We start from the raw sequence: 71388 nt of genomic DNA on the forward strand, positions 1-71388 counted from the left end.
GTCTCCGTAGAAATCCGATCAAGACAAAGTTCTATACATTAATTGCGTGAATACTAGGATAAGCACTGATCCTGAGGGTGTTTATTTGTGAGTATGGACACACACACACACACACACACACACACACACACACACACACACACACACACACACACACACACACACACACACACACACACACACACACACACACACACACACACACACACACACACACACAGCACCTGTTTCTGTGTTTCAACCAGGTGGTGGGGCAGAGATCCTTCCTCTAACGGCGCTATCCTCTCGATGTCAGCAAGGTTCAGGCGCCTGATACACAAACCATTTTTTTCTATCATCAACATCGTTGCAATTACATAACTATATCACAGTATACAGTGACCAATCAGTAAGCGTGTTTACCCAGAGGGAGAGTGCAGGCCTGATAACTGGTACAGGATGTCAATCTCCATGGGAGTGATCTGACCAAACTTGTTGGCAGCATGAACAAACTCCTCTGTGGACAGAGATGGAGAAGAGACAGCATGTAACAATTCAACGACCTTTGACTCTGGAGATCAAACAAACGGGATCATACCAATGTGCCAGCCTGTGTGTCAGTACCTTTGGTCACCAGCGTGTCCTTGCGTGAGCCAGCCAGGGTGCTGTAGATCTTGCGGATCAGCTCCATGTTGTTGAGGAGGGAGTTGAAGGCATTGAAGTAGGAGAAACTGACCATGTGAGAGATGCTGCCACCCGCAGCCTGGGAGAAGCACAGAGTATCATATCATTGCTTTTGTAAACTATTACTTTATGCCTGCCAAGAAATCTCTGAGGTCATTGTGGGAACGTAAATTAACGCCTAACATAAACAAGCTTGTAGTTTGTGTTCCATTTCATAATATTCGCTCGGTGTCTCGCTATGGGAAACAGCGCCCCCTACAGAAGCCTCATCTCCCATTCCTACATGAGATAAGGCTTCTGTAGGGGCACAGGGGGGCCACTTCCCATAGCGAGACACTTCGCTCACGCTCATATTAATGATAATAATCTAAGTGGGATTATGGTCATAGTCTTAAAATAAACTGAGACCAGATTGGTGCAAGTTACCGTATTGGGGCCATTGTGACAAGGGGTAATCTAAACTAACTAGGGATCTCGCACGCTACGCGCGCTCGATTCGCTAGTCACCCGTTCTGCAGCTCGCTGAGTTGCCCCTGCAGCTCGCCAAGCTGGCCCTGCAGCTCGCATTCGCAGCTCGGCCGCTGTGCGGCCTTGCCCACAACTCGGCTGCTGTGTGACCAACGAAACCAGCATCACTGATGATGTCAGATTTATGACATCACTGATAATGTCATCAGTGGGATTTATGACATCACGGATGATGTCACAGTGGGATTTATGACATCACAGTGGGACAGAGAAACAGAGCCCCAGCTCCCATTTATTTATATACTGATGATGATGTGCAACATCAATCAATGCTATCAAACAAAGGATTAATTTTGCTGCCCAACCAAGTGAGCTGAAGCACCAATGTGGCTGCCTGTTATAAAACGTATTGTATCTCTGTATCCTGCAGCTCTATATGCACCGTTTTTGAAATATTTGGGACTGACCAGGCCAACCACACCGACCGACAGTGACTTTGACTCTTCCACACTTGGAGTAGACTCTTGGGAGTATCTTGAAGGATCAGATTATGTCTTAAAATAATACAACTGATGACCCGTAACACCTTAAAGTATTTTTCCCTGTGCTCCATATTCTTCCCTTTCCTCCCTTAAGCTCCCAATGCCACTGCGCCCCCTGCTGTCCACTCGTACTCACAGAGACCAGGTTCTCTTCCACAAAGGGTGTGAGCATGTGGTGTCTGATGGTGGCCATAATGTCGCTGAAGTCCATGGCGGAGATGGCGCCGCTCTTCCCGTTGTCCTTTTGGCCAAACGCCTGGCGTGCATGCTCCAGCTGCAGCTCCTACACAAAGACAGCACAAGAAAATGCTCCAGCTGCAGCTCCTACACAAAGACAGCACAAGAAAATGCTCCAGCTGCAGCTCCTACACAAAGACAGCACAAGAAGACTGAGTGGAAATATGGAGGTCAAAGCTTCTTAACTCATTGAGTGCCAAGGACGAGTATGTTCGTCAATTCAGATACTAACGTAGAGTGCCAAGGACGAGTATGTTCGTCAATTGCGTTTTTTGACGGTGGGACGTGGATCAAAGCCTCAGGCATCTCCTGTACAAATATTGTAGCTATTGAAGGTGTATAACCTATTTTACGGACTCATTAGGTGGCGACAGTGCTCTCCAGATTAGAGGAAGGTCAGGAAAACAGCAGGAAAAATCCCCGTGATGAAAGAGAAACCGCTCATGCTGCAGCCAGAGCCATATAGATTGCTCTGTCTGGAGCTGACGTTGGCTGCGAACAGCAGTCAATCCGCGCCCACAACTGAGCCCCTCTGCCTCTGTCTGTCTGTCTGCATAGTTTCTCCACACGATTAGCCGCCAGAAAAGCAGCACCCGACGCCGAAGGGCCAAACCATTCTCAGCAGTCCGGTTTGGCTTTTCCGTGTCGCGCTGGGAGCCGGCGCACAAAAACGGAGCATTCCGAAAATAGACTGGGTGCGTGTTAGGCTGTGTGTTAGTGTGGGGAGGAGTTTGCAGCTGAGGGGGGAGAGGGGGGTGGGGCACGCAGGCACCACACAACTACACCACGTCACTACATCAGAAAATATTATCTTCAGAGTCAGTGAATGTGCTTGAAATGCTTCATTTCACAAAAGGCGGAATAACTCAGCTTCTAATTTGAAACGCCTGTATTTGCTCAAAACAACCTATCTTCTCCGGCTCATAACTAAAGAACGGAAAATGGTATCAATAAACTTTTTTTTGCTGATGATACAATAGAGTCAGCTCGTTCTTTGTGCGTGTTCGGTGTTTACATAGTAATATCACACAATATTCTGTGGGCCTCGAGAAATCACTGAAAACGCTCTGAAACTCTGGCACTGGGAGCGTCCGTTCTCCAAAAGTGGCTGGCACTCAATGAGTTAATATGGGCAAGAGAGAGGGAAAGTTCAAGTGAAAGATTGAGATTGAAAGAGTGTGACACTGCCGTTACATTGTGTCTTCTAGTGATGCGCGGGTCAGGGTTTTTTAAAGCCCGTCCCAACCCAACCCGTCATTGGAGCCAGCCCACCCCGCCCAGCCCGTTAAAATATCTGAAAATTCCGAACCCAGCTCCACCCAGCAGCCCGCGATGGCCAATTTAATGTAATATGTCTCCGTACTCGGGAGGAGCACAGCAGAGCTTCCAAGGTGTGCAAAGTAGCTAATAACTCTGTCTCTCTCCCCCCCTCTCTCTCTCACACAGACACTCACATGCGTGCGCGACAACCGTTGTACTGCTCTGGATGAGTTGCGTGGCTGCTTTCATGTCGGAGACTCGCTGTCCGATTTATTTTAATTACCTCATGCGCTCTCAATTGCTCACGTAGCCTACTCGCGTCGCAGTAAAGTTGACAAATAGATCACAGTCGAGTCCACAACAGAAAATCTGCGGTGGCATTAGTTTTATGGACACTTCAAATAATAATTACAGCGAATAATCCTTCCAAAATGTTTGTTTTGAGAGCACATAGGCTACCTCATTGAAGCGTTTCTTGAGAGTGCAGCAGGAGTCTGTCTGATTGTGTGTAGGCCTACGTGTGTGAGAGAGTTCACGTCTTAAGGTTAATTACTCTGCGTGTTTCACTGCTCTAAATTATTTAATAATGTTGCTTTGTCACGTTCTGAGCCTGCCCCGCCCGCACCCGCGATATTTTCATAATTTGCCAACCCAGCCCGTCTGCGGGGCGGACCAGCCCGCGGGACCCGGCGGGTTCTGGGTGACCCGCGCATCACTAGTGTCTTCTGTGTGACACTGCCGTTACATTGTGTCTTCTGTGACACAGGAACCCCCCACTAAAAACATGACAAAATACACAGGAGGAGGGCTTTTAAATGTCTACGTGTGTGAAAGCTTGCATGCCTGTAGGAACTGGGTGAACTCGAGGTAGCTGAGGTGCTTCTTGCGGTCGTGGCCAAAGTGAAGGCGGATGAATTCACAGTCCCAGTTGAAGGGAATGTGGTGGTGCACTGTGGTCTGGCCGAAGATGTCCCGCACATTCTCTGAAACACACAATTGAACAAATCAATATATCGATGTCAGTCGGACAAATGGAAATAATAAATATATTGCCACAGTGCAAGTTGAAAGAAAAAAGTGTGAAGTGAGCATGTCATTCTGCAGGTTTCTTGCTTTATGTTGACAATGTTGACTTAATGATCAGAATGATGTCTTTATAGTCTATGGATAAATATTGTGTTAATTTCGACACTATAGTGAACCTCATCCAAAATAGCCAAACTGTTAGAATTAAAATACAGCAGAAAAATCGTACAACTTATTACTACAAAGAAACTACCTCTCTAACCACTCCCCCTAAGGGACGCAATCTCTCACACACAGAGAGAGAGTGAAAGAAAGAAAGAAAGAAAGAAAGAAAGAAAGAAAGAAAGAAAGAAAGAAAGAAAGAAAGAAAGAAAGTACATGAGAGTGTTTACTTTGTGTAAGTACATGCATCCATGTGCAGTGGCTTAGACCTAAGAATAATCTGGTTAACGACGTCAGGTTAGTCAATTCTTGCTCCACACAGCAGCACCACAGGGAAACATGACAGTCATGCTGACAAAACATACAAACACACAAGCAATGGGTTCCATGCACTTTGAAGTTGATCAATTAATTCAGTGGATTTTCTTTTCTAAATATGAAATATTTCAATTTGTATTTCGAATTAATTGAATTTGAAAGTGAACTGAAACCCAACCCTGACAAGTGCACTCACACAGAACACACGGCGGTCCATACCGAAGGAGATATCTCCAGTTCCGGTCTTGTCAAACAGCTGGAACGCTACTATGAAGAGAGCGTCTGGGACGCACAGCACCGACTCAAAGGCCAGGAACTCCTGGAACGAGATCAGCCTGCCATGGTGTGTGTGCAGGAGAAAAGAACGACGTTTTGTTCAACACAAACGCATCAAAGATTAACATGGAGAAGAAGTCCCGACATGGACGTGATCATCACAGTGAGCGTGAGAGAGTGCCTGTGCATGCGGAACACATGCTGTACAAGCAAGGCAACCATTATGAGGAGGAATTCTCCGAGTGTTATCGTATCGCTAAGTGGCTATGAAGGCAACTACTGATCAGACAAGACTCCATAAACACTCATTAGTGATTATCTCATTAGTGATTAGCTGTGTGCAAGTGTGTCTGTAGAGCAGAGGTTCTCAAATGTTTTTCAGCCAAGGACCCCTTACAAGATAGAAAATATACCGGGGACCCCCTCATTCTGATTTGTGATTTTGGGCTAAGCTTAATTGTTTCCACGGTAACGTGCATGACTTTTAATTTGATAGGTTTGTTATTAGAATGTAATCCATGAACCATTTTAGATTTAAAGCATAAACTATTTTCGTTGAACTATGAAGATTTTGCACACATTTTTTTTTTTTTACATTACATTTACATTACGTCATTTAGCAGATACTTTTGTTTTGTCCAAAGCGACTTACAATATCACAATTTGTCAACAGTACAGAAAACCACTATGCAACACAAGCAATGACAGCCAAGATATTTTGATAGACTAGCACCATGTAGGAAGTAGTTTGAGAAGGAATAATTAACATGTAGCATTTTATTTTTTAATTAAAAAAAAAAAAAAAAAAAAAAAATTACTTGAAAACTTTTCGCGGACCCCCTGGCAAAGTGCCACGGACCCCTGGGGGTCCGCGGACCCCCATTTGAGAACCACTGCTGTAGAGCACATACCCGTCCTTAGTGGTGTCCGCTACGCCAGCGATGAGCTGTACAGTTTTGGGGTTGTGGTGGATCTGTGTGTGGAGTCCCAGGTACTTCTGGACAAAGTCTCCTGGGGTCATGAACCTCTCTCCATCCTTGTCCGCTACACTTGCATACTGAGGGGGAGGACGAGAAAGAACAACAACAATGACGGTCCCTACCTTTCAATCACACTCAAGCTTCTTTTCTCATGTCCCTTATCTGGACTGATCTGGGATCAGAGTGTTAATTCATTAATTCAGTGGCTTCAGTCAGCAACAAACAAGCACTACAATCATTTCTCTTCCTCAGAAACTAATAACCAAAAAGCTCACCAAACTATTGAGCAAACGGCACTTGTGCACGTCGTGCACTTGTAGTAACCTCAGTAATTAGTGCACGGCGCCATTTACATAACCACGAGGTAAGCCATGTCAGGAGCATACAGTATGAAGTAGGCTATGTTAATACAAACACTTTTAATGACAACCCTCATAATGCCCCGGGCAGGACCTGTTTGACAGGGCTGTAGGTTTGTTTTTGTATTATTATTTTTTTGCACATACAGTAGCACTGGAGCTACAGAGGTTGATAGCTTTAACATTGTAGCACACGTATAAAATGTATGTTGTTAGTTACCATCTCTAAGAACAAGCACAAGTAGTGCAGCTAGGACATGAATGTTGCATACAGGGCACACAGTCACACACAATACAAACCTTAACAAGAAATGTGTTTCAAAAGCCGTATAGCATGTGTGCTACTGCGCTAAATTCATTCATAGCACAGACAGATTGTTTTCATAGCACATGCTAGGTGCTACATGTAGCACCATTAATTCAGTGGCTTCATATATGCTACATAGGCTTCATATATGCTACATATATGTAGCACCTAGCATGTGCTAGGTGCTACATACAGTATATGTAGCAAGGTACAGCCCTGTTTGGTCACTGTTCAGATGCTTGTTCATTCATGATGCATGACAAGTACCGTAGATGGCTGAACCACAAGTCAGCACTCAGTATCACACTGCACTCATGTTACGCTCTCAAAAGAGCTGCTTAACAAGGGATATTATATAATATATATTATATGATTTACAAATATTATGTGAGTTTGGAGAAAATTGTAGAACTCTAAGTTTCACTTTTTAATTTTCACAACTTGAGATTGAGAAACTGTCGGATTGGGTGCAACAACCACCGTTCTTGTGCAACGTGAAATGACAGCTGCACATCCACCTCTATACGTCGTCATGTGAATTTGACAAACTTGAAATTAAAATGAAAAAAATAAATAATAATAATTGGGAAACGTTGGGGAATCTCGCCGAGCAGGCCGCCCAGATAAAGCAGCCCATGGGGAAGCACTGTGGAGAGAGCACCCCAAGACCCAATCCCCTTGTCCTCGCAGTCTTCTTCATGACATGACAGAAATACAATGTGGGCCCACAATAGTGCATGCTGCATGCATGTACAGACACACCACCAACACTGCGTTTCGCTTGTGCAGGTAAACTATTTGGCCTATTTATAGCCACACACTGGCAACTGCTGGCCCACACAAATGTCACACAGAGGATCACACGCAGGAGGAGGCACTGATTCTATCATGTGAATGGTAACTAAGCCAGCTACAAATGCCAGTCTTATCGTCTCATGCCATCTCATGTCATGGCCTCACAAGCAGTCTGCCCTTTACTCTACCTACCAACAGCCATTACTCTTGACTGAAGGCTGTTTATTTTGAAGAACATACCATCATGCAAGCAAGATGTCTTGGCATTGTAATATGACACCAAGTAACAAGGTGAAACTGTACCATCTGTTCCGCACAGTACAAGGGCATACAGGACCTCACTTGTAGCACAGAGAGACCGCAGAAGAACAAAAACAGAGACTTGAACCCTGCACCCTCACTCAGATTTAAAAGTCTGATGCTCTACTGACTGAGCTATGCACAATCTACAAACACACGCTCTTTAAACACATTACCGTATAGTGTCATGAATATCAAAGCAGAGATCCAAGAAAGGAGGGAAAGCTGAGACAGACAAGGGGAAGCTGAGATGAAGGAATTTACCTTGGAGGCACAAAACCAAAAAAAGCCACCACACTCACAAGATATCAGCTGCTGAACAAGTATTACCAGCAGTGACCTTTAGCTTTTAACCCCTAGCTTTTAACCTCTGTCAACTGACAGAAAAAGATTGCTGCCCTGCAAAGTTTGGCTAACTGATGATGATGCTCACTAGTGGTACATTCAGTCATAATTGTAACTGACAGCAGTCTGTGTAAGACCTAAATCTGTGTCTAACGTTGTAATCAAAACCCCCATGACACAATCTTACTAGCCTAATCACCAAGAAAGTCAAGTGACTATGAAAACCGTGCTCACTTGCATTTCTCATCCATTCAAAACCATTTGACAGATCATTCTGATGGCTATGTTAATGTTGAGCATATCATGCATAGCCGTGGGCAGCCTTGATCAGGGTAACATTGACACCTATTTTAGCAGAGTTATGAAATCTTTGTCCACCCTTACCTTCTGAAAGATAGCCTTCAGCTCGCTTGGGTCCCCGCGTTTGGTAGATTGCACCTGCAGCCACACAACAATAACATCGTTTAATGTGATATAGATCGAACAGTGTATTTAGATGTACTAAGGCAACTGCTGATTCTAGCAAGTATTCCATTAAACGCAAAAGAAGAAGAAGAAAGTATTGCAAGCACTGCACTGGACAAAACATGACGCAAAACAAATAGCTTGTAGCGTACGGTGTCTCCTTGAAATGTCCACTGATCTGAAGGATACAGTAACTCATCGCAACAGGCTCGCTACAGCAGCTTCAACCGCTGCACTCTGGCACAGCAAGTACACCAAGTAGGCAGCTAACCGAACAAACAAAGAAACAAACAAAAACAAACAAACAAAAAGCCAAGCTAGCTAGTCAGAATTGGCTAGCTAGCTAGCTAGCAAGTACAACTACTCAAATGAAGGGGACACAAACCGTAGCAATGACATGTTATTATGTTACGTTTTAAATCGGCAAAGAGGCGAGAAGACAAGAACCAGGTATAAAGAGTCGTCTGTTGCGAGACGATGCGAGTCCAGCTGTCATTTGAGCTAGCCGCTCCCAACACTTTGCCAGCTGGGTTACATTTGTAGCTTTGCTTTAGCGAGCTGCTGTATGCTTCATCAAGGCCAGCCACCGCCAGCAGCTAGCCCACTGATGCTACCGCCTCTGAGTTCACCGCATGATCCGCACACATCCTATTCGGATAGGACCACAAACCCTAGCGTCCCCCAACTCCAACACACGAAAACGAACAAAACATGCAGACACGTTAAAGTAGATATTTAGAAGAGATTGCCAAGAGAGCGATGCCGAAGTCACCTTGACCGCCATGCTGGTTTGACGTCACGTACAGTAGCGAGCAAAGCGCACGCCCTCCGAATGTTGTGGAGGAGTGATGAAATGAAGGTAATGAAGCGGATCCGTCCGTACGCTCTCATGGCAAGAGAGGGGGGAGCCCCCCCTCCCTCCCTCCAAAATATACCAAATACCTGGATACACGTTATTATGCCTCTGACACTTTCTCCCTCAGACACTCATGTGAGAGGATTTTGTGAAAATGTGACAGGTCTCATTTTGCTGGAGGAACTCTGAATTGAATGAAACCCCCTCTCTGTGTGTGTGTGTGTGTGTGTGTGTGTGTGTGTGTGTGTGTGTGTGTGTGTGTGTGTGTGTGTGTGTGTGTGTGTGTGTGTGTGTGAGAGAGAGAGAGAGAGAGAGAGAGAGAGAGAGAGAGAGAGAGAGAGAGAGAGAATCATTGAAAGATAGGGAACAAACTGTCCCAAACACTCACTTGTCTGTCTCTGGTTTACACTACAGTAATGGTAGGGTGTGCCAATTATACTGTGTGTGTGCCCTGAGGTATAGCTCTCTGCAATCATGTGACTACTACACTCACTAACTGGGGTAAAGAGGTGCTTTTCCTGCAGTGGGCCGGAATTCCACACAGATTTCCATCTCTCTCTCTCTCTCTCTCTCTCTCTCTCTCTCTCTCTCTCATACTTCAATGAAGATTTGTTTACTCTCTCAGTCATTTGTTTACCAGTGTTATTCTCTCAAGGTGGTATTTGTAATTTAATTTAGGATTTGATTGGGAGAGAGAAAATATATATTATACATGTGCCTTGTATTCACATGAACAATTCTGCAGAAGGCATAGCCTGAGTCTTAGGGCCTGTTGACTATAGCACTATAGAAAATAACTGTATACCTGCATACACCTTATCAAATACTATATGGCCTATTACAGAATGTTTGGATACATGCACCAGCTATCTGCAATGCTCCTATAGCTGAAAAATGTCTGTGTGCAAACAGGCTATGCATATATCATCTATCCACATTATATTATAGATCAAACATTGAACAGAAAAGGTGTCATGCTGCCATCACATGCAGAAAAGTCTCCACAGTCCAGGATGTGCATTCCTTCTTACACTGTGCAAAATACTGCAAACCAGTGAAGTTTGAAACTGCCAGTGGTCTGCAGGAGCAGGGAAGAAGCTGCCAACTGACACAATGATCTTTCTGTTATGGTTTCACTGTCCCCCTCTTCAAGGAAAATGGACTCTGTTGCCATATCATTAGACAGAGAGAATGTTTATTTTTGTGCTGCAAAGTCACTTTTTATTTAGGCTACTTAATAGACTAGTGGATGAGAGTATATCTCGTGACCTTGGTGAGGTGTTCATATGGGATATCAACAGTGTTTGTTGTCACTGATAAGGTGGTGGTGACCTATATCTCCACTACCTGCACTGGGCAGGGCCGCAGAGTTATGTCATTTAACAGTCAAGGAAATGTCCTCTGCTACAGTGAGTGATGTCCTCTGGTGTTTCCCAACTTGTGGGTCGAGACCCAAGCATGGTCCTCACAGGGTCGCAGACAATAAACATTTTATATGGGGACAACTTGTGCTGTTAGACTGTTATGGTGCACAGTGGGAGGATGAAAAAACTATCTTGCTAAACCAAGAAAGAGACTAATTGAATACTGTAGTCTTATTCTTTGCCAGAGTGGCCAGTTATGACAATTTAAAATACCAAGAGTAAAAGAAAAGCTTGTGAAGAATTGTATTTATTTATTTGTTTATTTATTTGTTTGTTTGTTTGTTTGTTTGTTTGGTTGGTTGGTTAGTTTTCTGTAACTAAAACAGTAATAACACCATTATGAAACACCAACTGAACTGAATGACACTTGCTTGCTTGAACAGGCGCTTGTCCTATACCACGTGACCACACTGGACAAACAATATGGCGGCGCCCTGTGCGGCAGGGTTTGCAGCAAGAGCAGGTACTAAACAACCTTTCCTACTTCAAATACACACTTACCAATGGCGAGTATTCAGAGAGGACAAGTCCACGAGTACAATAAAAAACAAGTAGATATTTACAGATTAGCTTAAAAAAAGTGCCAACAGCAGGCAATTTAAAGTTAAAGCCGTCTGTGTAGGCTAGCTAATGCTACAGTAGCCATCGCTGCCTACCACAGCACATTTTGTACTACCACAATTTACCCACCTGTATGTATGTCCGTGTATCGACCTCAGCTTTTCCCCCAACGCAACTGCAATCCAGGGTTGCCAGGTCTGGTGACTAAACCAGTACAATGGTCAATCAAAACCAGCCCAAAGGCTACTCAAACGAGCCCAGAACTCAAAATATGCCTGACAAACCATATTCACTGCTTTTAAAACCAGTTATCCCTAAACAATTGTTTAACTTCAGTTCTAAAATAGCCTTGTGTAGTTAGATAAAGTATATTCATAAATAAAATATAGTCTGTGGTGTGTAGACCAAGGGTTCTCAACATTTTTGTAATCTCAGGGATCCCGTGTGAAACCTATGAACACTATTAGGCTATACATTCTCTCATTGGGCTCTGCTCCACTAACAGTGAAATTAAAATATTCCCAATTTTTCTGGGGGTCCCCGGAGAACCACTGGTGTAGACAAATTCACTGACGCACAAACTAACCTTGTTTGTCTTTTCTCCTTCTTCTTCTGAATATTTATTTATATATATTATTCATGTATTTGCATGCAAAATAGGTCTACTCAACCAGCAGACAAAAAAAATCATCCCACGGCATCCCACTTCAAAAATAATTAAATTCTGCTGGAAACCACACACCTGGCAACACTGCTATACTCCAACCTAAATGAACAAACAGATGTTTGTTAATAGATCTAGTCTATGGGAATGTGTTGTGAGTGTGCTATGGTTGTGACTCTTGTCGCCATAGGTTTCTGCAGGTTATAGGTATAGGTTGTTGAACGCTCCGTGGACAGCCGAGTTACAGGACAGTACAAGCAGAAAGGGGAATCCCACTATCTATCCCAGACTGTCAAAGATAAAGCATTGTCTCTACTCTCTTCTCAGCAGAAAAGCAAGAACCTCTCGTCCATAAACAGAGCTGTCTCTCCTTTTCTTCAGGACTGGGAACTTTCCTCCAGAGACTTTGTTGCCTGGGGAGCTTTGGTCCTCCCACGGCCCTCCTGTGCCAGCAACACAGACGCTTCTTCTGGAGGAAGTGGAAGGCTTCTAAATCCCACAGTGTAGTTCGCCCAGCCACTGTTAGGCCTGCCTACTCAGTGCCCAAGGTACAGGCACACCCTGTACTTCCCAGCAATGCCACAGCTTCAGTATAAGGAAGTAACTTAAAGAAGAACTTTTCTCAGTCTCTGAAATGCATCACTAAATTAGATCCCCATCTCTCAGTATAATAAACCTGTTTGTGCTGCTGCTGGGGCTACAACACGACCCACTTTTTTAACCCATTGATACCTGATGCAGCATTTGCGTGTATATCCCTCATTTGTGTGCGTATCCCTTTAAGACCGGTCTTAAAGGGATACACACACAAATGCTGCATCAGGTATCAATGGGTTAATGCCCTGCCTTTTCACTTCTCCCTGAGTGTAGCACATCGTGCGGCCTGGCTACGTCGGCACGGGAGTGCTCCCAGAATGGCCAGACTACATCGAGATCAAAGAGCAGGAGGAGATCGAGGGCCTTGCCAGAGCATGCAGCCTAGCCAGACAGGTGCTGCTGCTGGCTGGACGCAGCCTGAAGGTATAGGCACTCAATCACTGCATGTATTGTGTATGTTTGTGTTCACGTGTGTGTGTCTGAGTGACTGTGTCTCTTGAAAAGCAACACGGCAAGTGTGATGTGTGACTTCCAGGTTGGCATGACGACAGACGAGATAGACTTCATCGTGCACCAAGAGACGATCAAACACAACGCCTACCCCTCCCCGCTCAGATACGGGGGTTTCCCCAAGTCGGTCTGTACGTCAGTCAACAACGTCATCTGCCACGGTATACCTGACAGGTAAATGGACAGGAAATTCACCCAGGGGATTTGGATACACACAGCAAAAACGTTAATTCTTAATAGGCAGAGAATTTAATATGATCTCATTTTGTTCTTTGTTTATACTGGATTTGTTCATTCATCTTTCTGTTTGTTGCTGCAGTCGGCAACTACAAGATGGGGATATGATCAACATTGATGTGACTGTAAGTTGATGTGCCCTGACTTGTTCTTAACAGACATGTATTGCACTCTGCACACACACACACACACACACACACACACACACACACAGCTACATACACACAACATAGGTGTTAAAGCTCAGTCAGAGCTCTTTCATCACTAACTTCTGCCTGTTCATGATAGGTGTATTTAGAGGGTTACCACGGTGACACCTCAGAAACCTTCTTGATTGGCCAGGTGGATGAGGTCGGCCGGCGATTGGTGGACACGGCCAGGCGTTGTCGTGACGAGGCCATCGCTGCCTGCAAGCCGGGCGCACAGCTCTGCGTTATAGGAAACACTATTAGGTAGCCTACTACACACACGCAGAGTATGTGCATAACGAATGTTCAAATTCCTCTCTTGATGTCAACCGATCATTTCTGTGTTCCACATCCAGTGAGATAGCCCACGCCAATGGCTTCCAAGTGTGTCCTTATTTCATTGGACATGGAATAGGCTCCTACTTCCACGGCCATCCTGAGATCTGGCACCATGGTACGTTTGGGTCTGTGTGGTCACATCATCTGGCATTGATGACTGCTATTCAAACTCATGCAAACTTTCCTGGGTTTTGTGTATGATGGGAAGGGAGGGTGAATGAATGAATTTAATTTAGGATACGGTAAGTGTATGGATTTGGAGTGTATATATATAGGCTATATATGACATATTAACCTTATCACTGTAAAACCTTACTGTTGACTGCTTGACTCTGGGATATAGATTCACAAGACTTGAGGTTAGGATATTGAAAACTCATAAAATGTATTAAATCTATTCTCTATATTGAAAACTCATCATAAAATGTATTAAATCTATTATCTGTATTGAAAACTCATCATACAATTTATTAAATCTGCGATAAATCTGTGATAAATCAGCCATGTTGTAATTGTCCAATAGTCTTTTCACTCCAGAACCCCTTTGCTGTCTTTATTTTCAGCTAATGACAATGACATGACCATGGATGAAGGGATGGCCTTCACAATAGGTGAGAGAACATTTCACATGTGTAATGTGCGCATGTCGGTGTTTATCTGTATAAGTTACTGTCTGATAGTGTCTGATGCTTTGCAGAACCTATACTGATGGAGGGGTCTTCAGAGTTTAGAATCCTGAGGGACAAGTGGACAGCAGTGTCTGGGGATGATAAAAGGTATGTGTAGCGGTCCTGTTAGCAGCGCACCTTTCCCTGACCGTGTGGTTTTAAACACAGCAGACAGTCGTAACAAATGTAACAACAATGTAACAGTGTACAATGTAACAATACGTTTATCGTCAAAATCTTGTGTGTGCCGGTATGTTATGTGCAGGTCGGCTCAGTTTGAACACACAGTGGTCATCACCTCTTCCGGAGTGGATATTCTCACCAAACTACCAGAAGAGGACAGCCTGTAACCTGGAGGAGTCTTAACTCTGCTGTCCAAACTATGAGCCTGTTTACATCAAAAAGGAGTTAAACTACCTGTCGTGATCGTAAACGTACTGTTACTGTTTATGAAGTTTCACTACCTTTTGTGATTGTAAATGTACTGTTAAAATAACCTAAACGGTAACTAGCCTGGACACATCATTCTAAACGAGCATTTTCCTATGCAATGTAAAAAAAAAATCATGTATGAAATTAAATCTCTCATTTCACTTTTAATTATGAACAATGTATTTGTGATTTATTAGGAGAGAAAGAAATCCATGGTTGCCAATGCACATACCTTTGTTTATTTTCCATTTTACACACGGCAACTTAATATTGTTTATCAGTGCAACCATCAGGGTGCATAAAAAAAAAATCCTCGCTGACCACAGCTGACTGATTAGACCATTCAATTCCACAAAGCAAACACCCAGGTCTATGCATTCAGTTCAATGGAACTTACAACAATTGAATTTATGAACTGTCATAAGTTCCATTGAACTGTCATAAGGCAATGCACAGAGCTGAGTGGTTGCTGGAACTTCTAACAGGTCAATGGAACTCATGGCCACAGAAGTGGAAGGATTAGAATGGCCATACCCATTTAAATCAGCGCTCTAGAATGGTCATTTGAGAGGCCTACCTCAAGATGCCGGGCATGGCACATTTGATAATGTTATCATGGATATCACATCCGCATTGGTTTGACGCATGACAGGGAACATCAGGTGTTTAGATAGTAGCCATGGCAACATTTAGCTTGACATTCTGATGGCAGCCATGTTGGACGTTCCTGACCTCTGTCTACAATAATGACTCATTTTCATCAAGAACCTGTGGCAGCCATCTTTAATTGTAGCAAAAGATTACATCAGTTCAGTTCAGTAGGCATGGCAATTCAATCGGAACATCTCGGAAGGCGTTTGTCACCCAAAAATACATCTGAGTTATGACATGCTGCATGTGGGATAAATTAATGGAAATATGGCTAATGGTGACTAGGCCAGGCTTGTTTTTTTGGGCCTGATCTAAGCTCTATATTGTACTAGCAAACACTAACAGGAAGTAAGCTATGCAGGGCAAATGCACACCAGCACAGCAAAAGTGGCTTGCAGTGGCTGTCCACCCTGCCCCGCTGGTCGCTTGGTGCTGCAGCTTGATTGGTCGTCTTGCTGTCTTTCCATTTGACATTTTGAACTTAGCCCCTCCTCATGTTGCTGTAAATGCTGTCATCCATCACCAGGTATCCCAGCATGCTTTGGAAGGAGATGACAGATGCATCCAACACACAATGAATGAATGGACAACTGACTAGTGTCACTGTGGTGTGCATCATGCACCTTAGAGGGGTGAATAGAGAGAGGTGTTACAATGAAACTGGAAAATGTGTAGTTTTCACACACTCACTTTAATGATCAAAGAAAAATGGGATATAAAGAAAAATACTGGATTCTTGTTTAACTTTAACCAAACCCCCTACACCCCCCCCCCCCCCACACACACACACACACACGCACAAAATAATACAACGAAATCACTTTGTCTACGTCACATGAACATGAGCCATAACACCACACACTTTGAAAAGAAGAAGAAAGGTAAAGAGACAAGTTACATCAGTAGTTACTGGTCTTCTCTCAGTGGAGAGCCCTATTGAAAGAACAAATTAATATACAAATGTGCTAGACAAGTCTGCAAAGTGTTTTGGTTGTTGTTCTATAAAATAAAATTAAACATTAGAATGCTTAGTAGTTACCTGAAGGAAAAAAACTATGTGTGTGTAAATTGTCTTAACTGACAATGAATCCTGAGGAACGTGAATGTTTAGTCTAATCTGTGTGATTGACAGGAGAGATGATCAGGGGGGCAGAGTTTTTACCATTACTAGGACCAGGATAGAAGTATGGGTAGAGTTTCTCAGTGAAGGTGCAGCCAGTAAAGGAGTAGATCAGAGCTGCAGCATCTACATCATAAAAGAAAACCAGACCCTCCTCATAATCCACAAACACCCCCACCTTCTGAGGCTTCGTCTTCAGAGAGAGGAGGACAGCAGGGCGAGCAGCAGCTTCGTACTCATTTCCATTCCTCAGCAATACAGTCCAGTAGCCATTCGCAGGTCTCAGTTTGATGTGTCCCTTCCTGTTGATCGATCCTCTGGCCACTCCTACATCCCACTCAGTCTTCCCTTCAACCTGGACCTCGTAGTAAAACTTCCCTGAAGAGAAGCTCTGCTTTGCTAAGACACAGCTACAAGAAGAGAATCTCTCTGGGTTACGTGGGAGTTTCTTCATTACATCACCAGCATGTACTTGTTTCCCATCATGAGACAGGATGAGCCAGGCGTTTGCTGTATCAGGATCCAGAGTCACATCCACTGCAAATTGCTGGACCCTCTTCAGCTCAACATCAGCAAGCAGCTTCCCCATCTCTTTACTGAGTGTCTCCTCCAGCTGAGCCACAGCTCTCCTCACAGCCCCCTCATATGATGAGTGGATATGGACCTCTATCCATTCCTTGATGTGTGGAGGAGTGTTCAGGGATGGGAAGCTTTGGAGAAGGTGAATGTGGTCTTCAGTGTGTGAGAGCTGCTCCACCTCAGCGGTTCTCTTCATCAGCTCAGAGATCTCCTGTTCCAGCTCTTTGATCAAGCCTTCAGCCTGTTTCTCAGTTGTTTTCTGCTTCTCTTCAATCGTCTCAATGAGCTCAGCCTGGCCTCTCTCCACAGACTGCCTCAGAGCAGTGAAGACCCGCACACTGTCTGCTATCTCTCTGTCTGCATCTTCCTTACTGAGCTCCACTGAGTGTTTGATCTCCTGAATCTTCAGTCGTCTCTCCTGGATCTTCTGCTGAATTTCAGCCTCCGTCTTCCCCAGCTCAGCCTTCTTTCCTTCATATCCTTCTTTCAGAGGAACAAAGCGATGTGACTTGTGGTCTGTCTCAGTGCAGAACTGACAGACACACATCTGGTCAGTCTTGCAGAACAGCTCCAGCGGTCTGTCATGCTTCTTACACATCCTGCCTTCCAGGTTCTCCACAGGATCCATCAGCTTGTGTCGTTTCAGGCCGCTCACTCTCTGATGAGGCTCCAGGTGAGTCTCACAGTAGGAGGCCTGACACACCAGGCAGGAATTCATGGCTTTCCGCTTGGTCCCTGTGCAGACGTCACAGGGAACTTCTCCTGGTTTGGCACTTTGCTGGTCTGGGCAGCTGCTGGCTTTCATCTGAGCTGACTTTCGGAACTGAGCAGCCATCTCAGATATGAAAGTATTGACATACAGCTCAGGTCTTCTGTCGAGAATCTTGTTACACATGGGACACTGGCACTGGACACTAACATCCCAGCGCTGTGTGATGCAGTTCTTGCAGAAGTTGTGTCCACATGGTATGGTGACTGGATCAATGAACACATCCAGACAGATGGAGCACAGAAACTGCTCTTCAGACTGGAGACAGCTGGCAGCAGACATATCTAGACACAAGACCTGAAGGGAAAGTGTGAAATAATATTTATTACATAATTCTTGAATGACAATACCTTTAAAAGGGAAATTGAAGTTGGATAAAAAAAAATGGCAAAAAAGGGACTACACTCATGTTTTATGCAGTTTTAAAGCGTCAACGAGGAGGAGAGCAAAGGAGTGTTGAATAATTTAAAAAGCTTTCATTGGCATGTCTATAGACACACTGTTGGGTTAATGACAATGAACTTAACTTCTTACAAGTTCAACACTTGATTATTGCTGCTTTCTACTGACTTTCTAAATATACAAACAGACCTAGGAGACAACCCACCTCGGGTCGCACGATTTTATCTGACAATGGTTCATTCACCAAAAGTGCATCTCAATGTATTGACTTCATTATACCATAATGAAACTCTCCTATATTGAGGACACAACTGATGTCTTGAACAAAATCTCTGGCCTCAGTAATCTCTATTCACACTTGTTTGTAGCATATATGCTAAATATCTCTATCATAAGGTCATGTCTGCTTTGTGACATGTCCTGCTCGGGTTGTTGCTGTACTGTCTTTAACTGACTGGTCAGTCACACTCCTATAATTATCTTTAGGGACAACATTTAATAACAAAAGACTGGTGTTCTTGTGGACTCAAGTTTATCTCCTAACTATAAGTGACTGTTTTTCTGTTTTAAATTGTCTTAATAATCCTTTTTTTAATCACTGTCTTACTAATGATATTTTCTTGATATCATATTCAGTGGGAAATCAACTATTGGACTTTCATAAACAATTTAATTAAAAAAATTAGAACATTAGATTGTCAATTGAGTATCCCCAGGCACAGATTTTACTTTGACTTATAGCCTACTACTCTAAAGATGAGAATGGTTGCTTGCTGACACGTCAACATTTTTATGAAGAAATCATTGAATATGATCCTCCTTATCTCCATTTTGACCAGTTTCAGAGGCTCCATGTGTTACAGAGGCATTCCCTTACTGATTCCTGCTGATCTCTGGGTCAGGCTTAACAGAACACATTCAACTCATCAATATTAGTCTAGGGAATCTGTTAGAAAAAATGACCCAACCTTAAACTAATTGCAACAGAAATTATTTTTGTTGTATTCAGTTCTTGAAACCTTCCAATTTAACATACTAAAAATCCCAGAAAATCCCAGTAGTGGAACATTGTCAAAATTGGCATTGTCTCCACAAAGGAGGTGATGTTTTCGGTGCCGTTTGTCTGACCGTTTGTCTGTTAGCAGGAGGATTACGGCAAAACTACTTGGCCGATTTTCATGAAACTTGCTGGAAGGGTGTAGCGTGGGCCAAGGAAGAACCCATTACATTTTGGAGCGGATCTGATCCGGGTCGGCTCAATGGAGGGGGCGGGGCTAGGGAAAAGGGTCCGTTGCTAGGGATAGGAAGGTCGTAGAGAGTCTGGATTCGAGAGGTGGGTAGGGGGCATGGACAGGTGTATCGGGGGGGCAGTGTATGTGGGAGGTGGGAGGGGGTGTGGTCAGGAAAGGGGCGGGGCTGGGGAAAAGCCCTACCAAACAGACTGTAACATAACAAAACAAAACAGAAATTATAGCTGCTGCGCAGCAATGGGTCGTGGCCGGGCAAGTCTCAAGTCTTTTAGCTATAGTCCAAGTCACGTCTCAAGTCTTTAGTCACAAGTCCAAGTCAAGTCTCAAGTCTCTTATGGATGAGCTTTCTATCATCTGCTGCATGCAATCCAGTCTGCTTAGATCAGAACACTTCTGTTCATGACGGCTGGGGCAGAAGGCAGCAGGTTAAGTACATGGCAGTTGAACATAGAAGCGGAGAGAGTAGGGACAGTGGAGGCAGAGAGAGATAGACTGAAAAATTGCTTATTTATACTTTGGCTTGTATGACATCACCGATGACATGACGGCAACAACTATGACATCACCCACCCAGTCTGCTCAGCCAGGAAGGATGACATCACTGATGACATCATTGATGACATCATCACTGATGACATCATTGCTCAAGTGACATCACATCATTAGGTAATTAGGGAAATTACGATGCTCTTTGGGCTATACATGAGGGCAGAATTCAAAATACTGTCAAGAATTCAGTTTTTGACATACAAATCTTAGATTTTGCACACTTCAACTACTCTGACAGCAAAATCTCGGCAATTTTTTTGTGGAGATTCGAGCAAGGATTTGCATTAGCTGTTTAAAGTTCCATTTACAGTAAAACATTTTGATGCACTGTGGGCTCAATTTTGGACAGTCTACCGATGCAGATGCTGGAGTTTGGTGTCGTTTGAAGAAAAAATGTGGGAGGAGTAGGGTTTAATTCGTTTTACAGTTTTTGCAGTTTTGCTGTCTTTAGACTTCATAATTGGCCATAGGTTGCAGCATACAAAAGTTTCTCCTCATTTGGGTCCACATTTCGGTGAAAGTGGCAAAGCCATAGCCCATATGCCTGATTTGTTATGAATTTTCAAAGTTTGAAACTTTAGACGGTCGCTGTAGCGCCACCATCAGGACTCACCAAATCACCAAAATCACCAAATTCACAGCAACTTAGTTTGGCATGGGACTGGACCTTTGTGCAAAGTTTGGTTTATTTTCATGCATGGGAAGTCTGACTTCCTGGGAGAATAATAATAATAATAATAATACAGGCAAATACAATAAGTGGCCCTGCCGCTTCGCTGGCCCGGCCACTAAAAATGTAAGTGTGGCTAATATGTTCTAATGTTACAGTTAGTGGAAAAGGGGGAGTTTTCATGCACATCTTGTTCCCTCAGACAGCCATCGCAAACCATAACTTCATAGTCATGTCATTCACGAGTCTCGCATTGGAGGCACAAGTTGTAGCTCAAGTTGTAGCTCAAACATGCAGACGAGTGGACAGGTAGGCTAAGTGTTCTCCATATCCGAAGGTTATGGATAAGTTGACCGCCATTTATTGTCTGTTACCAATGGCAGTCATTGTCTGTTACCATTCAAAGTAGGCTAGCTTAATAAGCACTTACTAGTTAGCTAATAGTTTACTAATAGGTTAGCTTAATAATAGCTTATTAAGATACTTGTACTATCTGTTGTTATTCATTTTCTTTGTGCAAATAAACAAAAATAAATAAACAATACACACTTACTCTGGAGATGATGTACCACTTGTGCTCTTCTCCCTACTTATACTCCCACCACTTATAAAGCCTCAGCCAGGCTGTAATGCAACAAGGATGCCAACTGCCATAAAACACCCCAGAAGAAGGATTTATTACATCACTGATGACATCACAATTGCTCGAGTGACATCACTGATGACATCACAATTGCTTAAGTGACATCACTGATGACATCACAATTGCTCAAGTGACATCACTGATGACATCACTGATACATGACAATCGTGACATCACAATCGTGGCACACACGCCGCCCGCCCACTTATGTTTCCTGTTAGGACCACCGCAAGGCATCAGTCTGCCAGAAAGCCATTAGAAGAAAAAGAAGAAGACTTTCAGGAAAGACCAACAGAAGAGGAGAGGGGATCGGGTTTTACAGAATGTAGGGAAACAGTGGATGGATAAATTCAGAAGGAGGCGGTAATGCAACAAAGGATGCCAACTGCCATAAAACACCACAGAGGAAGAAGACCTTCAGATGCCATCTATCTGTACCAAAAAACAAATACCTCAGACCTTTGCTGAAGAACATGGTTGTCCAAAGAAAAAGAGCAGACAGCTATTTAGAACAGAATGATGATGAGCAAATTACACTTGGAGACCTAACTGTGAAAATTGAACAATACCTTGAAGTGGTGACCAAATAATCATTACAGAAATCAATGGCAAACCAGAAGTGGTTATATTGAAGCCGAAGGCCTCAAATATTTTGAGTGCATTTTTGCATGCATCTAGGAAGGACAATAGTGATGTTGATGAAGAAAAAGTGTGTCTTGTGAAAACTGCTGCCAGACTGGTAAAGACTGAGATAAAAGATATCAAGATTCCCAGAGATGCATATCCCTCAAAATATATCATCTGCCAAAGGAAACATGGAAGCCCTTCAGCTTATCCTCAAAGAACTGTTTGCTGGCAAGAACTGTGAATTAAACATAGCTGCAATACTACAGGCCATGCGGGCAGCAAGGGCAAGGGTTCTCATCACGCCATTACAGATAGGACTGACAAATGCATCACCAATTTCAATCTAGATTTTTGGTGAAAACACTTGGTAACCTTCGATTCTGTTCCTCATATCAGGAGGTGAAAAGGTTGAGTCAAGTACAGCTGCTTCTCAAGGAACATACCTCCCTGGCAATGTTGAAGGCCACTTCATTCAGTACATTGCTGATATGACCATAACATCAGAACCATTGATGGCCACAACACATTACATGGTATGGGCATTGGGCATTATAGCTGGAGTTACACCGGAGATCCAAACCAGTACCTCTGATAACTGTGACATCATAGCAGCAGTTGGACACATCAATATCCACATGTGGAAATCAGAGACCCCTGGCCTTTCATCCATGTCCTATGGATTGAGAATGCCACAGGTGGGTGATTCTCATGAACATGGTACAACTCATAGCAAAACTCAAAGATACCAAGAAGATATCAAGTAGGATCTAATTTCACCATTCAAATTGAAATTATAATCCACTAGGCATCTTGCGCACTACGCGAGCTCGCCTGCCTTGCATCTCGCCGAGCTGGCCCTGCAGCTCGCATAAGCAGCTCGGCCGCTACGCGGCCTCGACCCTGGTTGCTCCTTGATGGCATACTTCAGGGATGCTGGATCACCTGTCCTGGAGCTGGTAACATACAGCTGTCCATGGCTGAAGACTGAAGCCAGACTCCCACTTCTTTCAGTGTCTGCCCCTGGGACTTGATTTTGCTCTTATGACATCACTGAAGATGTCACAACTGCTTTTATGACATCACTGATGACATCACAACCTCTTATGACATGACTGATGATATCACAATGCCTCTGACATCACTGATGTCACAATTTATGACATCACTGATGAGATCATCACTGAGACTGTGTGTGTGTGTGTGTGTGTGTGTGTGAGTGAGTGGATTTATGACATCACTGATGATGTCATCAGTGGGACAGACAGATAAACAAACAAACAGAGCCCTAGCTCCCTTACATAATAGATGTGCTCATTTTTGATGTATTTCCAGACACTTTTAGAGACACTGAGGGAATAAATTCATAACCAGAACACATTTTTAATTGGAAATATGAAACAACAAACTTTTTTTTTCAATGGCAAGCACTTCAATATGCTCAAAGGTAGTGGGTATCACCCAAAATGTGTATGATTAACAAATACTAAGTTGTAGCTAACATTGTGAGAAATGCCATGTTGTAGTAGGACTATAGTTACATTAAACATACTTCAGCATGCGCTGGGACGCGTCATCAGTGATGTTGACTGGGGTCGTAAGGTGTTTCGGGTCAGTTCAACATCATACACCCTCGCCCAGTTGACCCAGCCGAGGCCGATTAAGACCCCGACCCGCATCCCAGAAGCAGCCGCACACGGATCAGCCCTCCTACTCTATCTGCAACGTTGCCCGCAGAAGGGTTGATCACGCCCAATCCGCTGCAATAAAGCTAGTGCTACGCCGCAGCATTGAAAGACCCTTCGGTGCATGGAGGCTAAGCCATTGTGGGTTGTCTCCCAGCCGCTCTCCTCCTTCGTCTTACCAGGCCCTCCCAGCAACACAGGCATATACTTTATTACATGAGAAAATAAAAATCTGTTCTACTTAGAGACTCAACAACCATTTCTGTGGATTCCTTGCCCCCAAAATTGTGGAAATAGACAACAAATTTGTAATTCTACGTCTATTGGAGTCAAGATATGGCCAAAATTTGAATAAAGGTAGCCATTTTGAAAAAAAAACATAATTTTAACATACTTGCACTAATGGGATTTTCTGGGATTTTTAGTACAGTGTTTCGGGCATCAATATGAACATAAAAATGTGAAAATAAATTCTGTTGCAATTAGTTTAAGGTCAAACCCAAACCTTATTTTCCCTAGACTATGGCCTGAGGCCTCACCTGTCAGCTGATGGCCTGAAGAAGACCACGCTGCTCATATTGGTTTTAGCCATGCAGATAAAGGCTTTGATATTGTTGGGCACTCCTAGCTCTCCTCTCTTTCACTTTAAGAGTGCCTGAAAGCAAGTGGAGTCTCTTTTTGGAGTTATTTTTTCTGCTAAAAGCGAAAATCGTAGACTACACTTCAGTGAAATCTTGTCGGTTTAACGACATAGACTGAATTCCATTCCATTATCTGGATCGGCCTACACAGTTCCAGTTTGTGTTCTTTCTTGCTCTCTGTTTAAACACAGACAGTAAAGATGATCTGCTGTTACTTACCGCTAGTTTTCTTTTCTTTTGAGAGAAACAGAGACACTTTTCTCGACTGCAGCAAGCATCGTTGTGGCGAGTTTGACTTTCTCTTTCAATTCCGGAATGTGACGTTGAAATGCTCACTCCTCCGTTTCCTGTTGCTCCGCCCTTTGGGGGAGGGGGGGGGGGGGGGTCAAATCAATTTGGTGATTGGTTTTTATTCTTACCACTAGAGACAGAGCTGTAGTAGTACCACAAATAATTGGCACACAACTTTATTGTGCATTTATTTTTTATGAACACACACACACATAGAAACATGACATCATACAGTGTAATTTATGATTTGGACAAACAATGGCCATACACATATTGTGTGTTTGCCTGTCCTCTGAAGCAGTCCTGGCTGGATTGATCCTGTAGGCCTACTTAATATTTTAGTCTTTCCCTGCATTGTAGGCTATTATTTTTTAAGCTTGATTTTTACTCGGGCTCTGGAGCTGGATCAGCGTAACGGAAGGGGTCATAGAGGTCACGTTTGAAATCATAAGGGTCAAAGTTGGGGGCTTTCTGCTCCACTGGTGCTTCAGCAACATGTTCCTCGGCTGGTGCCACCTCCTCTTTCACCACTTTCTCCTCAACGGGCGCAGCCGGTGCAGCAGTTTCTGTGATGGGGCAGGGAGGGTGGTCGATGAGGCAGTCAGGGTCCCAGTACGGGTCACAGTCGTACTCCATGCCCTTGACAGGAGGTGGAGGCGGGGGTGTGGGTGGGACAGACTCTTTGGGAGCAGGAGGTGGGGGCGGAGGGGGAGGGGGAGGTGCAGCAGCTTTCATCTCCTCCTCTGTCATGGGCCTGCAGGCCGGGTTGTGGCGCGGGTCGCACAGGAAGATCACCTGGGCGTCGGCCATTCATTTACAAATTGTATTATTGTACAAAAGTGACTCACTGGACTTCTTATTCATTAAATGTATTATTATTCTAACCATAAAACCATATGAATTCATAAGACTGAACAGACACATGGATATAGTTTAGAATAGATCAGGGGTTTTCAAAGTATGAGACTGTGAACCTCCCCACAGGCAAAGCTTCAATTCCTGGATGCCTATGGGATCATCATGATTGTGTTATTTGATCCCATAGATAGACACTCAACAATTAAAGCCAAGATGGCCTCAGATTGGTGTTTGACATACTTCAGACAACACCAAATACATCAAGGTCTGTCTGAAGGCATTTAATTGTTTCTAACTCTGGGAAAGTGGGGAAAACTGTCCTAAATTCTCCCAAACGACTGTATCTCTCAACTATCTGTTTAACCAAATCAGACACATTGAGGATATTCTATGTGATCTCCTTTTGATAACTAATGTAATATTGTTTCACTTCACTGAGCGTCCCCTGAAACTGCTTGGAGCCCCCCTGGGGAGGCCCGCCTCCCACTTTGAAAACCCCTGGAATAGATCAACAGCAACTTACTAAGAACATTTCGGGTTCGGCCCCATAAATAAATGCAGCCAATGGGACAGGCCGGGCCAGGCTTGTTTTTTTGGGCCTGATCTAAGCTCTATATTGTACTAGCAAACACTGCAACAGGAAGTAAGCTTTCCATTTGACATTTTGAACTTAGCCCCTCCTCATGTTGCTGTAAATGCCATCCAATACTTAATGAATGAATGGGCAACTGACTAGTGTCACTGTGGTGTGCATCATGCACCGTTAGAGGAGTGAATAGAGAGAGGTGTTACAATGAAACTGGAAAATGTGTAGTTTTCACACACTCACTTTAATGATAAAACAAAAACAGGATATAAAGAAAAAGACTGAACTCTTGCTTAACTTTAACTATAATAATAAAACAAACAAACAAACATTTTGTCTATGTCACATGAACATGAGCCATAACACCACACACTTTGCCATGAAGAAGAAAGGTAAAGAGACAAGTTACATCAGTAGTTACTGGTCTTCTCTCAGTGGAGAGCCCTATTGAAAGAACAAATTAAATGTGCTAGACAAGTCTGCAAAGTGTTTTGGTTGTTCTATAAAATAAAATTCAACATTAGAATGCTTAGTAGTTACCTGAAGAAAAAACAATGTGTGTAAATTGTCTTAACTGACAATGAATCCTGAGGAACATGAATGTTTAGTCTAATCTGTGTGATTGACCGGAGAGATGATCAGAGGGGCAGCGTTTTTACCATTACTAATATCACCAGGATAGAAGTATGGGTAGAGTTTCTCAGTGAAGCTGCAGCCAGTGAAGGAGTAGATCAGAGCAGGTACATCTATGTCATAAAAGGAGACCAGACCCTCCTCATAATCCACAAACACCCCGACCTTCTGAGGCTTCGTCTTCAGAGAGAGGAGGACAGGAGAGTCAGCAGCAGCTTGGTACTCATTTCCATTCCTCATGAATATAGTCCAGTAGCCATTCGCAGGTCTCAGTTTGATGTGTCCCTTCCTGTTGATCGATCCTCTGGCCACTCCTACATCCCACTCAGTCTTCCCTTCAACCTGGACCTCGTAGTAAAACTTCCCTGAAGAGAAGCTCTGCTTTGCTAAGACACAGGAACAAAAAGAGAATCTCTCTGGGTTACGTGGGAGTTTCTTCATTACACCACCATCATGTACTTGTTTCCCATCATGAGACAGGATGAGCCAGGCGTTTGCTGTATCAGGATCCAGAGTCACATCCACTGCAAATTGCTGGACCCTCTTCAGCTCAACATCAGCAAGCAGCTTCTCCATCTCTTTACTGAGTGTCTCCTCCAGCTGAGCCACAGCTCTCCTCACAGCCCCCTCATATGATGAGTGGATGTGGACCTCTATCCAGTCCTTGGTGTGTGGAGGAGTGTTCAGGGATGGGAAGCTTTGGATGAGGTGAATGTGGTCTTCAGTGTGTGAGAGCTGCTCCACCTCAGCGGTTCTCTTCATCAGCTCAGAGATCTCCTGTTCCAGCTCTTTGATCAAGCCTTCAGCCTGTTTCTCAGTTGTTTTCTGCTTCTCTTCGATCGTCTCAATGAGCTCAGCCTGGCCTCTCTCCACAGACTGCCTCAGAGCGGTGAAGACCTGCACACTGTCTGCTATCTCTCTGTCTGCATCCTCCTTACTGAGCTCCACTGAGTGTTTGATCTCCTGAATCTTCAGTCGTCTCTCCTGGATCTTCTTCTGAATTTCAGCCTCCGTCTTCCCCAGCTCAGCCTTCCTTCCTTCATATTCTTCTTTCAGAGGAACAAAGCGATGTGACCTGTGGTCTGACTCAGTGCAGAACTGACAGACACACATCTGGTCAGTCTTGCAGAACAGCTCCAGCGGTCTGTCATGCTTCTTACACATCCTGCCTTCCAGGTTCTCCACAGGATCCATCAGCTTGTGTCGTTTCAGGCCGCTCACTCTCTGATGAGGCTCCAGGTGAGTCTCACAGTAGGAGGCCTGACACACCAGGCAGGAATTCATGGCCTTCCGTTTGGTCCCTGTGCAGACGTCACAGGGAACTTCTCCTGGTTTGGCACTTTGTTGGTCTGGGCAGCTGCTGGCTTTCATCTGAGCTGACTTTCTGAACTGAGCAGCCATCTCAGATATGAAACTATTGACATGCAGCTCAGGTCTTCTGTCGAGAATCTTGTTACACATGGGACACTGGCACTGGACACTAACATCCCAGTGCTGTGTGATGCAGTTCTTGCAGAAGTTGTGTCCACATGGTATGGTGACTGGATCAGTGAACACATCCAGACAGATGGAGCACAGAAACTGCTCTTCAGACTGGAGACAGCTAGCAGCAGACATATCTAGACACAAGACCTGAAGGGAAAGTGTGAAATAATATTTATTACATAATTCTTGAATGACAATACCTTCAAAAGGGAAATTGAAGTTGGATTAAAAAAAATGCAAAAAAGGGACTACACTCATGTTTTATGCAGTTTTAAAGCGTCAACGAGGAGGAGAGCTAAGGTGTGTCCAATAATTTAAAAAGCTTTCATTGGCCTGTCTATAGAGACACTGTTGGGTTAATGACAATGAACTTAACTTCTTACAAGTTCAACAGCCGATTATTACGCTGCTTTCTACTGACTTTCTAATACAAACAGACCTTGGAGACAACCCATCTCGGGTCACACGATTTTATCTGACAATGGTTCATTCACCAAAAGTGCATCTCAATATATTGACTTCATTAATGAAACTCTCCTCCTATATTGAGGACACAACTGATGTCTCCATTCACACTCCTTGGTAGCCTATATGCTAATATCTCTATCATAAGTTCATGTCTGCTTTGAGACATGTCCTGCCTTATCGTAAGTTACGGAGGTAACTATGGTTCTGTGAATTCCTGGATGACTGCCAGTGGCAGTTTAACTGTGAATAATGATCTCGCGCTCCGCGACAGACGAGTGTTTTTATACCAACGTAGTCACGTACGTGACGTGGGGCACCTGCGTGTCTATAAAGGTGCGCCGTGACCCACCATACGTCATCTCAGAATCTTCTCGCACCGAAGGTTCCGAGTGACCGGCATGACTGGCAGTCATCCAGGAATTCACAGAACCATAGTTACCTCCGTAACTTACGTTCTGTTTCATTCCTTCCTGACTGCCAGTGGCAGTTTAACTGTGGATGACTTATACCTGCGGCGTCACGAGGAACCAACTCACCTACTGGTCCATCTCCGCCAATGGCAGGACTGCCGCTGCCAGCGTGGACCCTGAGGCCACGTTGATGCGGTAAAATCTGGCGAATGTGCAGGGTGCTGTCCATGACGCCGCCGCACATATCTCCGCCAGGGACACTCCCCTCATCGCTGCCCAGGACGTGGCCACACTCCTGGTCGAATGACACACAATGTTAGCGGGCGCAGGCTTCCCTGCAACGTCATAGGCTTGCTTAATTGCGTCCACAATCCAGTGGGACAGCCTCTGTTTGGACAGAGCCTGTCCCCTGTTTTTCCCGCCGTAGCAGACAAAAAGCTGCTCTGAGCGTCTGATGCTCTGCGTCGCCTCGATATACAGCCGTACCGCCCGGACGGGACATAGCGACGTGTCGCTCTCCCCTGGCTGAGATCCAGCCGGGGAAGGATGGTACGCCTCCAGCTCTATGGCCTGGTTAATGTGTGTCGGGGACAATACCTTGGGCAGGAACGCCACGTTCGGCCATAGAGTCACCCCCGAGCCATCCGCCTTCCACCGAAGGCATGTCGGGCTAATGGACAGAGCGTGGAGCTCCCCCACCCGCTTGGCCGTCGTCACTGCCAGCAGAAAAGCCGTTTTTATTGATACTGCCCTTAAGGCCATCCCCGCCATGGGCTCAAAGGGTGGCCCGCTCAGGGCCCGCAGGACCAGCGGCAGGTCCCATGCTGCCGCCCGGTGTTCTCTGGGGGGCCGCAGCCTCCTGGCACCCCGCAGGAACTGCGTCACCCAATAGTGCCGCCCCACTGGTCCGCCCTCCACATAGGCGTGACTGAGGGAGATGGCTGCCACGTGCACCTTCAAGGTCGAGGCCGCCCGGCCTGCGTCAAACAGCTCCTGCAAATACTGCAGGATCTCCTGTACAGGGCAGGAGACCGGGTCCAATGCCCCGTCCCTGCACCACGAGGAGAATGCAGCCCAACAGTTGGCATATACCGCCCTGGTGGAAGGGGCCCTCGCATTACGCAATGTCTCGCATACCGAGGGTCCGAGGCCCGTCAGGAGCGCCCGGTCCCCTTCAACGGCCACACCCAGAGCTGCAGGTGGGCCGGACACGGATGCCAAACCTCCCCGTCCAGCTGGGACAGGAGGTCCACCCTGGCCGGGAGCTGCCAGGGTTCCCCGTCCAACAGCCCGAGGATTGCCGGGAACCACAGCCTGGCTGGCCACTTGGGGGCCACCAGGAGAACCCTGTGACCCGACGCCCTCACCCTGTGAAGCGTGAGCCCTATCAGGGGGATCGGAGGGAACGCATACAGCAGACCGCTCGGCCAAGCGTTGGCGAGAGCGTCTATCCCCAGTGGGGCGCTGGTCTCCGCTAGGGAGAACCACCGCGGACAGTGAGTTGTGGATTCTGAAGCGAACAGGTCCACCCGGGCCTCTCCGTATCGATCCCACACCCGCTGCACCACCTGAGGGTGCAACCTCCATTCGCCCGGAGGCAGCTTCTGGCGTGACAGGTAGTCCGCCACCGAGTTCGCACTGCCTGGGAGGTGCATCGCTCTCAGGGAGGCCAATCGCGGATGGGCCCATGTCCACAGGCTCTGGGCTTCCCTCAAGGAGGCCAGAGACCTGGTCCCCCCGTACCGGTTGACATGGAACACCGCCGAGGTGTTGTCCGTGCGCACCAACACATGCTTGCCTCTGAGAGAAGGCAAGAAGTGCCTCAGCGCCAAGCCAATCGTCCGCAGTTCTAGGACATTTATGTGCTGCCCCCTCCACCGAGGGCACCACACCCCCTGGACTGACCTCCTCTGCCATACCGCCCCCCACCCCTGGGGCGAGGCATCCGTTGTTACGACCTCCCGCCGCGCTGGGACCGAGCCAAGAGGCACCCCGTGCAGCAGGAACGTGCTGTCCCGCCAGCGGCGGAGATGGACCAGAGGTTTGTTTGTGACCCTGATTTTGACCCACCTGTGCAGTCGAGGATCCATCTGGAGGCTGTTGAACCATCTCTGTAGCGGGCGCAGATGCAGCAGCCCCAGGGGCGTGATTGCTGCGGCCGCAGTCAACATCCCCAGCAGCCTGAGCCACGTCCGGACCGTCATGCTTGCGCCTAGGACGAAATACTGGAGCAGGCCCTGAATCCTCTCCACGCGTTCCCCCGTTGGACGCGCCCGCATTGCCACTGAGTCTAGGGCTAACCCGATGAAGGTGGTCTGTTGGGACGGGCGCAGCGAGCTTTTCTCCCAATTGACGGACATGCCCAGTGCCTCTATATGGGCAAGGACCCTGGATGTTGCGCGCTCCGCCTCCTGGAGGGAGGGGGCGCAGATCAGCCAGTCGTCTAGATATGGTAGGACCTTGAACCCTGTTAGGCAGAGTGCCGTCAAAGCCGCCCTCATGCATCTTGTAAAGATGCGAGGGGCCAGGGACAGGCCGAATGGCAGGACTGCGAACTGGTATGCCCGGCCTTGAAAGGCAAAGCGGAGGAACTTCCGATGCCCCGGGAGGATGGGGACATGGAAGTACGCATCCTTCAGATCTATGGAGGTGAACCACTCTCCGGGAGTAATGGCCTGGAGGACGTCTGCCGTCCGCAGCATCCGGAACGGGAGGACCTTCAGATGTACGTTCAGCCCCCTTAGGTCTAGGATGGGCCTGAGCGTACCGTCCTTTTTTGGTATGAGGAAATAATTCGAGTAGAACCCATCGTTCTGTGTACGTGGGTTCAATGGTGTGATCGCCCCTTTGTCCAGGAGTTTGGCTATCTCCTGTGACAAAGCTTGCCCCTTCGCGGGGTCCGTGACAAAGGTCATCCTGACCCCGGAAGGTGGTGGGGGCCGGCGGTGGAACTGCAGCCTGTAGCCTTTGGACATGGTGTCCAGGACCCATGGGTCCTGTGAATGGGCCGCCCAATAGGCCAGGTGCTGATGTGTGAATCTGCCCACCGCCGGCCCCGACCTCTCAGGCCGTGCCTGGAGGACCTCTCGCGGCTCTGGGGGGGCGCCGGTCGTAGCCGCGCCCCCGCCCACGCCCCCGGGGCGGAGGGCGCACCCCCCTGGGCTGACGCCCACTGCCAGTCGCCTCCTGGGCCTGCCCTCTTGCCTGCCCAGGCGAGTCCCAGTATCGTGAGCGCCGTGGCTCCCGCCTCTCGCTCCGTCTCCCCGAGACGTAGGCCGAGGCCGCCCCTGCGCCTCTGCTGCGCCGACCCCAGCCCTCTGAGGCCTGGTTCGACAGCTTTCTCCGTTCCAGGGCCCTTTCTGCCTCTGGCCCGAACAGCTGACCGGGCACCACCGGGAGCGTCCTCAACGTCCGCCTGCAGTCATCAGACATAGGCGCCTGGGCGAGCCACACCTGCCGACGTGCCACGACCAAGGTGGACATCACACGGCCCAGCTCCCTTGACATGAACCCGAAGGCCTGCAGGGCCGCCTCATGTGTGTGTGCCAACTCTGCCCCCTGATGCGTCGCCTGCATCATCTGGGACTGGGCAAGGAGGAGCACGGAGAGGGAGTTGCCCATCCGAGCCACCCGAGCAGCCGCCTCATATGCCTTCACCAGCAGGTCATCTGTGACCCGGCATTGTGCACTAGGACACTTGGCCTTGTCCCTCAGCGCGGCGTCCGGCGAGAGGACCAGCGAGGCTATACAATGGTCCACCGGGGGCATGCGGGCCAGGCCGTGTACCGCTGCATCCCGCATGGAGGCCAGGGTCCTGCCATCCCTCGCATGGCGCCCCCGCGTCTCCGTGTCTGCCCAGCAGCTCTTTAGTGCCTCCAGAAAGGCAGGAGAGGGCGGGACCTCAAAGGGCGGCTCCGACGGAGCCCGCCTAAAGAGTGGGTTGCTCGGCTGAACCGCCGGCACGTCGTCCAGGCCGACCCTAGCCAGGGCTGCCCGCAGTATTACCTGGAGCGGCTGGGCACCGCGCTCGGTGCCCGCCGAACTCCTGAGGGAAGTCTCTGAGCCGTCCCTGGCCTCCGTGCTTCCCCGTCTGCCCGCCAAGACTGACCGCTCCGGGGAATGATCCTCCCCGGGGTCCTCATATTCGTCCTCGCGGTCCTCTCCGCGGTCCTGGAACATGGTGTTTGACGCCGCCATTGACAGCGCGTCTTCCCTGGCCGCGCCTGCCCAGGAACCTGGGTGCGCAGTCGGCACTATCAGAGCCTTGAGTTGCTCCAACTCAGCTCGCAAGGCCTCCATGTCCTGGCGAGAGGAGGTCTCCTTCCTCGCCTTCTTCCGCGGCTTCACCTGCGTCCTGCTCTTGCGCTTCTTAGCGGCCGCAGCGGACCTAGTGCAGACCCCCGATGGTGGGAGGGTCTCCTCCGCCTTTAAGGCCGGTCGGACCCTCTCCCCACCGCGGTCCTCCCCCTCGCGCTCCTCTTGGCGCCGCTTACGGGGAGACCGCCTCGGGCTGCTGTCCACGGGTGGGCGGTGACCAAACAACCAGCCTTCCACCTCGCGCAACCGCTCCTCCCTTACGCGGAGGGGCAGGATGCCACAATTAATGCAGGGGTCAGACAGGGCCTCCCGGAGGTGACCCACCCCGAGGCAGCTGGGGCACATCTCATGGCCATCCTCCACGTGCAGCTCCACGCCACAGGAGGAACAGGCCAGCATTGTCAACGAGCCCAGAGGGTCAAGCCCGTAACTTGGAGCGGGACCTGGGACACAGTCCAGGACACGTCCGCACTGTTGTGATGAGGGCCAGGCTGGGAGATCGGAGCGGGACCTGGGACACAGTCCAGGACACGTCCGCAATGCAGCGACGAGGGCCGGGCTGGGAGCTCGGAGCGGGCCCTGGGACACAGTCCAGGACACGTCCGCGCCCCACAAGCTAACTTTACGATATAATCTAATACAGTATGATATAATACAATATTATATATAATACTCTACAATTATACAATCTAATTGTACAAAAGGCTATAGGCTATAGCTTAGAATATCTTAATATAATATAGTATAGTATAATACAGTATAGTATAATCCAATATTATCTATTTAATATATACACAATTATGCACTATGATTGCTACCACAAGGCAATATACAAGCCCGACCAGGCAACCTAGACGGGGGTAGCGTCCCACGCACACCCACGGCTAGGCCCAGCCGCCTAGGCCGGAGATAGCCCTGCTAACGGAGCTACCTCCCGGCGAGGGGAGAGGTGGTAGGCAGCCACCCACAGCCTTAGAGGACAACCCCGTTGCACTCTGACTCAAGTCACAGGCTGAGCGGAATGGCTGACTAAACACACCTTCAGGCCGTGTACCTACCTCTCCTTTGTCTGTCTCTGATCCCAAAAATGGAGAATCCGAATAACGGAGCTCCGGAGCCGCACACCTGTCGAAATACGCCAGGTTGCGAGAAGATCAAAGATGACGTATGGTGGGTCACGGCGCACCTTTATAGACACGCAGGTGCCCCACGTCACGTACGTGACTACGTTGGTATAAAAACACTCGTCTGTCGCGGAGCGCGAGATCATTATTCACAGTTAAACTGCCACTGGCAGTCAGGAAGGAATGAAACAGAACGGCTGGATATCAGGTTGTTGCTGTACTGTCTTTAACTGACTGGATCATTCACAATCACATAATTATCTTTAGGGACCAAATTTACTAACAAAAGACTGGTGTTCTTGTGGCCTCAAGTTTATCTCCGATCTATAAGTGAATGTTTTTCTGTTTTAAATTGTCTTAATAATCCTTTTTTTAATCACTGTCTTACTAATGATATTTTCTTGATATCATATTCAGTGGGAAATCAACTATTGGACTTTCATAAACAATTAAATTAAAAAAATTAGAACATTAGATTGAATTGAGTATCCCCAGGCACAGATTTTACTTTGACTTATACTACTCTAAAGATGAGAATGGTTGCTTGCTGACACGTCAACATTTTTAGGAAGAAATCATTTCATATGATCCTCCTTATCTCCATTTTGACCAGTTTCAGAGGCTCCATGTGTTACAGAGGCATTCCCTTACTGATTCCTGCTGATCTCTGGGTCAGGCTTAACAGAACACATTCAACTCATCAATATGGCCTGAGGCCTCACCTGTCAGCTGATGGCCTGATGAAGACCACGCTGCTCATGTTGGCTTGTTAATGTTGGTTTTAGCCATGCTGATAAAGGCTTTGATATTATTGGGCACTCCTAGCTCTCCTCTCTTTCACTTTAAGAGTGCCTGAAAGCAAGTGGAGTCTCTTTTTGAACTTATTTTTTCTGCTAAAATCGAAAATCGTAGACTGCACTTCAGTGAAATCTTGTCAGTTTAACGATACAGACTGAATTCCATTCCATTGTCTGCATCGGCCTACACAGTTCCAGTTTGTGTTCTTTCTTGCTCTCTGTTTAAACACAGACAATAAATATCATCTGCTGTTACTTACCGCTAGTTTTATTTTCTTTTGAGAGAAACAGAGACACTTTTCTCGACTGCAGCAAACATCGTTGTGGCGAGTTTGACTTTCTCTTTCCGGAATGTGACGTTGAAATGCTCTCTCCTCCGTTTCCTGTTGCTCCGCCCTTTTTTTGGGGGGGGGGGGGGGGGGGGGGGGGGTCAAATCAATTTGGTGATTGGTTTTTATTCTTACCACTAGAGACAGAGCTGTAGTAGTACCACAAATAATTGGCACACAACTTTATTGTGCATTTATTTTTTATGAACACATACATACATACAAACATGACATCATACAGTGTAATTTGTGATTTGGACAAACAATGGCCATACAAATATTGTGTGTTTGCCTGTCCTCTGAAGCAGTCCTGGCTGGATTAATCCTGTACTTAATATTTTAGTCTTTCCCTGCATTGTAGGCTATATTTTTTAAGTTTGATTTTTACTCAGGCTCTGGAGCTGGATCAGCGTAACGGAAGGGGTCATAGAGGTCACGTTTGAAATCATAAGGGTCAAAGTCGGGGGCTTTCTGCTCCACTGGTGCTTCAGCAACATGTTCCTCAGCTGGTGCCACCTCTTCTTTCACCACTTTCTCCTCAACGGGCGCAGCCGGTGCAGCAGTTTCTGTGATGGGGCGGGGAGGGTGGTCGATGAGGCAGTCAGGGTCCCAGTACGGGTCACAGTCGTACTCCATGCCCTTGACAGGAGGTGGAGGGGGGGGGGGGGGGGGGGGGGGTGCAGCAGCTTTCATCTCCTCCTCTGTCATGGGCCTGCAGGCCGGGTTGTGGCGCGGGTCACACAGCACCGGGACGGCGCCCGTTGGCAGGTAGACGATCTGAGGCTTGCAGAGCTTGTCGGTGGGGTTACACAGGGCGATCACCTGGGCGTCGGCCATTAATTTACAAATTGTATTATTGTACCAAAGTGACTCCCTGGACTTCTTATTAATTAAATGTATTATTATTCTAACCATAAAACCATATGAATTCATAAGACTGAACAGACACATGGATATAGTTTAGAATAGATCAGGGGTTTTCAAAGTATGAGACTGTGGGCCTCCCCCCAGGCAAAGCTTCAATTCCTGGATGCCTATGGGATCATCGTGATTGTGTTATTTGATCCCATAGACACTCAACAATTAAAGCCAAGATGGCCTCAGATTGGTGTTTGACATACTTCAGACAACACCAAATACATCAAGGTCTGTCTGAAGGCATTTATTTGTTTCGAACTCTGGGAAAGTGGGGAAAACTGTAAAAATTCCCCCAAACGACTGTATCTCTCAACTATGTTTAACCAAATCAGACACATTGAGGATATTCTATGTGATCACCTTTTGATAACTAATGTAATATTGTTTCACTTCACTGAGCGTCCCCTGAAACTGCTTGGAGCCCCCCTGGGGAGGCCCGCCTCCCACTTTGAAAACCCCTGGAATAGATCAACAGCAACTTACTAAGAACATTTCGGGTTCGGCCCCATAAATAAATGCAGCCAATGGGACAGGCCGGGCCGGGCTTGTTTTTTTTGGGCCTGATCTAAGCTCTATATTGTACTAGCAAACACTGTAACAGGAAGTAAGCTATGCACAGCCAGTGCACACCAGCACAGCAAAAGTGGCTTGGAGTGGCTGTCCACCTGCCCTGCTGCTCGCTTGGTGCTGCAGCTTGATTGGTCGTCTTGCTGTCTTTCCATTTGACATTTTGAACTTAGCCCCTCCTCATGTCGCTGTAAATGCTCTCATCCATCACCAGGTATCCCAGCATGCTTTGGAAGGAGATGACAGATGCATCCAATACTTAATGAATGAACAACTGACTAGTGTCACTGTGGTGTGCATCATGCACCGTTAGAGGAGTGAATAGAGATGTTACAATGAAACTGGAAAATGTATAGTTTTCACACACTTACTTTAATGATCAAAGAAAAACAGGATATAAAGAAACATACTGAACTCTTGTTTAACTTTAACTACCCCCCATAATAAAAACTAAATCACTTTGTCTACGTCACATGAACATGAGCCATAACACCACACATTTTGCCAAGAAGAAGAAAGGTAAAGTGACAAGTTACATCAGTTAGTACTTAGTGGGCTTCTCTTCCCTATTGAAAGAACGAATTAGTCTTAATGTGCTAGACAAGTCTGACAAGTGTTTTTGTTGTTGTTCTATAAAATAAAATTAAACATTAATGGCTAATTAGTTACCCAAAAAAACAACAACATAATAATGTGTAATTGTCTTAACTGACAATGAATCCTCCTGAGGAAAATTAATGTTTATTCTAAACTGTGTGATTGACAGGAGAGATGATCAGAGGGGTGGAGTTTTTACCACCATTATTAGGATTGGGACTGAAGTATGGGTAGAGTTTCTCAGTGAAGGTGCAGCCAGTAAAGGAGTAGATCAAAGCTGCAGCATCTACATCATAAAACGAGACTAGACCCTCCTCATAATCCACAAACACCCCGACCTTCTGAGGCTTCATCTTCAGAGAGAGGAGGACATCAGGGCCAGCAAGAGCTTTGTACTCATTTCCATTCCTCATCCATATAGTCCAGTAGCCATTCTCAGGTCTCAGTGTGATGTGTCGCTTCCTGTTGATCGACCCTCTGGCCACTCCTACATCCCAGGCAGTCTTCCCTTCAACCTGAACCTCGTAGTAAAACTTCCCTGAAGAGAAGCTCTGCTTTGCTAAGACGCTGGGACAAGAAGAAAATCTCTCTGGGTTGTCTGGGAGATTCTTCTCTACATCACCAGCATGTACTTGTTTCCCATCATGAGACAGGATGAGCCAGGGATTTGCTGTATCAGGATCGAGAGTCACATCCACTGCAAACTGCTGGACCCTCTTCAGCTCAACAGCATCAAGCAGCTTCTCCATCTCTTTACCGAGAGTCTCCTCCAGCTGAGTCACAGCTCTCCTCACAGTCCCCTCATATGATGAGTGGACACTGACCTCTGTCCAGTCCTTGGTGTGTGGAGGAGTGTTTAGGGATGGGAAGCTTTGGAGGAGGTGGAGGTGGTCTTCAGTGTGTGAGAGCTGCTCCACCTCAGTGGTTCTCTTCATCAGCTCAGATATCTCCTGTTCCAGCTCTTTGATCAAGCCTTCAGCCTGCTTCTCTGTTGTTTTCTGCTTCTCTTCAATCGTCTCAATGAGCTCAGCCTGGCCTCTCTCCACAGACTGCCTCAGAGCAGTGAAGACCTGCACACTGTCTGCTATCTCTCTCTCTGCATCTTCCTTACTGAGCTCCACTGAGTGTTTGATCTCCTGAATCTTCAGTCGTCTCTCCTGGATCTTCTGCTGAATTTCAGCCTCCGTCTTCTCCAGCTCAGTCTTCTTTTCTTCATATCCTTCTTCCAGAGGAACAATGTCATGTGACTTGTGGTCTAAAACAGTGCAGAGCGCACACACACACATCTGGTCAGTCTTGCAGAACAGCTCCAGAGGTTTATCATGCTCTTTACACATCCTGCCTTCCAGGTTCTCCACAGGATCGATCAGCTTGTGTTTTTTCAGACTTTTGATTGTCTGATGAGGTTCCAGGTGAGTCTCACAGTAGGAGGTCAGACACACCAGGCAGGAATTCATGGCCTTCCGTTTGGTCCCTGTGCAGACGTCACAGGGAACTTCTGCTGGTTTGTCACTTTGTTGGTCTGGGCAGCTGCTGGCTTTCATCTGAGCTGACTTTCTGAACTGAGCAGCCATCTCAGATATGAAAGTATTGATGCGCAGCAGAGGTCTTCTGTCAAAAACCTCTTTACACATGGGACACTGGCGCTGGACACAAACATCCCAGTGCTTTGTGATGCAGGTTTTGCAGAAGTTGTGTCCACATGGTATGGTGACTGGATCAGTGAACACATCCAGACAGATGGAGCACAGAAGCTGCTCTTCAGACTGGAGACAGCTGGCAGCAGACATATCTAGACACAAGACCTGAAGGGAAAGTGTGAAATAATATGTATTACATAATTTTTTATTGACAATACCTTCAAAAGGGAAATTTAAGTTGGATTAAAAAATGGCAAAAAAAAGGACTACACTCGCGTTTTATGCACTTTTAAAGTGTCAACGAGGAGGAGAGATAAGGCGTGTCCAATAATTTAAAAAGCTTTCATTGGCATGTCTATAGACACACTGTTGGGTTAATGACAATGAACTTAGCTTCTTACAAGTTCAACGCCTGATTATTTCTGCTTTCTACTGACTTTCTAAATATACAAACAGCCCTAGGAGACAACCCACCTCGGGTCACACTATTTTATCTGTCAATGGTTCATTCACCAAAAGTGCATCTATTGACTTCATTATACCATAATGAAACTCTCCTATATTGAAGACACAACTGATGTCTCTATTCACACTCCTTGGTAGCCTATATGCTAATATCTCTATCATAAGTTCATGTCTGCTTTGAAGCATGTCCTGCCTGATCGGCTGGATATCGGGTTGTTGCTGTAGTACTGTCTTTAACTGACTGGATCATTCACAATAATATAATTATCTTTAAGGACCAAATTTACTAACAAAAGACTGGTGTTCTTGTGGGCTCAAGTTTTTCTCCTAAGTATAAGTGACTGTTTTTCTGTTTTAAATTGTCTTAAATAATCATTTTTTATCACTGTGTCTTACTACATTGATGATATTTTCTTGATATCATACTCAGTGGAAACTCAACTATTGCACTTTCATAAACAATTAAATTCTAAGAATTACATTAAATTGTCAATTGACTATCCCCACCCAGGCACAGATTGTACTACTATTACTGACTTTACTATACAGATGAGAATTGTTGCTTGCTGACACGTCAACATTTTAGGAAAAAATCATTTCATATTGCTTATCTCCATTTTGACCAGTTTCAGAGGCTCCATGTGTGCCTTACTGATTCCTGCTGATCTCTGGGTCAGCCAGATGGGGGCGGTATTGTTTGTTTTCAAACCAAACGCAGGATTTTTTCTCATTGGCCTGAAGAAGACCATGCTGGTCATTTTTCGCCATGCTGATAAAGGCTTTGATATTATTGGGCACTCCTAGCTCCCCTCTCTTTCACTTTAAGAGTGCCTGAAAGCAAGTGGAGGAGTCTGTTTTTGGACTTATTTTTTCTGCTAAAAGCGAAAATCGTAGACTACACTTGAAATCTTGTCAGTTTAAAGACAGACTGAATTCCATTCCATTATCTGAATCGGCCTACACAGTTCCAGTTTGTGTTCTTTCTTGCTCTCTGTTTAAACACAGACAGTAAATATGATCTGCTGTTACTTACCGCTAGTTTTATTTTCTTTTGAGAGAAACAGAGACACTTTCCTCGACTGCAGCAAGCAGCAATGTTTGTTGTCGCGAGTTACTTTCTCTTTCAATTCCGGAATGTGACGTTGAAATGCTCTCTCCTCCGTTTCCTGTTGCTCCGCCCTTTGGGGGGGGGGGGGGGGGGTCAAATCAATTTGGCGATTGGTTTTTATTCTTACCACTAGAGACAGAGCTGTAGCAGTACCACAAATAATTGGCACACAACTTTATTGTGCATTTATTTTTTATGAACACACACATACATACAAACATGGCATCATACAGTGTAATTTGTGATTTGGACAAACAATGGCCATACAAATATTGTGTGTTTGCCTGTCCTCTGAAGCAGTCCTGGCTGGATTGATCCTGTACTTAATATTTTAGTCTTTCCCTGCATTGTAGGCTATATTTTTTAAGTTTGATTTTTACTCAGGCTCTGGAGCTGGATCAGCATAACGGAAGGGGTCATAGAAGTCACGTTTGAAATCATAAGGGTCAAAGTCGGGGGCTTTCTGCTCCACTGGTGCTTCAGCAACATGTTCCTCAGCTGGTGCCACCTCCTCTTTCAACACTTTCTCCTCAACGGGCGCAGCCGGTGCAGCAGTTTCTGTGATGGGGCGGGGAGGGTGGTCGATGAGGCAGTCAGGGTCCCAGTACGGGTCACAGTCGTACTCCATGCCCTTGACAGGAGGTGGAGGGGGGGGGGGGGGGTGTGGGTGGGACAGACTTTTTGGGAGCAGGAGGTGGGGGCGGAGGGGGAGGAGGTGGGGGCGAAGGGGGTTAACCAAATCACACACTTTGAGGATATTCTATGTGATCACCTTTTGATAACTAATGTAATATTGTTTCACTTCACTGAGCGTCCCCTGAAACTGCTTGGAGCCCCCCTGGGGAGGCCCGCCTCCCACTTTGAAAACCCCTGGAATAGATCAACAGCAACTTACTAAGAACATTTCGGGTTCGGCCCCATAAATAAATGCAGCCAATGGGACAGGCCGGGCCGGGCTTGTTTTTTTGGGCCTGATCTAAGCTCTATATTGTCCTAGCAAACACTGTAACAGGAAGTAAGCTATGCACAGCCAGTGCACACCAGCACAGCAAAAGTGGCTTGGAGTCGCTGTCCGACGTGCCCCCGCTGGTCGCTTGGTGCTGCTGCAGCTTGATTGGTCGTCTTGCTGTCTTTCCATTTGACATTTTGAACTTGGCCCCTCCTCATGTTGCTGTAAATGCTCTCATCCATCGCCAGGTATCCCAGCATGCTTTGGAAGGAGATGACAGATGCATCCAATACTTAATGAATGGACAACTGACTAGTGTCACTGTGGTGTGCATCATGCACCGTTAGAGGGGTGAATAGAGAGGTGTTACAATGAAACTGGAAAATGTGTAGTTTTCAAACACTCACTTTAATGATGAAACAAAAACAGGATATAAAGAAAAATACTGAACTCTTGTTTAACTTTAACCAAGCCACCCCCCCCCCCCACACACACACACACACACACACACACACAATAATAAAACTAAAATACTTTGTCTACGTTACATGAAGATAACACCACACACATTGAAAAGAAGAAGAAAGGTAAAGAGACAAGTTACATCAGTAGTTACTGGTCTTCTCTCAGAGCCCTATTGAAAGAACAAATTAATATTCAAATGTGTCAAGTCTGCAAAGTGTTTTCGTTGTTCTATAAAATAAAATTCAACATTAGAATGCTTAGTAGTTACCTGAAGGAAAAAAAACTATGTGTGTGTAAATTGTCTTAACTGACAATGAATCCTGAGGAACATGAATGTTTAGTCTAATCTGTGTGATTGACAGGAGAGATGATCAGGGGGGCAGAGTTTTTAACATTACTAATAGGACCAGGATAGAAGTATGGGTAGAGTTTCTCAGTGAAGCTGCAGCCAGTAAAGGAGTAGATCAGAGCTGCAGCATCTACGTCATAAAAGGAGACCAGACCCTCCTCATAATCCACAAACACCCCCACCTTCTGAGGCTTCGTCTTCAGAGCGAGGAGGACAGGAGGGTCAGCAGCAGCTTTGTACTCATTCCTCAACAATACAGTCCAGTAGCCTTTCTTAGGTCTCAGTTTGATGTTTCCCTTCCTGTTGATCGATCCTCTGGCCACTCCTACAGCCCACTCAGTCTTCCCTTCAACCTGAACCTCATAGTAAAACTTCCCTGAAGAGAAGCTCTGCTTTGCTAAGACACAGCTACAATAAGAGAATCTCTCTGGGTTACGTGGGAGTTTCTTCATTACATCACCAGCATGTACTTGTTTCCCATCATGAGACAGGATGAGCCAGGCATTTGCTGTATCAGGATCCAGAGTCACATCCACTGCAAATTGCTGGACCCTCTTCAGCTCAACATCAGCAAGCAGCTTCCCCATCTCTTTACTGAGTGTCTCCTCCAGCTGAGCCACAGCTCTCCTCACAGCCCCCTCATATGATGAGTGGATGTGGACCTCTATCCAGTCCTTGGTGTGTGGAGGAGTGTTCAGGGATGGGAAGCTTTGGAGGAGGTGAATGTGGTCTTCAGTGTGTGAGAGCTGCTCCACCTCAGCGGTTCTCTTCATCAGATCAGAGATCTCCTGTTCCAGCTCTTTGATCAAGCCTTCAGCCTGTTTCTCAGTTGTTTTCTGCTTCTCTTCGATCGTCTCAATGAGCTCAGCCTGGCCTCTCTCCACAGACTGTATCAGAGCGGTGAAGACCTGCACACCGTCTGCTATCTCTCTGTCTGCATCTTCCTTACTGAGCTCCACTGAGTGTTTGATCTCCTGAATCTTCAGTCGTCTCTCCTGGATCTTCTGCTGAATTTCAGCCTCCGTCTTCTCCAGCTCAGCCTTCCTTCCTTCATATTCTTCTTTCAGAGGAACAAAGCGATGTGACTTGTGGTCTGACTCAGTGCAGAACTGACAGACACACATCTGGTCAGTCTTGCAGAACAGCTCCAGCGGTCTGTCATGCTTCTTACACATCCTGCCTTCCAGGTTCTCCACAGGATCCATCAGCTTGTGTCTTTTCAGGCCCTTCACTCTCTGATGAGGCTCCAGGTGAGTCTCACAGTAGGAGGCCTGACACACCAGGCAGGAATTCATGGCCTTCCGTTTGGTCCCAGTGCAGACGTCACAGGGAACTTCTCCTGGTTTGGCACTTTGTTGGTCTGGACAGCTGCTAGCTTTCATCTGAGCTGACTTTCTGAACTGAGCAGCCATCTCAGATATGAAAGTATTGACATGCAGCTCAGGTCTTCTGTCGAGAATCTTGTTACACATGGGACACTGGCACTGGACACTAACATCCCAGTGCTGTGTGATGCAGTTCTTGCAGAAGTTGTGTCCACATGGTATGGTGACTGGATCAGTGAACACATCCAGACAGATGGAGCACAGAAACTGCTCTTCAGACTGGAGACAGCTGGCAGCAGACATATCTAGACACAAGACATGAAGGGAAAGTGTGAAATAACATTTATTACATAATTCTTGAATGACAATACCTTCAAAAGGGAAATTGAAGTTGGATTAAAAAAAATGCAAAAAAGGGACTACACTCATTTTTTATGCTGTTTTAAAGCGTCAACGAGGAGGAGAGCTAAGGTGTGTCCAATAATTTAAAAAGCTTTCATTGGCCTGTCTATAGAGACACTGTTGGGTTAATGACAATGAACTTAACTTCTTACAAGTTCAACAGCCGATTATTACGCTGCTTTCTACTGACTTTCTAAATATACAAACAGACCTTGGAGACAACCCACCTCGGGTCACACGATTTTATCTGACAATGGTTCATTCACCAATTAATGAAACTCTCCTCCTATATTGAGGACACAACTGATGTCTCCATTCACACTCCTTGGTAGCCTATATGCTAATATCTCTATCATAAGTTCATGTCTGCTTTGAGACATGTCCTGCCTTATCAGCTGGATATCAGGTTGTTGCTGTACTGTCTTTAATTGACTGGATCATTCACAATCACATAATTATCTTTAAAGACAACATTTAATAAAAAAAGACTGGTGTTCTTGTGGGCTCAAGTTTATCTCCTAACTATAAGTGACTGTTTTTCTGTTTTAAATTGTCTTAATAATCCTTTTTTTAATCACTGTCTTACTAATGATATTTTCTTGATATCATATTCAGTGGTAAATCAACTATTGGACTTTCATAAACAATTACATTAAAAAAATTAGAACATTAGATTGAATTGAGTATCCCCAGGCACATATTTCACTTGGACTTATACTACTCTAAAGATGAGAATGGTTGCTTGCTGACACGTCAACATTTTTAGGAAGAAATCATTTCATATGATCCTCCTTATCTCCATTTTGACCAGTTTCAGAGGCTCCATGTGTTACAGAGGCATTCCCTTACTGATTCCTGCTGATCTCTGGGTCAGGCTTAACAGAACACATTCAACTCATCAATATGGCCTGAGGCCTCACCTGTCAGCTGATGGCCTGATGAAGACCACGCTGCTCATGTTGGCTTGTTAATGTTGGTTTTAGCCATGCTGATAAAGGCTTTGATATTATTGGGCACTCCTAGCTCTCCTCTCTTTCACTTTTAAGAGTGCCTGAAAGCAAGTGGAGTCTCTTTTTGGACTTATTTTTTCTGCTAAAATCGAAAATCGTAGACTACACTTCAGTGAAATCATACGATAACAGACTGCATTCCATTCCATTATCTGGATCGGCCTAGCAGCAAGTTTGTGTTCTTTCTTGCTCTCTGTTTAAACACAGACAGTAAATATGATCTGCTGTTACTTACCGCTAGTTTTCTTTTCTTTTGAGATAAACAGAGAGACACTTTCCTCAACTGCAGCAAGCAGCAATGTTGTCGCGAGTTACTTTCTCTTTCAATTCCGGAATGTGACGTTGAAATGCTCTCTCCTCCGTTTCCTGTTGCTCCGCCCTTTGGGGGCGGGGTCAAATCAATTTGTTGATTGGTTTTTATTCTTACCACTAGAGACAGAGAACTGTAGTAGTACCACAAATAATTGGCACACAACTTTATTGTGTATTTATTTTTTATGAACACACACATACAAACATGACATCATACAGTGTAATTTGTGATTTGGACAAACAATGAGCATACAAATATTGTGTGTTTGCCTGTCCTCTGAAGCAGTCCTGGCTGGATTGATCCTGTACTTAATATTTTACTCTTTCCCTGCATTGTAGGCTATATTTTTTAAGCTTGATTTTTACTCGGGCTCTGGAGCTGGATCAGCGTAACGGAAGAGGTCATAGAGGTCACGTTTGAAATCATAAGGGTCAAAGTCGGGGGCTTTCTGCTCCACTGGTGCTTCAGCAACATGTTCCTCAGCTGGTGCCACCTCCTCTTTCTCCTCAACGGGCGCAGCCGGTGCGGCAGTTTCTGTGATGGGGCGGGGAGGGTGGTCGATGAGGCAGTCGGGGTCCCAGTACGGGTCGCAGTCGTACTCCATGCCCTTGACAGGAGGTGGAGGCGGGGGTGTGGGTGGGACAGACTCTTTGGGAGCAGGAGGTGGGGGCGGAGGGGGAGGGGGAGGTGCAGCAGCTTTCATCTCCTCCTCTGTCATGGGCCTGCAGGCCGGGTTGTGGCGCGGGTCGCACAGCACCGGGACGGCGCCCGTCGGCAGGTAGACGATCTGAGGCTTGCAGAGCTTGTCAGTGGTGTTACACAGGAAGATCACCTGGGCGTCGGCCATTAATTTACAAATTGTATTATTGTACAAAAGTGACTCCCTGGACTTCTTATTAATTAAATGTGTTATTATTCTAACCATAAAACCATATGAATTCATAAGACTGAACAGACACATGGATATAGTTTAGAATAGATCAGGGGTTTTCAAAGTATGAGACTGTGAACCTCCCCACAGGCAAAGCTTCAATTCCTGGATGCCTATGGGATCATCATGATTGTGTTATTTGATCCCATAGACACTCAACAATTAAAGCCAAGATGGCCTCAGATTGGTGTTTGACATACTTCAGACAACACCAAATACATCAAGGTCTGTCTGAAGGCATTTATTTGTTTCTAACTCTGGGAAAGTGGGGAAATCTGTCAAAATTCCCCCAAACGACTGTATCTCTCAACTATCTCTTTAACCAAATCAAGACACATTGAGGATATTCTATGTGATCACCTTTTGATAACTAATGTAATATTGTTTCACTTCACTGAGCGTCCCCTGAAACTGCTTGGAGCCCCCCTGGGGAGGCCTGCCTCCCACTTTGAAAACCCCTGGAATAGATCAACAGCAATTTACTAAGAACATTTCGGGTTCGGCCCCATAAATAAATGCAGCCAATGGGACAGGCCGGGCCGGGCTTGTTTTTTTGGGCCAGATCTAAGCTCTATATTGTACTAGCAAACACTGCAACAAGAAGTAAGCTATGCACAGCCAGTGCACACCAGCACAGCAAAAGTGGCTTGGAGTGGCTGTCCACCCTGCCCTGCTGGTCGCTTGGTGCTGCAGCTTGATTGGTTGTCTTGCTGTCTTTCCATTTGACATTTTGAACTTAGCCCCTCTTCATGTTGCTGTAAATGCTCTCATCCATCGCCAGGTATCCCAGCATGCTTTGGAAGGAGATGACAGATGCATCCAACACACAATGAATGAATGGACAACTGACTAGTGTCACTGTGGTGTGCATCATGCACTGTTAGAGGAGTGAATAGAGAGAGGTGTTACAATGAAACTGGAAAATGTGTAGTTTTCACACACTGACTTTAATGATCAAAGAAAAATGGGATATAAAGAAAAATACTGGATTCTTGTTTAACTTTAACCCCCCCAATAATAAAACTAAATCACTTTGTCTACGTCACATCAACATGAGCTACTGTATAACACCACACATTTTGCCAAGAGGAAGAAAGGTCAAGAGACAAGTTACATCAGTAGTTACTGGGCTTCTCTTCCCTATTGAAAGAACACATTAATCTTAATGTGCTAGACAAGTCTGAGAAGTGTTTTTGTTGTTCTATAAAATAAAATTCAACATCAATGGCTATTAGTTACCTGAAAAATCAACAACATATCTGTAAATTGTCTTAACTGACAATGAATCCTGAGGAACATGAATGTTTAGTCTAATCTGTGTGATTGACAGGAGAGATGATCAGAGGGGTGGAGTTTTTACCACCTTTATTAGTATGGGGACCGAAGTATGGGTAGAGTTTCTCAGTGAAGGTGCAGCCAGTAAAGGAGTAGATCAGAGCTGCAGCATCTACATCATAAAAGGAGACTAGACCGTCCTCATAATCCACAAACACCCCCACCTTCTGAGGCTTCGTCTTCAGCGAGAGGAGGACAGCAGGGCCAGCAAAAGCTTTGTACTTTCCATTCCTCAAATCTATAGTCCAGTAGCCATCCTCAGGTCTCAGTGTGATGTCTCCCTTCCTGTTGATCGATCCTCTGGCCACTCCTACATCCCAGCGAGTCTTCCCTTTAACCTGAACCTCGTAGTAAAACTTTCCTGAAGAGAAGCTCTGCTTTGCTAAGACACAGGCACAAGTAGAGAATCTCTCTGGGTTGTCTGGGAGATTCTTCATTACACCACCATCATGTACTTGTTTCCCGTCATGAGACAGGATGAGACTGGCGAGTGCTGTATTAGGATCCAGAGTCACATCCACTGCAAACTGCTGGATCCTCTTCAGCTCAGCATCAAGCAGCTTCTCCTTCTCTTTACTGAGTGTCTCCTCCAGCGGAGCCACAGCTCTCCTCACAGCCCCCTCATATGATGAGTGGATATGGACCTCTGTCCAGTCCTTGGTGTGTGGAGGAGTGTTCAGGGATGGGAAGCTTTGGATGAGGTGAAGGTAGTCTTCAGTGTGTGAGAGCTGCTCCATCTCAGCGGTTCTCTTCATCAGCTCAGAGATCTCCTGTTCCAGCTCTTTGATCAAGCCTTCAGCCTGCTTCTCTGTTGTTTTCTGCTTCTCTTCAATCGTCTCAATGAGCTCAGCCTGGCCTCTCTCCACAGACTGCCTCAGAGCGGTGAAGACCTGCACACTGTCTGCTATCTCTCTGTCTGCATCTTCCTTACTGAGCTCCACTGAGTGTTTGATCTCCTGAATCTTCAGTCGTCTCTCCTGGATCTTCTGCTGAATTTCAGCCTCCGTCTTCCCCAGCTCAGTCTTCTTTCCTTCATATTCTTCTTTCAGAGGAACAATGTCATGTGACTTGTGGTCTGTCTCAGTGCAGAACTGACATACACACATCTGGTCAGTCTTGCAGAACAGCAATAGCGGTCTGTCATGCTTCTTACACATCCTGCATTCCAGGTTCTCCACAGGATCCATCAGCTTGTGTCGTTTCAGGCCCTTCACTCTCTGATGAGGCTCCAGGTGAGTCTCACAGTAGGAGGCCTCACACACCAGGCAGAAATTCATGGCCTTCCGTTTGGTCCCTGTGCAGATGTCACAGGGAACTTCTCCTGGTTTGGCACTTTGCTGGTCTGGGCAGCTGCTGGCTTTCATCTGAGCTGACCTTCTGAACTGAGCAGCCATCTCCGATATGAAAGTATTGACATGCAGCGTAGGTCTTCTTTTGAAATGCTTCTGGCACCTGGGACACTGGCACACTGGAACACTAACATCCCAGCGCTGTGTGATGCAGTTCTTGCAGAAGTTGTGTCCACATGGTATGGTGACTGGATCAGTGAACACAGCCCGACAGATGGAGCACAGAAACTGCTCTTGGAGACTGGACTGGAGACTGCTGGCAGCAGACATATCTAGACACGAGACCTGAAGGGAAAGTGTGAAATAACAACATTTATTACATAATTTTTGAATAACAATACCTTTAAAAGGGAAACTGAAGTTGGATAAAGAAAAAGGGCAAAAAAGGGACTACACTCACGTTTTATGCACTTTTAAACTGTCAACGAGGAGGAGAGCTAAGGCGTGTCCAATAATTTAAAAAGCTTTCATTGGCATGTCTATAGAGACACTGTTGGGTTAATGACAATGAACTTAGCTTCTTACAAGTTCAACAGCCGATTATTGCTGCTTTCTACTGGCTTTCTAAATATACTTCAGTCACGAGAGACCAACATTTCCCATTCCCTCCCCACTCCATCACTCTCTCACATTCCCCCTGCTCTCCTCCCTTCTCCTGCTCTCTCCTTTGCTCTATCCTATATATATTTTTTCAATAATATTTTTATTCAATTTTAAATTTTACAAGACAAGACAACGACAAAGACAAAAAACAAAAACAAAAGGACAGGGCAGCTCAAACACTTCACAAAGACATAGATGTGGACAACAGTAAAGAAAAGGATGGACAAATGAATGAGAATACGATAAAATAAATTAAATTAAATTAGATGTACAAGGCAAAAGGCAATACTCAGGTGGCAATATCACTTCGGTTGAGGTATCCAATAGTTAGTGTCTCTGCTAGGTTAGGGTCAATATATTTCAGGTAGGGCTCCCACACTTTATAAAAGACATCGGTTGTTGAGTGCAGCATACATGTCATGAACTCCAGAGGCATAAGCTGCATAATTATCTGGTGCCAGTTCCTCTTTGTTGGAGGTTTGTCTTTAATCCAAAATAAAATAATATTTTTTCTAGCAGCAAAAGTTAATAAATTAAATAGCCATTTGTGATGTTTATAAATGAGTTTCTTATGGGGAAGACCAAGAATAAGGCTGACAGGGTCTGGGTCCAACTCCACACCAAAGATGACACTCAACTGCTGCACTATGTCTGACCAGTATCGTTCTATCTTAGGACATGACCATATGCAGTGAGTGTAATCTCCCACCTCTATCTTACACTTAACTATCCTATATTTCTATATTTCTCTATCAATTGTTCAATGTGTTATCTTTATTCTGTAATTTGCTACTGTTGTGTCAGCTAGAATTAGCAAGACATATTTTCTGTGAAGCCCTCTGGGACATGCTTGTAAATTAGGGCTATACAAATAAACTTGACTTGACTTGGAAGGATTAATAAACTTTATTGAACAAATAACCAGTTTAAGTGTGGCATATGGCTCCATGATATGATGACGCTCCTCTTGAGATGAGAGAGGGGGGGGGGGGTGTCAGTGACGTATAGGATAGATAATCCCCCCATAGGGATTTCTACAGGAGCCATGATGTTGGTGGTGATCAGGGGAGGGGGTGGGGCAAGACAACTGCCCTAGGAGACAACCCACCTTGGGTCGCACGATTTTATCTGACAATGGTTCATTCACCAAAAGTGCATTTTTTTTTTTTTTTTTAATGCTATTACAGATACAGGCTTCATGAACAACATTCAGAGAGCCTAGCATTGAACTGCAGCTACTCATACATATATGTGAGACTGATTGAGTATGATAAATAGAAGTCCTTGAGTTTTAGGGTCTCGTGCTGAGGAGGTGCTTGTTCAGTCTCTTCTTGAAGGCATCAACACTGCTTGATGTAATGTCTCCAACAACCACGGGGGGAAGGCTGTTCCATGTTGCTATGGCAGAGTGGAGAAAGCTCCTGTTCAGGCATTTGGTGTTTGCCCTGGGCAGTGACAGGGCATGGTTGGGGAGCCTCCGGGTGGTTCGACCTGGGACATGAGCGGGGGGTAGCAGCGCTTTCAGGTCTGCTGGGCACTTGGTGGTGTGCATTTTGAAAAGAACAGTTGTTGCAGCAACTGTTCTGCGATGGCTCAACTTGGTGATGGCAAAATCCTTATGGGCAGAGTCCTCATCCACACCTATGATTTTAATTGCCTTTTTCTGGATATTATCCAGCTGCCTGAGAGTTGTTTGTGAGGCATTCATCTCAATATATTGACTTCATTATACCATAATGAAACTCTCCTATATTGATGAGGACACAACTGATGTCTTGAACAAAATCTCTCGCCTCAGTAATCTCTATTGTGGAGAGAATTTAGATGTTGTTGTAATACCTCCTCCTAGACGTAGGGGGCGCTAGGTGCATAAAGCTATTCCTTGTCGTGGGACTTCAGTTAGAAGTCTATAAAAGGAAGTGACGAACACGAAGGTGGGGTCAGTCCCCATGGACAGGAGATGGGACTGAACCACAGGGCTCTGTGAGACTTTGTTTTTGTAAATAAATCTTTTCTAATACTTTCACCTTCTGGTTTGTATTGGTTTTATGAAGTTAGAGTTATGATTCCTCACCACAGTTTGGTGCGAAACCCGGTCGAACAAGGGACGTGGTCTGAAGCCTGTTTTAACATCACCTGGGAGCAGTGAACACAGTCGACAAAGAGGGCTGTTTGGGCCTCCTCACTGCCCCAAGGGGACGCAGTGGGCGGAGATTGACCATAATTAACGGGTAAGTTACCTATTTGCTTTGAAATTCTATGGTGGATTATGGAAAAGAAGTTGGTCTGTTGAGAGGAATGATAACAGAGCTTCCATGTGCGCACATGCTATAATAAATCATATTCTTTTAAGCAAATAGTGTTGGATTATTAAGTTGAAAATGGAATTCTTACGACACTATTCACACTTCTTGGTAGCCTATATGCCAGACATGGGACCAAGTCACTTCAGTCCAAGTCTCAAGTAAGTCCCAAGTCATTTGGTCCAAGTCTCAAGCAAGTCCCAAGTCATTTTGTTTTGGGCAAGTCAAGTCAAGTCAAGTCACAGGTTTTGTCAAGTCAAGTCAAGTCGAGTCCTTAGTTAAGGCAAGTCAAGTCCCAAGTCAAGTCACTTTTTTTTCCCTACGCCCAAATACTGCAGTCGTACCTTTCTTTATAAAGAAAAAAGACATGGTATTAATACCTATCTAGTGGTGATATTATTGGCCAATTTACAGTATCTAACCCGTTCAAAAAGTATGACGAATTTAATTTGTGTTCTAATCATTGATATTCAGTGAAATAAATGTAATCAAACAAAACTCAAATAACTTTATAAACGCTTATATATTTCTGAACTGCTTCTCAGTAAAAAAAAAAAAGAAATCTGCCACGTCAGTTTTAAACAGTGAATTAGTGACAGGCTGACATACTACAATGTAATCAAACAAAAACAAATAGCTTAAACTTAGAGTATTTACCTCTTCTCAATCAAAACATATTAATATAAACAAGGCTGGAAACCTAGCATATACTGTGCAGAAAAGTATTGTTGAACCTGTTGACGCACGCACGTGCACACACACACACACACACACACACACACACACACACACACACACACACACACACACACACACACACACACACACACACACACACACACACACACACACACACACACACACACACACAGCTGACATGTTCCTCTCCCCCCTCCAACCCAGGGCTGACACATATATTTGCATAATGTCCCATGAAGCATTGTGGTGACAAGGAAGCAACCAAATGAAGCTAAATAAGTGGTAGATAGTAATATTTATCTTTACCAAATGTTTACCACAAGTTGTAATATTTCAATGTTGGCCAAAATAAAAATAAAAAAAGTGACTATATGAATTAACACCCTAAGTCTAAAGCACATTTTTAGGCGGGGTATATATACATCTCACAACTAGAACGAATTGTAAGGATGATTGGGAACTTTGGAGACGTAAGGAGACGTGTTGCACAAGCTTGTGCATAATATTATATTATAATCTCTTGGGATGCTCGAACCGGTTGTTAGATTCTGCCCCTGTCCCTAGATTTTTTTTTTTTTTTTTATCCCATTTTATCCCCCATTAGTGCTCATTTTTGATTTTCTCAATCCTGGTTGCTACTCTCTCCTCTGCCGATCTGGGGAGAGCCGAGACTGGCTCCATGCTTCCTCCGAGACATGGGCAGTCACAAGGCCGCTTCTTTTCACCTGACAGAGGAAGCTTCACCGGTAGGACATAGCACGTGGGAGGTTCACGCTATTCCAACCAGTTCCCCTCCCTCTGAACAGGCGCCCTTAACGATCAGAGGAGGAACCACATTAGCAACCAGGATGTTGCATGTTTTTGTGAAGGGGGTTCCTATATGAAGGAAACCCCCGGGAGGCACGGGGAGAACATGCAAACTCCACACAGATCTGTCCCTAGATTCTGCCCCTGTCCCTTCTGCCTGTTTGAAGAATATCGCAGCTGTGTGCAATCCAGTGAGATGATTGATTGACGGCCAGTCATCCAATCACGACAATGCTATAAGGAGGAGCATGACTGGATGACAATTTGTCATTGGATGACTCAGTCAGTGGAAAATCAACTATTGGACTTTCATAAACAAAAAAATAGTGTGTAGGGTGGAATGTGTGTCGCTGTAAATAGTGCCCTGCCGCCTCAGTGAAAACAACAACGCTAACTAGCTAGCAAGCTAACGGCAGAAAGCTACACGCTAGCTCGTTGCTACACGCTGAAAAGGGCAAGTTGGATTGTTGGAAACTATTTTCCAAAGGCACTGCCGCTAAGTGCCGCCCATCGCAATCCCACTATGGAGACCTGCGTGGGAGGGGAGGCTGGCCAGCGAGACTATGGGATAGGTGAAGGTGAATAGCCTATGTCCATTGTCCAACAAGTTTTCTCAATTTATTTCCCTCTTTGCGATGTGATAAAAGTTTCTCAGTGAGTTATAGTTGATTGCCTCACTGAATTATCTGCTAATATCCAATTTTAGCAGCAGAATTTGATGTCCTGGCGTGGCACGTCCGTGTGTAATGACATATCCAAAAGGAATTTTACTCTGCGCTGCGCTGCACAGCATAGAGATTATGGTGCGATCAAGCGCAGCGGAGTATTTGGTTAAAATAAACTTAAAATAACTTAAATTTCTATTCTTGCAGAAAATATAAAATATAAATTCAAGTACTTTCAATGACCCATGTCTATTTATGTCTATTTAAATAAACTTTCAAGGCCTAAATTATTTTTCTCAAATTCACAAACTTTCAAGGATTTCAAGGACCTGTGGAAACCCTGTTTAACTCACACAGCTCAAAGTAAAGTCAAGTCAGAAACAAGTTGCAGACAGAACAGCTGCTCAGGTTTGGACCAGATTAAACCTCAATCTGTACACACTGTTGTCTTTCTAATTATAATATCTGACAGAAAGATGGCCACGCAGTGTGTCAAACCAACTCATAAATAATACTGCATCATGTAGGCATTCTTCGATCAGATCCTCATCTCAGAATGAAAAGATCATGATCTCATTTCATTTGGAAGAACCGGGCTGAGTTTGTACCATGTGAAAGCAGTAGCCTACACATAGTTCAGTAGAAAACAGACTCAGAGACTGTTACAGTCAAATAATAATAATGTTGTAATAATACTCACCCTGCCTCCGTCTGTACCTGCTCTGCTCTGTCTCAAAATGTCTGACTGCTTCACGAGCCACAGCGCCACACCCAGATGCATACCTGAACAGGTGCGCATGTTATCAAACCTGATGCTCTTCATTTTGCATTGTAGGCTACTGTATACACCTGGAGCATCTCCAAATGGGACAGGCCTCACCTTCAAGTGGGACGGACCAGTGACAGGTAGTTTTCCCACCAACTCCAGTGAGAAGCCACTGTCTGCCACACGCAGTCTGATCTTCATGTGTGACTGTGCATGCATTGCGATGAGGAGGGCAAACCCCTCATATTTGCCAACAAAAATAACCGCAAAACAATTACCAAATGTTTTGCATGAAAGTGGAGGCAAACTAATTTGCACTCCGTGCAACACTGTCATGGAGGAACACAAACAGAAATCGTCACTGGACAGCCACTTTGCTAGCGCCAAGCATTTGAGACCCACACACACACACAAACACACACACACACACACACACACACACACACACACACACACACACACACACACACACACACACACACACACACACACACACACACACACACACAGGTGGCATATTTAGCTTAGGGTCTAGTTGTTTGAATATTTAACAAAGGAACAAGGAACAAGGAACAACCTTACTTCTTCATCTCCCTTATATGCTGCCCACGGACTGTCAACTGTTTTTGGTTCTTTATTTTATTTATCTTTTTCATTATCTCTGCTTTCCACTATGTATGTTACATGATCTATGTTTGTTTTTTATCCCTCTGTACGTCGCTTTGGAGAAAGGCATCTGCCAAATGAAATAAAGTAAAGTAAAGTAAAGTGGAAATAAGGATAAGAGGAAATATATAAAGCACTAAGCAAAAGAAAAGGCAAAGTGATAATAGCATTATTGAGGATGAGGAAGAAAGGAGAAGAGAAACGATGAAGGGAGGAAAAGAAAAAATGTAATTAAAAATAAAAAAATAAAATATAATTTTTTTCCTCAACTCCGCAATTTTTGCCAGTTCCCGCAATTTTACCGCAAAAAAAAATCACATAAAATGTCGCAAATTGCATTGCAAATTCTGACAAAAGCGGCCGCAAAATCAAGCATTTATGATCGCAATAATCACAAAAAAATCCTGGAGGGACTGTTTAATGCAAGAAATCCTGGGAGTAGTTGCAGCAGTACCAAGGTAAAATGGGTGTTGACATTAACATCTTTTCAGTGAACATAATTCTGAAATGACTCCCAAAACATCCACCATTGTTAATCTCCTTCCTTGTGGTAAACCCCAAACGCACAGTATACCTTCCCATTCAAAATTCACCTTCCCATTCATTTCCACAATACTGGATGGCAGCCATCTTGGAATTCTGGGTCATAACTATGCCATAATGTCAAACTGATGTCAGAATCGGTGGATTGTTGGAAACTATTTTCCAAAGGCACTGCCGCTAAGTGCCGCCCATCGCAATCCCACTATGGAGACCTGCGTGGGAGGGGAGGCTGGCCAGCGAGACTATGGGATAGGTGAAGGTGAATAGCCTATGTCCATTGTCCAACAAGTTTCCTCAATTTATTTCCCTCTTTGCGATGTGATAAAAGTTTCTCAGTGAGTTATAGTTGATTGCCTCACTGAATTATCTGCTAATATCCAATTTTAGCAGCAGAATTTGATGTCCTGGCGTGGCACGTCCGTAATGACATATCCAAAAGGAATTTTACTCTGCGCTGCGCTGCACAGCATAGAGATTATGGTGCGATCAAGCGCAGCGGAGTATTTGGTTAAAATAAACTTAAAATAACTTAAATTTCTATTCTTGCAGAAAATATAAAATATAAATTCAAGTACTTTCAATGACCCATGTCTATTTATGTCTATTTAAATAAACTTTCAAGGCCTAAATTATTTTTCTCAAATTCACAAACTTTCAAGGATTTCAAGGACCTGTGGAAACCCTGTTTAACTCACACAGCTCAAAGTAAAGTCAAGTCAGAAACAAGTTGCAGACAGAACAGCTGCTCAGGTTTGGACCAGATTAAACCTCAATCTGTACACACTGTTGTCTTTCTAATTATAATATCTGACAGAAAGATGGCCACGCAGTGTGTCAAACCAACTCATAAATAATACTGCATCATGTAGGCATTCTTCGATCAGATCCTCATCTCAGAATGAAAAGATCATGATCTCATTTCATTTGGAAGAACCGGGCTGAGTTTGTACCATGTGAAAGCAGTACACATAGTTCAGTAGAAAACAGACTCAGAGACTGTTACAGTCAAATAATAATAATGTTGTAATAATACTCACCCTGCCTCCGTCTGTACCTGCTCTGCTCTGTCTCAAAATGTCTGACTGCTTCACGAGCCACAGCGCCACACCCAGATGCATACCTGAACAGGTGCGCATGTTATCAAACCTGATGCTCTTCATTTTGCATTGTAGGCTACTGTATACACCTGGAGCATCTCCAAATGGGACAGGCCTCACCTTCAAGTGGGACGGACCAGTGACAGGTAGTTTTCCCACCAACTCCAGTGAGAAGCCACTGTCTGCCACACGCAGTCTGATCTTCATGTGTGACTGTGCATGCATTGCGATGAGGAGGGCAAACCCCTCATATTTGCCAACAAAAATAACCGCAAAACAATTACCAAATGTTTTGCATGAAAGTGGAGGCAAACTAATTTGCACTCCGTGCAACACTGTCATGGAGGAACACAAACAGAAATCGTCACTGGACAGCCACTTTGCTAGCGCCAAGCATTTGAGACCCACACACACACACAAACACACACACACACACACACACACACACACACACACACACACACACACACACACACACACACACACACACACACACACACACACACACACACACACACACACACACACACACACACACACAGGTGGCATATTTAGCTTAGGGTCTAGTTGTTTGAATATTTAACAAAGGAACAAGGAACAAGGAACAACCTTACTTCTTCATCTCCCTTATATGCTGCCCACGGACTGTCAACTGTTTTTGGTTCTTTATTTTATTTATCTTTTTCATTATCTCTGCTTTCCACTATGTATGTTACATGATCTATGCTTGTTTTTTATCCCTCTGTACGTCGCTTTGGAGAAAGGCATCTGCCAAATGAAATAAAGTAAAGTATAAAGTGGAAATAAGGATAAGAGGAAATATATAAAGCACTAAGCAAAAGGTATGAGAAAAGGCAAAGTGATAATAGCATTATTGAGGATGAGGAAGAAAGGAGAAGAGAAACGATGAAGGGAGGAAAAGAAAAAATGTAATTAAAAATTAAAAAATAAAATAGAATTTTTTTCCTCAACTCCGCAATTTTTGCCAGTTCCCGCAATTTTACCGCAAAAAAAATCACATAAAATGTCGCAAATTGCATTGCAAATTCTGACAAAAGCGGCCGCAAAATCAAGCATTTATGATCGCAATAATCACAAAAAAATCCTGGAGGGACTGTTTAATGCAAGAAATCCTGGGAGTAGTTGCAGCAGTACCAAGGTAAAATGGGTGTTGACATTAACATCTTTTCAGTGAACATAATTCTGAAATGACTCCCAAAACATCCACCATTGTTAATCTCCTTCCTTGTGGTAAACCCCAAACGCACAGTATACCTTCCCATTCAAAATTCACCTTCCCATTCATTTCCACAATACTGGATGGCAGCCATCTTGGAATTCTGGGTCATAACTATGCCATAATGTCAAACTGATGTCAGAATCGGATTCCTCGTGGTTGACTTACACCGAAAAGTGTCTTCATACATTATTCTATGTGCTCTGGGTCAAAAGTCAATTTTTTAACATGGCGCCAGTGGCCATCTTGGATTTGGCCATCTGGCAAGGAAAATCCCAGGATCTTTAGGAGGGACCTGGGCGCTATTTTAACAAAAGGTCTATATAAGTCAAATCACTCATCAAAACATCTTAGCCAGAGAATGGTCATGGCTTTGAAGTTATAGCATCGGTTATCAGATACTGTCATTTCCTTCTCACAACGTCATCAAATTCACCATTGATTAGTCACTTTAACAGTTTATGATGTTCTATATGGTATCATTGTAATCCTTGACCATGAAAACGTTGGGATAGACATCTCCTTTTCAGTGTTAGCATGTGTGGTTCAGGAGATATGATGCAAACTACATAATTTGCTTATGGCAGAATTAAAATGGCCGCCACAAGGCATTTTTGCGATGGCTCAATTTCTGAAACTGTAGGCTACAGGGCCCCAAACTATAAGCGTACCAACTTTCATGCTTTTACGAAAAAGGGAACATCATTTTCACATATCATCTGGACTAATACACAGAAATCAGGGTTTTGTCATTTAGGTTTGTTTACAGAGTGATAACTATCCTTAAGCTACCAAATCGGCAGGGTTATCATACCAACATATAAACTAGAGACATGTAGGAAGACAAAAAAAACAAAATCGTGCGGTCACCTCAGGTGGTACCGATTTTTGCCTTGGCCCATGGACTATAAAGGCTTTGATATTATTGGGCACTCCTAGCTCTGCTCTCTTTCACTTTAAGAGTGCCTGAAAGCAAGTGGAGTCTCTTTTTGGACTTGTTTTTTCTGCTAAAATCGAAAATCAATTTGGTGATTGTTTTTTATTCTTACCACTAGAGACAGAGCTGTAGTAGTACCACAAATAATTGGCACACAACTTAATTGTGCATTTATTTTTTATGAACACACACACACATACAAACATGACATCATACAGTGTAATTTGTGATTTGGACAAACAATGGCCATACAAATATTGTGTGTTTGCCTGTCCTCTGAAGCAGTCCTGGCTGGATTGATCCTGTACTTAATATTTTAGTCTTTCCCTGCATTGTAGGCTATATTTTTTAAGCTTGATTTTTACTCAGGCTCTGGAGCTGGATCAGCGTAACGGAAGGGGTCATAGAGGTCACGTTTGAAATCATAAGGGTCAAAGTCGGGGGCTTTCTGCTCCACTGGTGCTTCAGCAACATGTTCCTCAGCTGGTGCCACCTCCTCTTTCACCACTTTCTCCTCAACGGGCGCAGCCGGTGCGGCAGTTTCTGTGATGGGGCGGGGAGGGTGGTTGATGAGGCAGTCAGGGTCCCAGTACGGGTCACAGTCGTAGGCCTACTCCATGCCCTTGACAGGAGGTGGAGGCGGGGGTGTGGGTGGGACAGACTCTTTGGGAGCAGGAGGTGGGGGCGGAGGGGGAGGGGGAGGTGCAGCAGCTTTCATCTCCTCCTCTGTCATGGGCCTGCAGGCCGGGTTGTGGCGCGGGTCGCACAGCACCGGGACGGCGCCCGCCGGCAGGTAGACGATCTGAGGCTTGCAGAGCTTGTCGGCGGGGTTACACAGGAAGATCACCTGGGCGTCGGCCATTAATTTACAAATTGTATTATTGTACAAAAGTGACTCCCTGGACTTCTTATTAATTAAATGTATTATTATTCTAACCCTAAAACCATATGAATTCATAAGACTGAACAGACACATGGATATAGTTTAGAATAGATCAGGGGTTTTCAAAGTATGAGACTGTGGGCCTCCCCCCAGGCAAAGCTTCAATTCCTGGATGCCTATGGGATCATCATGATTGTGTTATTTGATCCCATAGACACTCAACAATTAAAGCCAAGATGGCCTTAGATTGGTGTTTGACATACTTCAGACAACACCAAATACATCAAGGTCTGTCTGAAGGCATTTATTTGTTTCTAACTCTGGGAAAGTGGGGAAAATCTGTCAAAATTCCCCCAAACGACTCTATCTCTCAACTATCTGTTTAACCAAATCAGACACATTGAGGATATTCTATGTGATCACCTTTTGATAACTAATGTAATATTGTTTCACTTCACTGAGCGCCCCCTGGAACTGCTTGGAGCCCCCCTGGGGAGGCCCACCTCCCACTTTGAAAACCCCTGGAATAGATCAACAGCAACTTACTAAGAACATTTCGGGTTCGGCCCCATAAATAAATGCAGCCAATGGGACAGGCCGGGCCGGGCTTGTTTTTTTTTGGCCTGATCTAAGCTCTATATTGTACTAGCAAACACTGCAGGAAGTAAGCTATGCACAGCCAGTGCACACCAGCACAGCAAAAGTGGCTTGGAGTGGCTGTCCACCCTGCCCTGCTGGTCACTTGGTGCTGCAGCTTGATTGGTCGTCTTGCTGTCTTTCCATTTGACATTTTGAACTTAGCCCCTCCTCATGTTGCTGTAAATGCTCTCATCCATCACCAGGTATCCCAGCATGCTTTGGAAGGAGATGACAGATGCATCCAATACACAATGAATGAATGAACAACTGACTAGTGTCACTGTGGTGTGCATCATGCACCGTTAGAGGAGTGAAGAGAGGTGTTACAATGAAACTGGAAAATGTGTAGTTTTCACACACTCACTTTAATGATCAAAGAAAAATGGGATATAAAGAAAAATACTGGATTCTTGTTGAACTTTAACCGAACCCCCCCCCCCCCCACACACACACACTAATACAATACAACTAAATCACTTTGTCTACGTCACATGAACATGAGCCATAACACCACACACTTTGTTAAGAAGAAGAAAGGTAAAGAGACAAGTTACATCAGTAGTTACTGGTCTTCTCTCAGTGGAGAGCCCTATTGAAAGAACAAATGAATATACAAATGTGCTAGACAAGTCTGCAAAGTGTTTTGGTTGTTGTTCTATAAAATAAAATTCAACATTAGAATGCGTAGTAGTTACCTGAAGGAAAAAAAAACTATGTGTGTGTAAATTGTCTTAACTGACAATGAATCCTGAGGAACATGAATGTTTAGTCTAATCTGTGTGATTGACAGGAGAGATGATCAGGGGGGCAGAGTTTTTACCATTACTAATAGGACCAGGATAGAAGTATGGGTAGAGTTTCTCAGTGAAGGTGCAGCCAGTAAAGGAGTAGATCAGAGCTGCAGCATCTACATCATAAAAGGAGACTAGACCCTCCTCATAATCCACAAACACCCCCACCTTCTGAGGCTTCGTCTTCAGAGAGAGGAGGACATCAGGGCCAGCAGCAGCTTCGTACTCATTTCCATTCCTCAGCAATACAGCCCAGTAGCCATTCGCAGGACTCAGTGTGATGTTTCCCTTCCTGTTGCTCGACCCTCTGGCCACTCCTACATCCCAGTCAGTCTTCCCTTTAACCTGGACCTCGTAGTAAAACTTCCCTGAAGAGAAGCTCTGCTTTGCTAAGACACAGGGACAAGGAGAAAATCTCTCTGGGTTGTCTGGGAGTTTCTTCTTTACATAACCATCATGTACTTGTTTCCCATCATGAGACAGGATGAGATTGGGATGTGCTGTATTAGGATCCAGAGTCACATCCACTGCAAACTGCTGGACCCTCTTCAGCTCAGCCTCAAGCAGCTTCTCCATCTCTTTACTGAGTGTCTCCTCCAGCTGAACCACAGCTCTCCTCACAGCCCCCTCATATGATGAGTGGATATGGACCTCTATCCAGTCCTTGGTGTGTGGAGGAGTGTTCAGGGATGGGAAGCTTTGGATGAGGTGAATGTGGTCTTCAGTGTGTGAGAGCTGCTCCACCTCAGCGGTTCTCTTCATCAGCTCAGAGATCTCCTGTTCCAGGTCTTTGATGAAGCCTTCAGCCTGCTTCTCTGTTGTTTTCTGCTTCTCTTCAATCGTCTCAATGAGCTCAGCCTGGCCTCTCTCCACAGACTGCCTCAGAGCAGTGAAGACCCGCACACTGTCTGCAATCTCTCTGTCTGCATCTTCCTTACTGAGCTCCACTGAGTGTTTGATCTCCTGAATCTTCAGTCGTCTCTCCTGGATCTTCTGCTGAATTTCAGCCTCCGTCTTCCCCAGCTCAGCCTTCCTTCCTTCATATTCTTCTTTCAGAGGGACAAAGCGATGTGACTTGTGGTCTGTCTCAGTGCAGAACTGACAGACACACATCTGGTCAGTCTTGCAGAACAGCTCCAGCGGTCTGTCATGCTTCTTACACATCCTGCCTTCCAGGTTCTCCACAGGATCCATCAGCTTGTGTCGTTTCAGGCCGCTCACTCTCTGATGAGGCTCCAGGTGAGTCTCACAGTAGGAGGCCTGACACACCAGGCAGGAATTCATGGCCTTCCGTTTGGTCCCTGTGCAGATGTCACAGGGAACTTCTCCTGGTTTGGCACTTTGCTGGTCTGGGCAGCTGCTGGCTTTCATCTGAGCTGACTTTCTGAACTGAGCAGCCATCTCAGATATGAAAGTATTGACATGCAGCTCAGGTCTTCTGTCGAGAATCTTGTTACACATGGGACACTGGCACTGGACACGAACATCCCAGTGCTGTGTGATGCAGTTCTTGCAGAAGTTGTGTCCACATGGTATGGTGACTGGATCAGTGAACACATCCAGACAGATGGAGCACAGAAACTGCTCTTCAGACTGGAGACAGCTGGCAGCAGACATATCTAGACAAGACCTGAAGGGAAAGTGTGAAATAACAACATTTATTACATAATTCTTGAATGACAATACCTTTAAAAAGGGAAACTGAAGTTGGATTAAAAAATGGCAAAAAAGGGACTACACTCATGTTTTATGCAGTTTTAAAGTGTCAACGAGGAGAGCTAAGGGGTGTCCAATAATTTGAAAAGCTTTCATTGGCATGTCTATAGAGACACTGTTGGGTTAATGACAATGAACTTAGCTTCTTACAAGTTCAACAGCCGATTATTGCTGCTTTCTACTGACTTTTTAAATATACAGAAACAGCCTAGGACCGTGTTTCACAACTTGTGGGTTGCGACCAGCCGCTTTGAGTGGGTCATGGATGTGTGCATGGAAAAAAGTCCTGGGGTCCACGGCGGACATTACTGTTTTTCAGGCCTGTAGCGGACTCAGCTGTAGCTAGAGTGATGATTCTCATATCAGATGGAACTAGAAGACCTAAGGCATCCATTGGTACCAACCATTTCTTGCTAACTTGTCGGGAACGGGACTAAATAACGTTCCAAACTTAGGCAAATGTTTTGTGAGGCCATTTTCAAAAGGGGTCCAAATCTGACATTTGCAACTTAATGACTAAGGAAAAATGTGGGTCGTGAGGCTAGACCAGTTGAGAACCGCTGGCCTAGGAGACAACCCACCTCAAGTTGCAATATTTTATCTGACAATGGTTCATTCACCAAAAGTGCATCTCAATATATTAACTTCATTAATGAAACTCTCCTCCTATATTGAGGACACAACTGATGTCTCCATTCACACTCCTTGGTAGCCTATATGCTAATATCTCTATCATAAGTTCATGTCTGCTTTGAGACATGTCCTGCCTTATCGGCTGGATATCAGGTTGTTGCTGTACTGTCTTTAACTGACTGGATCATTCACAATCACATAATTATCTTTAGGGACCAAATTTACTAACAAAAGACTGGTGTTCTTGTGGCCTCAAGTTTATCTCTGATCTATAAAGTGAATGTTTTTCTGTTTTAAATTGAATTAATAATCTTTTTTTTTTATCACTGTCTTACTAATGATATTTTCTTGATATCTTATTCAGTGGGAAATCAACTATTGGACTTTCATAAACAGTTAAATTACATTTTTAGGAAGAAATCATTTCATATGATCCTCCTTAATTATCTCCATTTTGACCAGTTTCAGAGGCTCCATGTGTTACAGAGGCATTCCCTTACTGATTCCTGCTGATCTCTGGGTCAGGCTTAACAGAACACATTCAACTCACCAATATGGCCTGAGGCCTCACCTGTCAGCTGATGGCCTGATGAAGACCACGCTGCTCATGTTGGCTTGTTAATGTTGGTTTTAGCCATGCTGATAAAGGCTTTGATATTATTAGGCACTCCTAGCTCTCCTCTCTTTCACTTTAAGAGTGCCTGAAAGCAAGTGGAGTCTCTTTTTGGACTTATTTTTTCTGCTAAAATCGAAAATCGTAGACTACACTTCAGTGAAATCTTGTCAGTTTAACGATAACAGACTGCATTCCATTCCATTGTCTGCATCGGCCTACACAGTTCCAGTTTGTGTTCTTTCTTGCTCTCTGTTTAAACACAGACAGTAAATATCATCTGCTGTTACTTACCGCTAGTTTTATTTTCTTTTGAGAGAAACAGAGACACTTTTCTCGACTGCAGCAAGCATCGTTGTGGCGAGTTTGACTCTTTCAATTCCGGAGTGTGACGTTGAAATGCTCTCTCCTCGGTTTCCTGTTGCTCCGCCCCTTTTTGGGGGGGGGGGGAGGGGGGGGGGTCAAATCAATTTGGTGATTGGTTTTTATTCTTACCACTAGAGACAGAGCTGTAATAGTACCACAAATATTGGCACACAACTTTATTGTGCATTTATTTTTTATGAACACACACACACATACATACAAACATGACATCATACAGTGTAATTTGTGATTTGGACAATGGCCATACAAATATTGTGTGTTTGCCTGTCCTCTGAAGCAGTCCTGGCTGGATTGATCCTGTACTTAATATTTTAGTCTTTCCCTGCATTGTAGGCTATTATTTTTTAAGTTTGATTTTTACTCAGGCTCTGGAGCTGGATCAGCGTAACGGAAGGGGTCATAGAGGTCACGTTTGAAATCATAAGGGTCAAAGTCGGGGGCTTTCTGCTCCACTGGTGCTTCAGCAACATGTTCCTCAGCTGGTGCCACCTCCTCTTTCACCACTTTCTCCTCAACGGGTGCAGCCGGTGCAGCAGTTTCTGTGATGGGGCGGGGAGGGTGGTCGATGAGGCAGTCAGGGTCCCAGTACGGGTCACAGTCATACTCCATGCCCTTGACAGGAGGTGGAGGCGGGGGTGTGGGTGGGACAGACTCTTTGGGAGCAGGAGGTGGGGGCGGAGGGGGAGGGGGAGGTGCAGCAGCTTTCATCTCCTCCTCTGTCATGGGCCTGCAGGCCGGGTTGTGGCGCGGGTCACACAGCACCGGGACGGCGCCCGTCGGCAGGTAGACGATCTGAGGCTTGCAGAGCTTGTCGGCGGGGTTACACAGGAAGATCACCTGGGCGTCAGCCATTAATTTACAAATTGTATTATTGTACAAAAGTGACTCCCTGGACTTCTTATTAAATGTGTTATTATTCTAACCATAAAACCATATCAATTCATAAGACTGAACAGACACATGGATATAGTTTAGAATAGATCAGTGGTTTTCAAAGTATGAGACTGTGGGCCTCCCCACAGGCAAAGCTTCAATTCCTGGATGCCTATGGGATCATCATGATTGTGTTATTTGATCCCATAGACACTCAACAATTAAAGCCAAGATGGCCTCAGATTGGTGTTTGACATACTTCAGACAACACCAAATACATCAAGGTCTGTCTGAAGGCATTTATTTGTTTCTAACTCTGGGAAAGTGGGGAAAACTGTCAAAATTCCCCCAAACGATTGTATCTCTCAACTATGTCTTTAACCAAATCAGACACATTGAGGATATTCTATGTGATCTCCTTTTGATAACTAATGTAATATTGTTTCACTTCACTGAGCGTCCCCTGAAACTGCTTGGAGCCCCACTGGGGAGGCCCGCCTCCCACTTTGAAAACCCCTGGAATAGATCAACAGCAACTTACTAAGAACATTTCGGGTTCAGCCCCATAAATAAATGCAGCCAATGGGACAGGCCGGGCCGGGCTTGTTTTTTTGGGCCTGATCTAAGCTCTATATTGTACTAGCAAACACTGCAACAGGAAGTAAGCTATGCACAGCCAGTGCACACCAGCACAGCAAAAGTGGCATGGAGTCTCTGTCCACCCTGCCCTGCTGGTCGCTTGGTGCTGCAGCTTGATTGGTCGTCTTGCTGTCTTTCCATTTGACATTTTGAACTTAGCCCCTCCTCATGTCGCTGTAAATGCTCTCATCCATCACCAGGTATCCCAGCATGCTTTGGAAGGAGATGACAGATGCATCCAATACTTAATGAATGAACAACTGACTAGTGTCACTGTGGTGTGCATCATGCACCGTTAGAGGAGTGAATAGAGATGTTACAATGAAACTGGAAAATGTATAGTTTTCACACACTTACTTTAATGATCAAAGAAAAACAGGATATAAAGAAACATACTGAACTCTTGTTTAACTTTAACTACCCCCCATAATAAAAACTAAATCACTTTGTCTACGTCACATGAACATGAGCCATAACACCACACATTTTGCCAAGAAGAAGAAAGGTAAAGTGACAAGTTACATCAGTTAGTACTTAGTGGGCTTCTCTTCCCTATTGAAAGAACGAATTAGTCTTAATGTGCTAGACAAGTCTGACAAGTGTTTTTGTTGTTGTTCTATAAAATAAAATTAAACATTAATGGCTAATTAGTTACCCAAAAAAACAACAACATAATGTGTAATTGTCTTAACTGACAATGAATCCTCCTGAGGAAAATTAATGTTTATTCTAAACTGTGTGATTGACAGGAGAGATGATCAGAGGGGTGGAGTTTTTACCACCATTATTAGGATTGGGACTGAAGTATGGGTAGAGTTTCTCAGTGAAGGTGCAGCCAGTAAAGGAGTAGATCAAAGCTGCAGCATCTACATCATAAAAGGAGACTAGACCCTCCTCATAATCCACAAACACCCCGACCTTCTGAGGCTTCATCTTCAGAGAGAGGAGGACATCAGGGCCAGCAAGAGCTTTGTACTCATTTCCATTCCTCATCCATATAGTCCAGTAGCCATTCTCAGGTCTCAGTGTGATGTGTCGCTTCCTGTTGATCGACCCTCTGGCCACTCCTACATCCCAGTCAGTCTTCCCTTCAACCTGAACCTCGTAGTAAAACTTCCCTGAAGAGAAGCTCTGCTTTGCTAAGACGCTGGGACAAGAAGATAATCTCTCTGGGTTACGTGGGAGATTCTTCTCTACATCACCAGCATGTACTTGTTTCCCATCATGAGACAGGATGAGCCAGGGATTTGCTGTATCAGGATCGAGAGTCACATCCACTGCAAACTGCTGGACCCTCTTCAGCTCAACAGCATCAAGCAGCTTATCCATCTCTTTACCAAGAGTCTCCTCCAGCTGAGTCACAGCTCTCCTCACAGTCCCCTCATATGATGAGTGGACACTGACCTCTGTCCAGTCGTTGGTGTGTGGAGGAGTGTTTAGGGATGGGAAGCTTTGGAGGAGGTGGAGGTGGTCTTCAGTGTGTGAGAGCTGCTCCACCTCAGTGGTTCTCTTCATCAGCTCAGATATCTCCTGTTCCAGCTCTTTGATCAAGCCTTCAGCCTGCTTCTCTGTTGTTTTCTGCTTCTCTTCAATCGTCTCAATGAGCTCAGCCTGGCCTCTCTCCACAGACTGCCTCAGAGCAGTGAAGACCTGCACACTGTCTGCTATCTCTCTCTCTGCATCTTCCTTACTGAGCTCCACTGAGTGTTTGATCTCCTGAATCTTCAGTCGTCTCTCCTGGATCTTCTGCTGAATTTCAGCCTCCGTCTTCTCCAGCTCAGTCTTCTTTTCTTCATATCCTTCTTCCAGAGGAACAATGTCATGTGACTTGTGGTCTAAAACAGTGCAGAGCGCACACACACACATCTGGTCAGTCTTGCAGAACAGCTCCAGAGGTTTCTCATGCTCTTTACACATCCTGCCTTCCAGGTTCTCCACAGGATCGATCAGCTTGTGTTTTTTCAGACTTTTGATTGTCTGATGAGGTTCCAGGTGAGTCTCACAGTAGGAGGTCAGACACACCAGGCAGGAATTCATGGCCTTCCGTTTGGTCCCTGTGCAGACGTCACAGGGAACTTCTGCTGGTTTGTCACTTTGTTGGTCTGGGCAGCTGCTGGCTTTCATCTGAGCTGACTTTCTGAACTGAGCAGCCATCTCAGATATGAAAGTATTGATGCGCAGCAGAGGTCTTCTGTCAAAAACCTCTTTACACATGGGACACTGGCGCTGGACACAAACATCCCAGTGCTTTGTGATGCAGGTTTTGCAGAAGTTGTGTCCACATGGTATGGTGACTGGATCAGTGAACACATCCAGACAGATGGAGCACAGAAACTGCTCTTCAGAGAGGAGACTGCTGGCAGCAGACATGTCTGGACACGAGACCTGAGCAGAAAGTGTGAAATAACATTTATTACATAATTAATACCTTCAAAAGGGAAATTTAAGTTGGATTAAAAAATGGCAAAAAAAAGGACTACACTCGCGTTTTATGCACTTTTAAAGTGTCAACGAGGAGGAGAGATAAGGCGTGTCCAATAATTTAAAAAGCTTTCATTGGCATGTCTATAGACACACTGTTGGGTTAATGACAATGAACTTAGCTTCTTACAAGTTCAACGCCCGATTATTTCTGCTTTCTACTGACTTTCTAAATATACAAACAGCCCTAGGAGACAACCCACCTCGGGTCACACTATTTTATCTGTCAATGGTTCATTCACCAAAAGTGCATCTATTGACTTCATTATACCATAATGAAACTCTCCTATATTGAAGACACAACTGATGTCTCTATTCACACTCCTTGGTAGCCTATATGCTAATATCTCTATCATAAGTTCATGTCTGCTTTGAAACATGTCCTGCCTGATCGGCTGGATATCGGGTTGTTGCTGTAGTACTGTCTTTAACTGACTGGATCATTCACAATAATATAATTATCTTTAAGGACCAAATTTACTAACAAAAGACTGGTGTTCTTGTGGGCTCAAGTTTTTCTCCTAACTATAAGTGACTGTTTTTCTGTTTTAAATTGTCTTAAATAATCATTTTTTATCACTGTGTCTTACTACATTGATGATATTTTCTTGATATCATACTCAGTGGAAACTCAACTATTGCACTTTCATAAACAATTAAATTCTAAGAATTACATTAAATTGTCAATTGACTATCCCCACCCAGGCACAGATTGTACTACTATTACTGACTTTACTATACAGATGAGAATTGTTGCTTGCTGACACGTCAACATTTTAGGAAAAAATCATTTCATATTGCTTATCTCCATTTTGACCAGTTTCAGAGGCTCCATGTGTGCCTTACTGATTCCTGCTGATCTCTGGGTCAGCCAGATGGGGGCGGTATTGTTTGTTTTCAAACCAAACGCAGGATTTTTTCTCATTGGCCTGAAGAAGACCATGCTGGTCATTTTTCGCCATGCTGATAAAGGCTTTGATATTATTGGGCACTCCTAGCTCCCCTCTCTTTCACTTTAAGAGTGCCTGAAAGCAAGTGGAGGAGTCTGTTTTTGGACTTATTTTTTCTGCTAAAAGCGAAAATCGTAGACTACACTTGAAATCTTGTCAGTTTAAAGACAGACTGAATTCCATTCCATTATCTGAATCGGCCTACACAGTTCCAGTTTGTGTTCTTTCTTGCTCTCTGTTTAAACACAGACAGTAAATATCATCTGCTGTTACTTACCGCTAGTTTTCTTTTCTTTTGAGAGAAACAGAGACACTTTCCTCGACTGCAGCAAGCAGCAATGTTTGTTGTCGCGAGTTACTTTCTCTTTCAATTCCGGAATGTGACGTTGAAATGCTCTCTCCTCCGTTTCCTGTTGCTCCGCCCTTTGGGGGGGGGGGGGGGGGGTCAAATCAATTTGGTGATTGGTTTTTATTCTTACCACTAGAGACAGAGCTGTAGCAGTACCACAAATAATTGGCACACAACTTTATTGTGCATTTATTTTTTATGAACACACACATACATACAAACTTGACATCATACAGTGTAATTTGTGATTTGGACAAACAATGAGCATACAAATATTGTGTGTTTGCCTGTCCTCTGAAGCAGTCCTGGCTGGATTGATCCTGTACTTAATATGTTAGTCTTTCCCTGCATTGTAGGCTATATTTTTTAAGCTTGATTTTTACTCTGGCTCTGGAGCTGGATCAGCGTAACGGAAGGGGTCATAGAGGTCACGTTTGAAATCATAAGGGTCAAAGTCGGGGGCTTTCTGCTCCACTGGTGCTTCAGCAACATGTTCCTCAGCTGGTGCCACCTCCTCTTTCACCACTT

The 71388-nt window shown here is 45.0% G+C and overlaps 8 protein-coding genes across 8 annotated transcripts in view; 1 reads left to right on the forward strand and 7 right to left on the reverse strand.

Annotated features, from left to right (window-relative positions):
• The window catches only part of LOC310796914 (electrogenic aspartate/glutamate antiporter SLC25A12, mitochondrial-like), a 17547-nt gene extending 8230 nt beyond the window's left edge, over nucleotides 1–9317 (reverse strand). Inside the window, exons 1-9 of the mRNA XM_083659163.1 lie at nucleotides 9276–9317; nucleotides 8423–8476; nucleotides 5864–6009; nucleotides 4896–5011; nucleotides 4014–4153; nucleotides 1810–1956; nucleotides 604–742; nucleotides 403–496; nucleotides 225–309 (exon numbers count right to left, since the gene is read on the reverse strand). Of these exons, the coding sequence (XP_083515289.1) occupies nucleotides 225–309; nucleotides 403–496; nucleotides 604–742; nucleotides 1810–1956; nucleotides 4014–4153; nucleotides 4896–5011; nucleotides 5864–6009; nucleotides 8423–8476; nucleotides 9276–9287 (933 nt within the window). The 5' untranslated portion in view covers nucleotides 9288–9317. The remainder of the gene's footprint in view (nucleotides 1–224; nucleotides 310–402; nucleotides 497–603; nucleotides 743–1809; nucleotides 1957–4013; nucleotides 4154–4895; nucleotides 5012–5863; nucleotides 6010–8422; nucleotides 8477–9275) is intronic.
• Nucleotides 9318–11206: 1889 nt separating this feature from the next.
• metap1d (methionyl aminopeptidase type 1D (mitochondrial)) lies at nucleotides 11207–15078 on the forward strand (the record flags this gene model as incomplete). The annotated part of the gene is made up of 10 exons (XM_083659188.1): nucleotides 11207–11246; nucleotides 12390–12556; nucleotides 12879–13028; nucleotides 13141–13289; nucleotides 13435–13477; nucleotides 13641–13804; nucleotides 13897–13994; nucleotides 14443–14490; nucleotides 14577–14655; nucleotides 14813–15078. 10 exons carry the CDS (start codon nucleotides 11207–11209, stop codon nucleotides 14895–14897), a joined length of 1023 nt encoding a protein of 340 aa, XP_083515314.1. The 3' UTR covers nucleotides 14898–15078.
• A 1664-nt stretch (nucleotides 15079–16742) lies between these two features.
• On the reverse strand, nucleotides 16743–18380 carry LOC310797340 (E3 ubiquitin-protein ligase TRIM21-like; the record flags this gene model as incomplete). The annotated part of the gene is made up of 1 exon (XM_083659709.1): nucleotides 16743–18380. The coding sequence occupies one exon, from the start codon at nucleotides 18378–18380 to the stop codon at nucleotides 16743–16745; it is 1638 nt and encodes a 545-aa protein (XP_083515835.1).
• Nucleotides 18381–26906: 8526 nt separating this feature from the next.
• On the reverse strand, nucleotides 26907–41158 carry LOC310797341 (uncharacterized protein; the record flags this gene model as incomplete). Its single annotated transcript, XM_083659710.1, has 6 exons — nucleotides 41081–41158; nucleotides 38098–39747; nucleotides 36608–36682; nucleotides 36249–36499; nucleotides 35792–35837; nucleotides 26907–28562 (listed from the first exon to the last, which is right to left on the reverse strand). Exons 2-6 carry the CDS (start codon nucleotides 39730–39732, stop codon nucleotides 26907–26909), a joined length of 3663 nt encoding a protein of 1220 aa, XP_083515836.1. The 5' UTR covers nucleotides 39733–39747; nucleotides 41081–41158.
• A 373-nt stretch (nucleotides 41159–41531) lies between these two features.
• On the reverse strand, nucleotides 41532–47696 carry LOC310797342 (uncharacterized protein; the record flags this gene model as incomplete). Its single annotated transcript, XM_083659711.1, has 2 exons — nucleotides 46334–47696; nucleotides 41532–41832 (listed from the first exon to the last, which is right to left on the reverse strand). Exons 1-2 carry the CDS (start codon nucleotides 46927–46929, stop codon nucleotides 41532–41534), a joined length of 897 nt encoding a protein of 298 aa, XP_083515837.1. The 5' UTR covers nucleotides 46930–47696.
• On the reverse strand, nucleotides 42912–44546 carry LOC310796924 (E3 ubiquitin-protein ligase TRIM21-like; the record flags this gene model as incomplete). Its single annotated transcript, XM_083659172.1, has 1 exon — nucleotides 42912–44546. The coding sequence occupies one exon, from the start codon at nucleotides 44544–44546 to the stop codon at nucleotides 42912–42914; it is 1635 nt and encodes a 544-aa protein (XP_083515298.1).
• Nucleotides 47697–47712: 16 nt separating the features above from the next.
• On the reverse strand, nucleotides 47713–55396 carry LOC310796919 (zinc finger protein RFP-like). The gene is made up of 2 exons (XM_083659168.1): nucleotides 55361–55396; nucleotides 47713–49868 (listed from the first exon to the last, which is right to left on the reverse strand). The coding sequence occupies exon 2, from the start codon at nucleotides 49851–49853 to the stop codon at nucleotides 48210–48212; it is 1644 nt and encodes a 547-aa protein (XP_083515294.1). The 5' UTR covers nucleotides 49854–49868; nucleotides 55361–55396; the 3' UTR covers nucleotides 47713–48209.
• Nucleotides 55397–62198: 6802 nt separating this feature from the next.
• Nucleotides 62199–70817, reverse strand: LOC310797344 (uncharacterized protein; the record flags this gene model as incomplete). Its single annotated transcript, XM_083659715.1, has 5 exons — nucleotides 70789–70817; nucleotides 67816–69465; nucleotides 65930–66405; nucleotides 65069–65084; nucleotides 62199–63836 (listed from the first exon to the last, which is right to left on the reverse strand). Exons 2-5 carry the CDS (start codon nucleotides 69448–69450, stop codon nucleotides 62199–62201), a joined length of 3765 nt encoding a protein of 1254 aa, XP_083515841.1. The 5' UTR covers nucleotides 69451–69465; nucleotides 70789–70817.
• Nucleotides 70818–71388: the final 571 nt, after the last annotated feature.

The sequence above is a fragment of the Poromitra crassiceps genome, assembly GCF_964638095.1.
Source record: "Poromitra crassiceps genome assembly, chromosome: 23".
Lineage (NCBI taxonomy): Eukaryota > Metazoa > Chordata > Actinopteri > Beryciformes > Melamphaidae > Poromitra > Poromitra crassiceps.

Excerpts from the sequence above, each read along its gene's own strand:
- LOC310796919 (XM_083659168.1), bottom strand. The coding sequence starts at position 49,853 with ATGTCTGCTGCCAGCAGTCTCCAGTCCAGTCTCCAAGAGCAGTTTCTG.